The sequence below is a fragment of the Acanthaster planci genome, linkage group LG09 (genome assembly GCF_054643075.1).
Source record: "Acanthaster planci isolate LZ-2023a linkage group LG09, COTS_SCS, whole genome shotgun sequence".
Taxonomy (NCBI): Eukaryota; Metazoa; Echinodermata; class Asteroidea; order Valvatida; family Acanthasteridae; genus Acanthaster; species Acanthaster planci.
Window position 1 is genome coordinate 9464331 of NC_141785.1, and position 69703 is coordinate 9534033.

Consider the following 69703-nt stretch of genomic DNA (forward strand, 5'->3'; position numbering starts at 1 on the left):
GTTTCCTTTGTCTGAGGCCATGAGGCAGACTTCTCCATTAGTTCTGTGTGCAGCATGGGGAAATCCAGCCATGCATAGATAATTAGGGCCCAGGAAGTGCTGAGATAAACAGTCAGTGCTTGGAGCAGGTTCAGTATCGATTTAGGTTGTAGAATCGATTATACTGTGACACTGACCTTCTGCTTGAATCGATATTTTATCGATTCTGGAATCGATTTCTGGATTCAGTTTGTGTTTTGATGATTTCCTGGAGAAATATGTTGTTTTTGTAAACAGAGTTTCTATGTAAACAAGCCTTTGTGACTTTGATTCGATGCTATTTAGGCTGTGTTTTGTTAAATGGTTTTCATGTATGATGTAAAGCTAGCTGAGTCATTCTGACTCTACAGTTTGAAGAGTGAACATCGACTGCAACACCTCAACTCACTAGCGTCCATGTGCTGTTCCTTTTCTTACAGAGTGAAACTCTTTTAATGTACACCTTTGGTGTAACACTTTGTGTTACCCGGGGTGCAACAACAGTTTATCCTCAACTTATCCCGGACGAGATTTGAGATGACTCCTTAGTCTAACAACTGTACAGATCATGAGATGGTCAGTGAAACAATCTGCTCCACGCATTGCACGGGTAGGGCATATATCACTTAAGTTGGCTCTGCGAACCAGAACATAATCAAGGAGATGCCATTTTTTGGACCAAGGGTGTTGCCATGAGTTGAACCGCTTGTCCGCCACTTCAAAAAAGGTGTTTGTAACCGTTACAGCAAGATCATGCTCCTTACAAAGTTCCAGTAAGAGGTAACCGTTTGAGTTAGCTTTTCCATGCCCATGAGGGCCCAATGCCCAGTCCCAGGTAAATGTTGTCAGCTCCGACACGAGCATTAAGGTTCCCTAGCACCATCAGCTTGTCTGTCTTGGGTACCTGTAATGCCTGGCCAAATGTGGTGTGGAAATAGGACCAGCTCTAAGACGCAGCCCTGTTGCTGATTGCAAACTCCTTGGTCGCTTCGCCACTAGTGAGGACCTGACCAGTCATGCCGTCGTGAAAGAGCCATATCACTTTGATGAACATCTTTGGGCATCCAATTCGTTCAAGCACGGTCCAGAGAGCTTCTCTGTTGACCGTGTCGAACGCCTTGGCCAAGTCAATGAACACCGTGTAGAAGGGCATGTTGTGTTCTGTACACTTTCTTGTAATTGTCTCACAGCAAATATCATGTCCACCGTGCTTCTGGCGTGTCTAAAGCCGCACTGTGCTTGGGGGAGAGTTCGCTCAGAGATGGTGCCCAGTCTGTTGAGGATGACTGGTGCCATGATGTTCCAGGCAATGGAGAGGAGCGAGATGCCAGTGTAGTTGCCACAGTCCACCCTGCTTCCTTTGCTCTTGTACAAGGAGACTATGAGGGTGTCAAGGAAGCCGTCCCGCATCTTCTCCTCATCCCAGACACTCTGCAGAGCATTGAACAAGGCTTTGAGGGCGTTGGGGCCTACTGCTTCGTAGATCTCTGCAGGTATGCTGTCCTTCCCTGATGCTCTGCCGGAGCTGGTCTGGTGGATCGCCTTCTTGATCTCGTGGAGGAATCCACTACAGGCTGCAGTGGAATCTGGTGAAGCGTGGTTGGGTCCACAGTTGACGGTCTGTTGAGCAGGGAGCTGAAGTGTTCCTTCCAGCGTTCTTGAAGCCCCACCTGGTCCTTAATCAGGGTTGCACCGTCCGTGGACAGCAGTGGTGAGCATCTTGAGGTTGAGGGGCCATAGACTGTCTCAAGGGAGCGAAGAACTTCTCGGCGTTATGGGTGTCAGCCTACAACTGGACTTCTTCATCTTTTGCCTGCCACCACTTGTCCTGCATCTCTAGCAGCTCAGCCTGCACCTTCACAGGGAGTGACTTGAGGTGAGATCGTTCTGCCATTCGGTGTAGGCTTTGTTCTTGGAAAAGAAGGCCATTTGGATCGATGTTCTCATTGTTTTCATCAAACTAGTCTTGGTGAGTCCTTGCTTTCAGGCCAAGCACCTCCTCCTCCTGCTGGGCTGTGGCATACCATGAATGGAGGGCTTTGTCCAGCAGCAGGCCCTATTGAACCAGCAGCTGCATGGTGAATAGACTGTATGTGTGGTATGCACTAATCCTCACACAATGTTGCGGTGTAGCAGTCCTCCGTAGCAAAGGGGTTAAGGTGGACTATTTCCCCATGCTATCACTGTTGGAGGGTAGGCCCTCTTGGAATTTCTTGTCAAGAGTGTGTTGGAACTTGTCGAGGTAGGACTCATTCTTCAGCTTGGCTGTGTTCAAAGAGGCTCTGATGGTCTTGGGTTTGTTTCTGTGTGGCAGTGTGATGTGCAGGTTCAGGACCGATCCGTCTGGACTGGTCTGGACTTTTCGTTTTGCTTTCACTGTTATTATTATGACCGCAGGTAGGATGGGTGTCAACCACAGTAAGCTGATCAGACTTGAAGGGGCAAGGCATTTGTTTAGGGTTCCTTTTCTAACCCCCTCCCTCATGCAAAGGTGGGCAGTGCTGTCCTAAAGAGGCTGCCCAGTCACCCTAGGTTGCCCTCACATTTAGGAGGAAAGCGACCACTCTCCCAAAAACCCCCTACATGCAGGTTTGTGACTGACAACTGCCAGTACTCACCAAACACCTGTTGCCACCGCCACTCGCCCATCACCGCGGGACTTTGAGCGGGACGGTAGATCAATGATGAGTTGCATAACGGGCCTGTGTGTGAGTGTTTTATAGTGGGAGAATCATTGCACAGGGGTCGTCCCACTCTCTCGACCTGGTGAGTCTTTGTCCAATGGCACAAAGAACTGTTACAATTGGAGATCGACTGCCAGGCTGAAGTGGATGACCAGGACTTGCTACATGTCATATCCGTGCTCTAACCCACTCCACAGCGCTTGCTGACACCGCCTCCATGACTGTTGGATCCACTGTTGATCTTATCCGCTTGCTCTGCCGGGAATCATTCTTCACATGCAAAGACTGACATATCCTTTAAAACTAACTTTGCCAGGGGTGTGACCGCTGTTACATGCAAACAGCTATGGAAATAGACTGCCAACTAAGGCTAACGAGCTCTATCTGTACAGGTTTATGATCAGAGTTGTCCCTCTCCTAGGCAGCCTGCCAACCTAGGCTAACGAGTACTACCTACCTGGGTTGGAAATAACATTGTCCCTCTCCTAGGCAGCCTGCGGACCTAGGCTAACAAGTACTACCTACCCGGGTTGGAAATAACATTGTCCCTCTCCTAGGCAGCCTGCGGACCTAGGCTAACAAGTACTACCTACCCGGGTTGGAAATAACATTGTCCCTCTCCTAGGCAGCCTGCGGACCTAGGCTAACAAGTACTACCTACCCGGGTTGGAAATAACATTGTCCCTCTCCTAGGCAGACCGCTGACCTAGGCCTAACGAGTACTACCTACCCGGGTTGGAAATAACATTGTCCCTCTCCTAGGCAGACTGCCAACCTAGGCTAATGAGCACCACCTGCCTGGGTTGGAAATAACATTGTCCCTCTCCTAGGCAGACCGCTGACCTAGGCTAACGAGTACTACCTACCCAGGTTTGAAATAACATTGTTCCTCTCCTAGGCAGACCGCCAACCTAGGCTAACGAGTACTACCTACTCGGGTTGGAAATAACATTGTTCCTCTCCTAGGCAGACCGCCAACCTAGGCTAACGAGTACTACCTACTCGGGTTGGAAATAACATTGTCCCTCTCCTAGGCAGCCTGCCGACCTAGGCTATCTACCTAACCAGGTTCGAAATAACGTTGTCCCTATCCTAGGTGAACTGGCAGCCAAGCCTACGAGCTCCACCTACCCGAAGCACCTGCTTATAGCACCAGGAACACGCTGGCATCCTCTGACATTCAGTAAAAACAGGGTTGGCGTAAGACACCAGACAGTAGGATTTGGTTAGGAGAGGTTAATGTTGAGACGTGTGCTATGTAATGGGATATTTCAATGGGAGAGGAGCTGCTCGCTTCTCCAGTCCACCTCAGCACATCCTAACCCATTTAACTACATGTACATGTATGTACAACTGTACACACATACATGTACATAATCTGAGAAAAATCATATCCTGGTGGCGCTGTGCAAGGCGAATGCAGTATCGGCTCAAGAAACATCACGTTTTATTGATGTGTTCACTGTACGTCATATGCTGTATTATTCACGACTGTACCCGGTTTGCACCCAGATAGTGCCTCCCATACAGATACGCACATTGCACATTCAGATCCGACTTCCTGTTATTTTGGTACTATCTTTGCCGTTTAGTTTGCTCATAATTTTGTCACAATCAGAGCGATTTCTTTTGGTAGATTTTTCAGCTCCAATGTCGAAAACTGATGGGAAAAATCCCCACCTCACATCGAATTTATATTCACGCGATTTTGAACACACTCTGCTCTAGTATGGTGAGTATGGCAACAACTATCTATATGTATGCTAGGATTGCTGCCATTTGGGCTGTCTTGACTAAAATTTGGCTAGTGGACCAGTGAGGTCAAACCCCGTTTATTTTTGTGAATTTCTTACAAAACAGTTTTCTCTAATTTAGGAAATGCTTTATCATAAAAACTGCTAGTTATAGTTCTCGGCTGAAGAATTGATTTCACGCTCCATTATTTTATGTGCTAGACTCTGAAGTTTTGGGAGTAATTCAGACATTTACCAAAAGTGTTGCCTGCATGGCACTTTCATCGATCCTGTATGGTCAAACAAAACACTTTATCTTCGAATATGATTTGTGACTGCTTCATACAAGGTAAACTACTAACCACACTTCCCTGGGATTTGAAGATAACTTGAGCTGCAGTCGAACTGAATACTTATTGTTGTGGGAAACTAGGAAAATGCCATCCGGTCATTAAAGGCCTGTCCGTTCTGGGGTTTGCGGGTAGCGTGTGCATGTTTATACTCAGCAGATTGGATTGCGGTGTCGGCATTCTCTGTTATGCAGGGGTCAGTGTGTTTCGTCTTTGCGGTTATCTCCTTTCATGTCTGTTTGACTCAGTACATGCTGACACTAAGCATGTTTGCATGTCGGCTAACATTCTAACCTGTACTTTAGCTCTAGTCCCAGCAACATGAACCTGCAAGTGGATTTGAGTCTCAAATCATCCAGGCTTGATGAGTGACCAATCCTAGCTCCAGCCTCAGCAACATGAACCTGCAGGTGAACATGAGCCTGTAACCATCCAGGCTTGAGTGACCAATCCTAGCTTTAAGCAGTTTCATTGAGGGACCTTTTACACAGCAGGGACTTGTTCTTCACAAGTTTGGCTTTGAATACACCTCCAGTAAATATGGAGTCATGAGCTAAAGTGTCTTGTGTCTGGAGTCATTTGCAAAGGCACCATGGCTTGAAATTGCTGAAGATGTAACAAAGTGGATTCTTCTTGTATTCGTTTCAGTGTTGTGTTTACTGTGGCCTTTCTTGGAGATGAAGTTACCTGGTTGAAGGAGCATAGGTGAGCCGTGATTGATTCTTTTAAAACGCCAGAAATTTTCTCTGCCAATTGTCCCTGTATGTTTGATGTTGTGAATAGTGATAATAGCTTCACATGTGTTCAAGGTACAGCCCATCATTTGCCTGATCCTTTGTGCGTCATGTTACTTTGAGGCAACAAAATCACTCAAAATCAAAAGAAGGTCATCTGAGAACAAACCTCAGAAGTTTCAGCCCAATGAATACTGTCTTTTGAGAAAAATGATATTCTAGGATTTTCTATTTCAGATCAAAAGTTGCTGAGTCATGTTAGAATTGCGCTGGAATTTGAGCCTCAGGGATCCATTCTCACATTCACTCAAATGCAGCTATGCAATATCACAAAGTGAACCAATGAATTATAGTAACTGATATGCACGTTTGTCGTGTGAAGGCTTGCGCATTTCCAATGGCAATTTTCCCAAAAACGTGTCTTCAGATGCATCATCAGAATGGTCTTTTTTTAATATTCTTTATTTTCTTCAAATGACAACTTTGAAATAACTTTGAAAATAAATAAATAAATTTGAAAACATGATTTCAACCAATTGGCAGGGTTGTTTAATTTAAAGCATTCATTTTAATCATTCCAATGACTCAAAACAGCACTAGAAATCACTCAAGAAAAATATGCTATGTGTTTCAAGAATGCTTCAGAAATCTTTTTGTTCTATATTTTAAATGAAGAATTGGCTGAATTTTAACATTCTGATTCTTTTTTTCATTTAGGAAATCAGGATGATTTAAACTTTGATTTACTGAGTCCGATTGAGATGAACTCTTCATTTTAAATGCATGATGTAACATATGATTTGCATAAGAATGGACATTGATTGAAGCACAGTATCTCCCAGGGTTTTCGTAGTTGATAGGTTGTTCAGCCTTCAAAAAAGACGGTTGAAAAGTCAGCACATACGAACTTAAAAGAAACCTGAAGCTTTGCATTGAAACTTTCAAATATGGATGGCCCAAAGCAAGATTGGATATGGCTGTATTTTGAGAGAAAAGAAGGAGTGGCTGGTAACAAGACTATGAAAACCAAGAAATCAGAGACGAGTCATAAGACTAAAATGCACTTTGCAGAATGCCAGATGACAAACTTTACATGCAGTTTCCATAGCGGTCCTTTTCTATACGGTGGTTTGTGATAAGGAGTTTTTTGAATAATTTTATACACGGTTAATTCAAGAACAAAATGCTTTGGATACTTCCATCATGGCAAGTTACAATAAATTAAGAAAATCTGATTTACATAAAAAAAATATGACTTTTGCTCAAAAAAGATGATTTTTAACAACCAGCAAAGCTGGTTGTTAGCCATATTGCCAAGAATCTTACTCTTTTTTTCAAATGATTTAATGTAACATAATGCTCTAAAGAGACTCATGACATTTTTTTCTCATCTGTGCAGGCAAAGGAACATCAGCGAGCCAAGCAGGGTGAAGTGGTTCCTGTCTACCGTGGTCCTTGGAGGTGTTTCACCTCACACTCTTGGCCAGTACAAACAGGGTGCTGCAAAGCTCAAATATTAGATTTGCAGAAAAAGTATCCAGCATTGTCCTAACATAGTAAATAGGATATCAGGCTTGCAATGTAGATATTTTTAGCCAAAGGAAAAAGCAAATTTTGCCGGACAGCTTTGGTATCGAGGGTGTATATTTGTCTCTAGAAAAAGAAGTAATTTTATTTTAAAGCCTAGCTGCAATGGAATATGTTTGAAAACAATTTTTTGGGTAACTTTGTAAGCTTGTTTGATGTGTTTTTACATTGCTGTTTGGTTACATTGAAAAGTGCAACTTTTTAACGCTTGAAATTATCCAAGCTTTCCTGGACAACTGAGGGCGCTATTGCTGTGAAGTCCAGTCCGATAAAGGGTTTGATAAAGGGATAAATGCTTGCTTATTGCTATGAACAAAAACAACAATGAATCAGTAAAGAGGAAAAATTTGTGTCCAGCAAAATCTACAAAAATAAAGGACTTCTTTTGTGTACAAACCATGCAACATTGAGGCTTTCTTCCCGCTGGGATGATGTTACACTTTTACTATGAATATGGAAATACTCATTAGCATAAAAACGTAAAAGACAGTAAATTACCCTTTGGAATACTGAAAGAAAAGCCAGAAATCAGGTTAACTGAAAAAAAAATGCATTTAAAGGTTTGTATTCAAACAAATTGATTGCAGCTACCCTTTAAGTTGGTTTCCAGACATTATTTAGTTTACCCAATAATCAGTATTTTGCATTCTGTGCATTAGATAGACTAATTTGTGCACTTAATGTTTTACTTTCAAAATCCGTCAAATTGTTGGTGACTGCACAAAATCATAGTTATACCTTTAGCCGCTGTGTATAAATGTCGATAAATCAGAACTCTTTGAAATCTTGAAGCTTGAAAAAAGATGGTCTGGTATTTCTCAAAATTTTCAATTTTTTTTCTTCTTTTGATTGTGGAGTTTTTTCAAAATGCAAAAGCAGACATTGTAAATTCCTTAAATTCCAAGTTACAAGTAGCTGGAACAAGAGGCTTGTTACCAAATTTTCTCAGAGATGTCTCTGATTGAAAGAAATTTCCATGTCTACCGGATCTTTCTCAAATTGATGTTACTTTACATCAGTTGATTTTTTTCTGACAGATACATGTACATAATATTAAAATGAATAGTTTGAAGCAGTTAGTATAGAAATGCTTACACGTGATTGACGTATGAATTTATATTAAACTGAATACATCAAATTCGTTACTTGTCCGTCTGTTTCTACCCTCATCGGTATGCTGTCTCTGCCGTGTGTTTGCATATTCAAATTTTGTTTATTTAAATATATGCAGATTAGCTGTGATCTCTGACCTTTTTGGAAATTGTGCAATCCTAACCTTTAAATATAAGTTCCGAAATGATTTATATCAAGAGGCCTGTGGCCTGGTGGTTAGCGAGCTGGCTGCCAGGCCAGGGGACCCCGGTTCAAATCCCGGGGTCCCCAGAAAAGGAGGTTTTTTTTTTTTTTTTTTATATATACTAAGTTTTTTAACAAAATTGTGCATGCCCACCTGGAATTGAACCCAGGTCCTTGTGCATTGCAGTTAGTGTCCTTAACCGCTATGCCACGGCACTTTCTTGAAGAAATGTGCTCGTTTCTAAATGTTAAACCTTCCATTGTTTGGACTTAAAATATTTTTCAGCCAAACTCTGTACTGGAGATAGGCAAGGGTGGAAGGCCTTGGGGCTGGAAGTCTGAGAGCTGATAGGAAGGGTAGAGTCGATGGCCGAGGGCTTGGGACTATCAGTATTAGAGCTCTGAGGATCCCACGGGGTTGAAGGACATAGCCTCTTAATGTTCCATATTGCTTAGTGGGTTTATTGGAGCCCTTAGAGGATGAAGACTAAAAGGCTCTTAGAGGAAACTTTATATAAGGAGCTTGGAAGATGTTTAAAACTGGCAGGGCTTAGGATGGGGCTGCTGTGTAAAATCTAAAGACAGGAAACAGATGTAACTCTGGCAGTGTAAAATGGTTGAGATTGGGGGAATGTGCTAAGTGGCAAAGTACATGTACTACACATTCACAAATAGAATTAAAGAAAACAGTTCTGTTAGTTTCAACATTTATTTCATAAAAAACAGAATGATTGAAAAGGTTCTGATACATAGTAAAATTTGATAAATACACAGGGAAAAGGCATGTTTCCACAGCAAGCTAAAAATTTGCAAACCAAGCAAATTTCTGATTTAGAATTTTTGAGATAACACCAGGAAAATACAAAGCCACATAGAACCATTTCCAAGGGGTGATAAAAAACTTATCACAGTGAGGTTTGGAACGGCCACTGGGTGAGCTAGACAGTGTTGATGGGTACAAAACTGGTATTTTGTCTGAATGGGAAAAGGGGAGATTTGAAATGTGCAAAACACAGCTCACTTTTAAACTTTCCTATCACCCTAGACAGTAGTCTATCCAAACCGTGACTATTTTATGGTACAAATTCGTCGGGTCAGTGCTTAAAGGTCAGTACAGCAAAAATGAAATTTTTGAAAATACTTTTAGGGTCTTACTCTGAGCATGAAGGAAATGTTGCATTGAAACAAATAACATTTGTTTTACTTTTATTAAACTAGTATTTTTGGGACCAACATATTTAAATTTCAAGAAATTTTGTTGCCTAATTTCTTGTTAAAATGGTGTCTTTCAATAAGGACCACTGAATGCAGTTTTTCAATAAGGACCTTTTAGCACTGAGATGACAAATTACAGTTTTGAAGTATAGCATTGTGATAACATTATGAGTTTATTTCATTTTGGGGAGACAGGTTGGCTCAGTAATACATGTACTTTCCTTGCCTTCCACCTCAGCGACCCAGAATCAAATCTTGCCCAAGCCGACGTGTGGATTGGGTTTTTAGTCCCTACTTGATTCCTTGAGTTTCTCTGTGATTATTTATCTGCAGTTTTCTTCCCATCTCTAAAAATTTCACACTAGCCCCCACCCCCCAAAAAATGCAAAATACATCCGTACACTGGCTACAGTTGATAATGATGGCCCACTGAAAATCACCCAATAAAGATTACATGTACATGGCTGCTATGAATAAATAAGTTATCAAGTTATCATTATTCTTTTATTTCCGGTCATCCAATGAACATTCAGCACTAATTGCAGGATGACTATGAGTGGCAATGAAGAGGAAAATAAATCTTCAATGTTCAGAGGTTGTGGGCCTTGGTGGGATTCGAACCCATGCCATTGAGGTGGAAGATGAGGAAAGCTGCTATGCAAACCTGACTCCCAAAAAATGAATTAAAAGCAAGAAATATGCCCAAATATGAGAGTAAATGTATCACGATCAAATTATTTGGAATGGTTGTTGAAATGTACTCTGACCAAGTACAGTTATTTTAAATAGGAAAATACCTTTTCAGTCATGAACTTCGATGAAAGTATTATGCAAAGAGTTCCATACATGTGCACTGACACTGCTCATTTCTGCTTTCAATGGGACATGTAAATCAGCCATTGGGAGGCTATATGGTCCTAACAATTCAAATTTAGCAGGGAAAATATTGAAACATTTTGCTTGGAATTTCTTGGCCCTGCCAGATATGGTTTGTACAAAGGGTGTCACATGATGTCTGTGCATGGAACTCCTTTCCCACTAATATACACGTACAAACATACAGACTTGCTTCATTACAGGATGGCAGGGGTGTAAATCTGTGAAGGGGGGGGAATGCAGTCCAACTTCATGAGTAAGAGGTCCATCAGACTTGGCCGATTACTTTGTATTAATAGGAACTTTGTATTATCAGAATGAAAACAGTGAAGAACAAAGAGATTGGGACCTCAAAATGTCCTTGTTACAAGCAGAATGTTGTATTTACATTGCTTTTATTAACAGGGTTCACGTTTACATTCCCTGGTACTTTTTGATCGGGGGAGGGGCTGTTATTGGATCCTCTCCTGCTCACAATTTTGTGGCAGTGACAAAAATGCAGAGAAATTTTGAGGTATTTTTGAAACTCCCCAACAGCCAAAATGTATTTAGTAGCACCAAAAAGCAGATAACACACAGTTTTGATGTAAGATTAAGGGGTGAAAGTGTACAAAATCTATTGTATCATAAACAGCGCCCCCTAGTGTTCTGTACCATTCACTGTTCCCCCCTCCCCTGGCCGTAAGTCATCGCCCAGTCCAAGACACACATTTACATGTGTGCACACCACAAACGTATAAACGCATAGACCACCAGATCACATTCCAAACTACATTGACATTTAGTGATTAGTGTGATGACCGACTAAAATCAAAACTATGGGCAAGTTCAGCCCTTCATATAGGGGATTTATGAAAAGTTGAAGAATTCCAGCCAGAAAATTATCTGAAGCCACTTTTTGATGGCAAAAAAAATCCTCTATGATCTGGCCTATGTAGATTGACAAAGACGCAGTTGCAACATTTGAAAAGATGAGATACAAGTGCTGAAGAGCAAAAAATGGAGCATATTTTGGGAGCGTATGTAAACAAATACAAGCAATGTAAGAGCATTACCCGTAATGTGCACTGAACACGCTGCCATCCATTGTTTCACCCACTGTTTGCCCATACTTTATAAAATCATGGGTACACATTTGAGACTGCGTTTATATGTTTGTGGTACACACAGTGTACACTGTACATCATGAATAGCGCCCCCTAGTGTCCCTTGGTAGCCAGCATATTCATCCCCAGTCCCCAGCACAGATTTACATCACTGTTGAAGCAAGGAACTGCAGTCTTGTCCTTGCCTGTGTGAACCACTGCCTGAGATCCTGCTGTGGAAACTCTTCCTCAGTGACGGAGGTGAGGACTGGCATTTATCCGAGTTCCTCTCCTTGATATTCTCATGAATCATCTCAGGGAAGCCCTATAGGATCTTGTCCTCCATCTTGCCTCCATAAGGTTGAAGGAGGCGAGGGCGCTCTTCTAATCTGCACCATGGTCTGGTCCTCCTTGGGCATATGCACAGCTTCTGTATAACAAAGTCTGGGGAAAAAATCAAGCACAAAAGAATGAGCTTAGCTGCAACTAAAACAGACGTTTCAGAAAAAAAAACTAACCTTCCTTTATGAGTATGAGGTCTGAGCCGGACTAAGAAAGGGCACAATTTTCCTGGCAAAGCAGGCTCCTTTTGTGGGAACTGCACTTCACTGGTTCACAAATAATGAAATTTGCACACATGGCAAATGCATTCTTACAAACAAAATGAAAACTCCCCACTAAAATGGCTTTTTTCAGCCAATGAAGGGGTGCTTCTGCTCAAGATGGATAGGTCTATCAGTTCATGAACAGAATCTCTGTCCTTTTGTATTCAAATGACCACATCTTTATCAATAGTGGGGCTACTGTAACAACTGAGGTTTCAAAACATCTAGAAGGAAACACTGGTTGAATCTGACTTGATTAATTTCTGTTGGATTCTAAATATCAAAGGTATAGCCCATCATTTGCATTTATCCAAAAAAGTAACGGATAAAATTATTGTTGAAAAGTAAACTTTGTTTAAAGATGGTTATGGAGCTAAACTCCCAGTGAAATTCATTTTTCTTGCAAGCTGTCACTTTGAAGAAAACTGTGAAAGGAGGCCATTACCAATGATGTGATAAAGATTTGGATAGTTGCTATTAGAAGCACGCATGCAAGCGTTGTGACACGATGCATGCACAGTTTCTACATGACATAATTTATTGGTTCAGCATGAGACATTGCAAGGCTGCATTTGACTAAACATAAGAACGTGTCCTACATGCTGAATTCAGGCGCAATTCAAACATGACTCAGCAAATTTTGAGCTGAATTAGAAATCCTAAAAACATTGTTTTTCTCAGAATAATAGTATTCACTGAGATTAAACTTCATCAAGTTGATTCTCAGGCAACCTTCTTTAGACTTCAAGTAATTTTGTTGCCTCAAAGAAACATAATCCACAAAGGGCAAATGATGGACTGACCTTTAAATGGAGGGTCTCCCAAAGCAGTTGTTCCTTTTTTTTGTGAGGTTTACATTCATTGTTTACGGGCCGAAAGCCGACATCAATCACATGACACTCTTACCTGCTACTGTTCACAATGTAAGGCCTGTGTCTTAAACATTGGAGATTTCATCGCTGGTCAGTCCAGTTGCACCGTACGCAGGAAAAGTTAGCCAGCCTCAACGTAGGCAGCGATTGCAAGGAGGTCTGCCCAAATCTAAACACAGAAAAAAAATCACCAAAAATGTCAAGTAAATTCGACCTTTTGCTGTTTTTTTTAAATCAAAAGAAAATGATTGAAGGTTTCAACTAAAGGGCAGATCCAGAGCTACTTTCTTGGGGGGGGGGCACCTATTGCTAAACTTTAGGGCTTTCCAAACACTTTTGCAAGCCCACCAAATTCCCTTCAATTTCTGAAATCTTACACTGATGCTCTTTTTGGACAAGAAACAAAGCCCCCACTGCCCCCATGACTCAGGATCCACCCTTGCACCCATTAGTTTCAGAAATAGTCACTGCAAAATATCAGAAAGCATAAAGCACTCCGCAGTGCACGTAGTAATTGGCTGGGTGGGTTCTCATTGGTACAGGGACTGATGGGCATTAGGTAAACTGTTGTGAACACCAAAATCCTGATTACTAATCCTGTACTTAAGTGAAAAAAGAAACAAGAGAGATGGCTTACTGTGTCAAGGTGGTGATGCCAGAAGATGAGCTCACAGGAAGGGGACCGACCACGCTGTTATCGCCTAAGTCTATCACGGCAGTGATGCCAGAAGATGAGCCCACAGGAGGGGGACCAACCATGGTGCTGTCCCCTTGAACACCTGGTTAAAATTCAAAGAGTAAAAAAAGAGAAGGTAGTAGTTACACGTATGCCAGTCTGCATTGGCAAACGCTACTTTTTCAAAAATGCTCCAAAAGAGTTGTGGGTTTAAGGCAAGGTCCAAAAGCTATGACTAAGGCTTGAAGTAACTCGATAGGTAAGCCACAAGTGAGCAGCTGCTGTAATGTACTACTTTCAGCTTAAGCCAGTGGATTTGGACAAAGGCTATCTCAAAGCCAAGGACAAGGTGTATCTAACCGTCAAGGACTACCTCAAATCAGTCGAGAAATGTATGAACAGAAAATGGTACCAAGTGACTGCTTTCTGTTCTTCTCACGTACGTCACAAAAATGGCAGCTATGTGATTTGGGATTTCTTCAAGTGAACAGGCTCTTGTATAAAAGGCAGTGGGTATTCAGCCATTGCTGGCAAATAAACGATATTTCACTAGGAACATGTGCAGTAAACTGGTTTTTTGGACTAAGAAATTCTTACCCTGACAAATCTTTAGTCTGGGTCTGTGCCAACATAGTCATTGTGACTTTGTGTTCACAAAGTGGGAAAAATAACGGATGACAGCTGTGGATTGACCACATAAGAGCATATCAAGCCATCTCAAGATGTGCACGCCATCCATTCGACCACCAATTGAACTGGGAATATAGTGTGAATTTAATCACTTTTATAGGCTTACTCATTCAAAGAGGGCGCTGTCTACATGTAGCTGGCAAAATACAATTTAATTAAATTTGCCGGTAATGGCTAAATATCCACTGTCTTTATTAAGAGCATATCCAAACCTTTAGACATTGGCAAATGCCATGGCCAAACGTACCAGCAAAATTCATTTCTGAACAGACGGCAAACATGACTGAAAAGTGACAGCTTTTCTACCTGCTGGTTTCTCCATCCACTGTTCTTGTTCCTCATCACTGTCACGGTCGCTGTCACCAGAGTCCTCACTGGAATTTGCGTTTCTTCTGCGCTTGCTTCTTTAGAAGAACAAAATGGGGATAAAAAGACATACATGTATGTCATCATTGACTCTGTTAGTTGATTTCAGTTGCGAAAACACAAGACAAGTGAATTAACAACAAAAAACCCGAAACTGAAACAAGGAATAAATTTCCTCCACTTTTTCTTTTCTCTTTTTGTTTCTTTGGAATATTTGGACGTCTTCCTTCTTCTCTCCTCTGATAACAAAGAAATTACCCACTGACATAAAAAAGGTTCAATATCTTCTCTGACTGGACACTTCCATTATATTGTCCAATTTTGAAACTGGAAAACACAACAATAAGTTTTTGTATCAAACTGTTACTTTTTTCTGTTATCCAGAACCTTTTCACACATAGTCTCTGGCCAAGGTACACGTACCTTATTGTCTCTGCTACGGCTAACGTCAGAGTCATCTTCATCATTCTCTATGTGGCTGAACTCATCCAAGCTAGTGGAGTCAAGATAAAACAATTATAAAAGATCATTCAAGTAGCAAGACAAAAGGGCAGCATAGACAGACTGTGGTTCCAGGGAATCTTCCCAAATCCTAAAAAATCCTCCCCAGTATGGTACATTCTCCAAAATTCTACAAAGGCATCAAGTCTCTTGTGAAATCAAAGTGGCTGGGCTGGGTTCTACCTCCCTCAATCCTGCTATATCTTCCACAAACCTCCTGGTGGATTTTGAAAGATCTGGGTAGGCTGGCATTAAGATTTAACAAAAAAGGAGAAGATAAGTAAATTTGCAGGAATACATTGTACAGTTTAGGCTCTCAATCCAGCTCATCTTTGAATAACCTGATGCTGGGAAGGAACTTACTCATGTTCTGCTCTCTCTGGTGATGCTGCCAAACATCAGCCATTCGTTGATCCATAATCTTCTCTTACTCTGACTTCCTCCTACAATTAAAATAAACAATGAATCCTTCAGCTTTTGCTGTTGTTACACAACATCCTTCACTTATTGCATAGCCCATAACGCAGGCGCAGTTAGATTTTTTTCATCCAGTGCCTTGCAGGAGTAATATTTTTACCTCAAATTTCATGAGTGAAATTTCAGACTGCCACTTTTCTAATTCAAAGCTCCTGATTTTACTCACCCACTACAATGTTCCATTTATTTTGGCTCAATTTTTAAAGATTTTTTTCTGAAAAAGGCAAAATGGACTCTTTTAAAAATGGCCCCAAAAATGTAAAAATAATTTTCCAAAGAATTGTTGTGTCAGTATGTTAATTGAGGTAATAAAAATGTATTGAAATTGATCAGCTCCACAAACTTCTTAAATTACGTGGGATTTGTGGAGATGTTCTCAAGTGCAGCACATAAGGCAACATTCAGTGGACTTCTTGCCCAGTTCCAAGATGCCAACGTTTTCGAATTTTCAACGGACAAAATTTCATCACTCTGAAAAGGTTCACAAATGTTGAACAGCGAGCGTGAAGGTTACAGTGCTGGTGTGAAGTTGAGGATTTTTTTCACAAGACGTCTGGCAACACTGTATGAGGAAGTCACGTGAAAATCAAGCGCGCCATGTTAGGGGACTCTACTACAATGTTAATGTAAGCAACTTGGCCTACAGAGGGCCTGTGTGGAGCGCCCTCCCAGAGGACGTGTTTTGCTATTTAGATTTAATGACAATAAATGCACAAAAGGTTTACTTGAACCTATCCTAGAGGAAGAAAGAAATGCCCTCTAACATGACGTCATACACAGGCCCTCTATAAAGACTATTGTAATTCCAGACTACACTGTACTTCCTTTCAGTTTATGTCCAAAAAATATTGCTGCAATTTTTGCAATGGAAGGACAACTTGATAGCCTCAATGTCAGTCAACATAAACATGTACATAAAGGAAAGCATTAAATTTCTTATGGTGATGCCGATCATTTTTCCCAGCAGTGACCTAATGTTATGAGTATACCATCTGAAAGCATCAAACAATTACACACATGTACAATGTAAGTCTTATCAAGTCTAATTTAGCAGTGAAAAATGAGAGGTATTCACTTAGGAAACGCTTGACCGATCGGTTCAACAATTTTTGGTGAAATCCTGTTTTTATCACACGAGCAACCTACATGTACATGCATGACATGTAGTCTCTGTCATGTCTGTGTGACTGGACTGACACCAGCAGGGCAGGCGGCATGCGCTGTGCAGGTTGAACAACCCAAACCTGTCAAACCAAAGCATGTGGAACTCACAGTGGCCTATGGTGCGGGAAAAAAATGGACGATTGATGAGCAACACCTCTGATTTTTCAAAATACTACCTAGTGTACATATGTCCCGGGTATTATACTCCTAAAATATAGTCTGAAGGCCAGCGCTAACTTAAAGGTACACTGTTTTCTAGAGGTACTATAAAGATAAAAATAATTATGATCACGGTTGCTCTCAAGGGAAAATCTGATTGAAAAAGCAGAATAAGGGTCATCGGTACGGTACTGTCATAAGCATGAATCAAATTAAGCAAAGACTAGATTCAAGAAAGTAAACTGAAACTGATCGATCATATCAATTCCTTGCAATACAGAAAGCGCTCCTCCAAAAACTACTGTTCGCTAATCTTTTGATCTTCAGCCTTGAGCCTTGTGTAAACAGAACTGCCCAAAGGGCCCAAACCCACTGTGGACAAAACGGACAATACCAGGGCAGACAGTATTGTGCAATGTGTTACATGCAGCAACAGGTACAAGACTTCAAAATCCATGTTCCTTTTTTTTTTGTTCCTTCCAACTTCATTGTAAAAGCAGTGATTCTTAGGAATATATGGTTGTTGAAAAAGCACAGTGATCATAAAAGAGGATTTACATGTGTTACATGTACTACCAGAATTATTCCCATGCACTCGCAAATCCTGTCTCAATGCAACGTGGCGACCACGTGCACGCACGTGCGGTATACGTACGCCATGCACACGTACACTTCCACAATCTAAACTGTAATTTCATTGGAAGCAAAACTGTGTTTCCATAGACAGGGTGAAAAAGTGGCCAATTAAAATAATTTTTACATGGTCAGTTAGCTAATGAATAGAAGAAACTACCCTGCATTTGAGAAGAACAAATGGTGACACTAGCCTGAGTTACGGCTGGTTGAAGTTGGGAAGTTGAGCAGAAAGAGAGCATAAACGGTGAATTTACACGTAAAATTACAACAAAACAAGACGAAACTCTAATGTTGAACTACAACATGACAGAGTTAAATCAATGAATTTTGCCAACTTACAAAGATTTTTCAAAAGGAATGTGCAGTTCATTATGCTCAATTGAGGAAGCAAATGTTTGACGCAATTCTGGGATATGGTAGAAAAACTAGAAATGAACACCGATTTTTCACTGGTCTTTATGTATGGACAAGCTACATGTACGTGGTTCAGCAGCGCATTGAAAATGAGCACCAAGGAACTGAGCATTACAACCCTACATCATACATGTGTGCAAACAAAAATTGCAGCAAGTCACACAAGATAACGTACATACACATGTACGTGTACATGTATGTCGGCTACATATATTTACACATATACCATAACCATTATGTTAGAGCACAAGGAAACAGATTAGGCCATGCATGCTGGGCCTTCATGTCACTGCATCATGCATACATGTACTACATATACTACTACAAGAGTAAGGCCACACGTACAGTACCTCGAAACCCGTCCAAGAAAACTGCAACTTCATCTCACGTGTACGATACAACATGGAGAGGAATGTCTTTGCATGATCCCGTAAGTAACTTTTTTCTGGATTTACAATTATGGGGCTTAACATACCTTCATGGCAACAAATGTTTTCCAGCCTTCATGACCATGATGACCTTAATTTTTATGGTGTCCCGCTTTCCCATTTTGGGCATGCCGCCACAACATTTACCAATATTTACCGCCCTCTGTTGGCGAAGTGAGTGGCGCCCTCTATAGACTGAAATAGTGAGGTGGCAAATTTTATATAGCGCCCTCTGTGGGCTTGTAGTTGCCAACGTCAACTTATTGGCAACAGCGCCCCCGTGGTTCCATTGAACAGGGTGCAATTTGAGTATGGCGCCCTCAAGGAAAATGTAACAATTTTGTTAAAAAATTCAGTAGCCCCCTCTATTGACCTGATAATCAAAACTAATCAGCATTTTTTTTTACTCAGAGAATAAGAAAGTAAATTAAGACCCACAGCCCTCCCCAAAGAATTGCAATCAAGCAGCCTTGCGTTCCTCAAAAGTAGACGCTGTTGCTTGGTGTGTGTTGCCATGGAGACATCATCGGTGATATTCATCATCCAGCACATGCTCAACCCACTGCGAAGCATCCACGCCTTTTCTTCGGTTGGCGCACCTGGACTGACCAGATACATGTATCAAAAATGAAAAGAACAATTCATTACAACAATATGGAACTACAAGAAGTTACTTTTCAATGTATAGAGGAGGCTCAATACTCCTGCAAGCTATTAAGTATGCTCATTCCTTTTCTTAAGGGGGGATTTTTTTTGACATTTCAATTTGTCCAAGAAAGAATTGATTTTGTGCTACCTTTTTGCTGATATCGTGTCTAAATGAATGGATTTAACTCGTGAACAGTTATCACATGTTACGAGATAAAACTCAAAGTGCCTTCAAGAATGACCCTCGAGCCATCCAAAAAGCGGCCACTGAGGGTAAAGGGAATCCCAAGGATTGTGAAATTTATTGTTTTCACTCTGCCCAAAACCCCTTAATACTTGAGCAATATAAAACGTACATACCACTGAATCCACTCTGCAAGCCTTTGCCTTGGTGTTACCATGGTGATAACGAGCCTCATCGGTCAGTGAATGTACCTGGCCTCTTGGCGCTTTACCCAACAAGGAAGCTAGTCTCAAAGCCAAAAGTCTTCCGCCATCTTCGTAAGAAAAAAGCGACAGCTTAATTTTAAAAACAAACAAAAGAAAAGCTTACATATATTCAGAAGAAATGCACCTGTCCGATTGGACCAAATTCTTTTAAAGAGGGTGTAATTGAAAGGGCAAGTATTTTGATTTATTCTGTTGCCTTTTTAGCAAGTCATTAAAAACTTTGATCATAGTTCAATTTTAAGACAAATGTAAAATTGCTCACCTCCCACAAAGACAACTATTTCGGGGCACACAATGATCAAATGATTTGATAAATATTGCGAATGCAGACAAGACTCGTGAATACCACTTCACTTTAAGTTTAAGGAAATGTAGGTGGAAATTTGTGCATACGTTACAAACAGAGAGCAGTTGGAGGCTTAATGATTTAGGTTTTTTCCGGGGATGGGGGAGCAGTACGCCATCAATGCATCTGATGCTGCTGTGACATAGCTGCAATTCACAATGATACAATTACATACCAGCACGAAGGAAGAGGATTTGATCACTGCGTCCATAGTGTATCACTTCATAGTTATTCATTGTCTGTCATAATGAAAAATAACTTTCTGAGTGAAAAGCATTTCAATTTTAGCACATTTTCTTTCTTAATTTCGATTATGGTTTCACAGACTATTTGAAAATGTAGACACTATATTTTGAGAATAATCATATCTCTAGGTTTTCTCTAAATAAAAAGACTGATTTTTTTCAAACCTTTTGAATAAGCAGAGAACTTTACCGTCAGCAGTCTGATGGAACCAAGCAAAGATTAAGTGATGTTGAGGTGTGTCGATGGGCAACGAATGCCACTTTCACAGGGTTAACTATTCCAATTCTGCCATGAAGTTTTACTTTAAACAATTTTTTGATGATAAGCAAAAGAACAAAGAAAGTTGTCTCGATAAATTACATTGAGGAGTAGTCACATGCTCACCTTTGATGCTGAAGTATAATGATTATCCTGGTAAGGTTAGTGAAAACAGGGCCACCACGTGAAGGTCCCAGGATACCAGCCCCGCACGCTTTCGGCAATTAGCGGGCCCATCGCTGGACAGACTGGTGTTACCCTGTGGCCGCAGGGGCACCATCTGCCACTGTCCGGTCCGCCCTCCCGAAGGAGAGTGCCCTTGCCTACTCACGCGCGCCCCCTCATCCCTGGGAGATGAGAGGACGTACCAGCGCCCTTGCTAACCATCAATGATAACAGGGCCATGCCCCTATGGAAGAAGTCCGCGGCCCTCAACACGAGGAACACAACTACCTGCATCTTTTGCGGCTAACAAAAACGCTGGTAGGGCTAGACGGCGCGCAAGGAGCTCACGCCTAACCCCTTAGGTTTCGCACGTCTCGCATTGGAACCCCCCAGGACTCCAACTGGAGCGAGTTCCAATTTCATATCGATCTCCGCACCCACCTAAGCCCTAACGACATAGGGATATAGGGGATCCCATAGTCTCTGCATTTCTCAGAGAGATATAACATATCTCACTGAGCTAAAAGGGAAAAAAATTCCTATAGTGAAATGTTGCATTTCACTGCTAACAAAAAATCCCTGAGGAATTTACGTATGCCCTAGAGATGACCTTCGCTGATGGAGCCTTGCAGAAGGGACGGATCCAGGGGCAAGTTCCCAAACATTACCCTACACATTTTTCTCTGTGAACACCCATTCTCAATTCTCTTTCATACACCAGTGAGATATTTGATGCGGTTGCTATGACAATCATGCCATTTCTTTTTTCTCTCAAAGAGAAGGTTATGACATATGAAGCTTGAAATAATTTTAACATGCAAGCTCCCCAAGGAGCCGAGTCAAAGTTGTTCTCCGTTTTATAGCCACCCAAGATCCGCCCCCGGATGGACATAGGGATATAGCAGATCCCAAAGTCCCGCTGGTCTTGCGTTGGGGATGTAGGGATATAGAAGATCCCATCACCCGTCTTGAGGACATCGGGATATAGATGATCCCATAGTCCTTACAAAGTCAGATTTACAGGAAATGCTCAATTTGAGCCGATGACCTGTGAGAGACCACCACCCCGCACAATCACAACATGTAGTTGAACCATTCTGGGAAAGTACTAACCTGACTTAAAAATGATCCATTTCACTGCTAAAACAGAGCCTTGGCAAACATCAGAAAATCGATTTGAATTCTACAGAACGTTTTCAAAACCAATTTCAATAAAACATATAATTTTTTCCGCCAATGGCCTCTTGGCAAAGCCGTGGACCTGTTACCAAATATGGGAAAATACTAGAAAAAATGCTCTCAAGAGACTTTCTTTCAATGCTTTCAGACTCCCCAAATGGTTCAAAAAGCAAAATTGAAAGAGAGGTTTCAACTTTGCTTACACAAAAAACGAAGGGCTACTTTACCAGGCCTAGTTGCTATGATCCGGGGTTCTTGTGCATGTTCACGCCTGTAAGAAATGGTTACCTCACCTTATGAACATGCAAGTCTTGAATTCCCCGGTCTCTACTTGGGATGACCCATCTGCTGTTGTACCGTTTAAACCAACGATCCCCTTTGTCCCACATCGGATGAATCCTGCAAAATCATGCAAAGTCAATCAAGCATTGAGACATTGAAAAGTAAAAAAGTACATTCAATGGCGCAATGGACGAATTGGTTTAGACAAGCAGAGTCTTTTGGTGATAACTTACCTTGTACCAAATTTTCAGTTTCTTTGCCTCCACTGATTCAGGTTACTCGTCAAAGTAGAATGTGGTCCCTGTAGAAACAAAAAACATTCATTTTACATTAACAGACATTAATGAGAAAGTAACCAACTTATATACGATTCAAGGAAGTAATGAAAATGATTGATTAAAGAAAGCATGGGTATATTTAAGTATTTTATTTCATTCGTCAGCAAATGATATCGACAGCTTGACCTTAGAAGACGATGTTAAATGGATCACCTCATATCAGGAGGCTCGTTTTCCTGCACCACAAGAAAATTCAGCAGTCAATATTTGTTGTGCAACACCTCTACCACAGATTCTGATTGATTGAAGCGGTGACTGATTATTTATATAATAAAAGTAAGTCTATTTAAATCAGAAATCAGTGGAGAATTTACCAGCACTTATTCAAACGACTTCTTTTTGAGATACGTTAGCTCACATGAAGCTCTGAACCAGAGTGTCCAAAATGTGCGACACACGAGTTTGGCATTTTGTTCATAACACCTTTGGTCGCTACAGGTATTAGCAGTTTGGTTGCTACGGGTACAGTTCTTAGACGCTCAAAACTACAGAATCTCTGGGTGAAGTGCTATAAAAAGACTGAATATCTGTAATGAGTAATTTTCACCTCTGTGGATATTCCTCCAAGTTGAACGACAATAGCTGCAGTGGGACGATTCCAGACATAAGCCATTCTTTCCAGTACATCATTCAGAATCCTCTAGATCTCTTCCTGACATTGTTCTGTTTCCTCCAAGACAGCTATCTCTATTCAATCACTGGCTTGTGTCATGTCCACTTTTCATCTCTCAAAGTCAAAGTCAAGGCTCAGAGACCTCTGCGGCAGATAATGTTGACTTCCCACGTTCGTTGAAGACTATGTATTTATTTTATCCAAGGAACCTTCTGGAACTGATTCAAGGTCGGGCCTCAAAGAATCTTTACCTAGAAAAACTATCCGGTTACGGCATTTATAGTGATTTTTAAAGACGTTTTTCAAATTTGATGTTGATTTTTGAACACAAACAAGCACATTTTGCGTAGTGAAGTACATAAACTGCCTGCATTTTAAAAGTCTTTTACAGCAAGTTGATAGATCATTTCCTCATTTTAATTAGGAAATGGATAACCGGCAAATGATTTAATAAAGGGCAATGGCCTGTGGTTACATGTTTGTTAATGGTGGGGGGTTAGTGGAGGTTTACACTGTTAACGGAATCGTTAGTTTTTGTCAATGGTTAGTGGTTAAGTTTACATGGTAAATGATTATGGTTAACGGGGTTATTTACCGTTAATGGTTGATGGTTGGTTGAGGTTCATATGGTAAATGGTTATGGTTAATGGGGTTGTTATTTACTACACGTATTGGTGGTTGAGGGTTGGTTGAAGTTAATATGGCTTGTGGAAGGTGGTTAATGGGATTGTTTTCATGGCTATGAGGAAATGATCTCAAAACACCGTTTGCTGACATGACCCTCAATTGATGCATAAGGAGTCAGTTTATCAGAAAGAACAGAACTGGCTTGCATTTTAGAAATAAGCCAATACCACGTTCAATTCGTTCCATGTGGCAGGCTTACGCTGGATTATGGCAAGTGCAACGATATTGTCTGATCGTAAGCTGTCTCACTTCCAGTTCAAATGGTGGAATTTTGTCGCATTGAGTCTGATTATGCAGGCATCTTCACCGCAACATTCTTCGTACGAGCTCGATGTGGGGTCACTGGGCTCTGTGTGGGCTATACTTGGGCTCTAGGTGAACTCTAGGTGGAGTGTTGCTTCCAGCCTCCTTCGCTAATTGAAGTCAAGGTGCACAAGAATCATCTGTAATACAGTATAACAAAAACAGAATTTTAAATCATTTCCCCAACAGGACTTTACACAACATCCCAATTTTTATCTTAAAACTCAACAGCTCCATAAATTTGAGAATTGGAGATGATACACCTCCTTTTGTTCAATCCTTACTTTAAGGACTCTGCAAGTATTTATTTGCCGCAAAGGATAAACTTTCGATCTTTCTTACAAAACCCTCCACAAAATGGCTCTACATCCTTTTTTACAAAAATAAAAGCATACATAATTGGGGAAGTATATATGACCTTGGAGCAGTAGGAAGTGCTTGACACTTGACACCCTGTGCACAAACCCATGGAACTGTTGAGAAAATTTCTTTTTTCTAAGTAAACGACTAGACTATTTCCCTTCTAAATTGAACTTTTCTGTTTGTTGCGTTTGCTTTCTGATGGCTAAAAGGTCATTGCAGGGAATAATTACAGGGGTATAGCAGCACGCACCTTGCCACACTCCCAGTAATTATTCGATTTGCACACACATTTATTTCAACATCGCCCTACAAAGACACATAGGTAGCACAATGCTATACTTAAAGCCAAGACTGCACGCATTTAGATTCAACTACATTAATCAAAATTAAATTATCACACATTATTCCGTGGAGCCGAATGTTTGTGACGCTGTGCATGAACACTGTGCGAAGCATCGTGCAAATGGCCACCGCATGCAGATTGGCGGATGGTTTTGTGAGAGGCTACTTCCAGGAAGAGTAAAGTTTATGGAAATCTTTATACAAATTTATAGGGGAAGAGTTCCAAGCACGGACACCATTAATCCCTACGGTGACCAATTAGCCTTCATGAATCTAGAAATGCTTAATTGAAGAGGAAGAAAAAAAATAAGTTGTGTCCTTAATAAAAAAAATTAGAAATTTTCAGCCCAACCTCACAGGGTTTTGGTCAAAGGGTGTCAAGTGGTGTCCGTATATGGAGCTCTAGCTATCGTTGACAGGGCATTTGTCTTTGTAAGTCTGAAGCAATCAAGATAACATCAGACATGTTAAAGGAATGCATATAACATCAAAGCAGATTGTATGGCCATGATACATCCCAAATTATCTTTGTTTCCCCAGGGAAGTCTTCCTATTACACAAAGCGTTGAAGAGCCATTTTATGGAGGACTTTGGAAGAAAACGTGGAATTTCAAAAATTCCGTATCCAGCCATCACCAAACCTCACAAAACTGGTCGGAAAATTCTAAATGTTTTCAAAGTTAACCCTTCAATGTTTTCACTGCTAAATTTGACGTTGTCGACATGTTTTCGCTTGCTAAATGCCTAGTAGACTGTTGCAAGGGAAAATAAGTGATTTCGTATATTATGGTCATGGAACGATAAAGTGAACGGGTCACAATCGACATTGAATTTCGTGCTAAAGTCGCCCGTGTTCCATCTTTCATTTGTTAAGTTTACTCTCTAAACAGTAAACTATACCACTTCTAATCATGGAGGCCAAAATCAGTTAATTTAGACTCAGAAATGGCATACTTACTTTGACTGTATAACTATGGCGCAGTTAAACTGATGCTCCTTCTACGATGCCCGCGAATTTATGAATGCCCGTCACCCCACGTGAGAATTTCATTGTTATGCAGTTACACTGGTTTCCTTCCGCATTCACTCTTTGAAATCATTGAGGCGGAAACCAATCGTTGCGCAGTTGAATTCGATTCACTCGATACTCTATTTGTCGAGTAAATTTTACTAGAAACCCTACTAGGCCAGATATGTTATTTATTTATTTCTAAATTGTCGAATTAATTGTAAACTGACAGCTTTGAAAAATAATATTTTACAAAGGACATATGATAGGGAAATTCTTATCTTAACACGTGTAAAATTTACATCTGCATTACGAACAGCGCCCCCTGAGTGGTTCAGCCTAGACGGGTTCCCGGATCCCGTCACGTACGCATTCTCCGACGTCTTGCAGACGTCCTCCGAACGTAGGGATCGGTGGCGGATAATGAAACCAAATCGGGAATCCTGGCGATTTTACGTAAATGAGGAAACGAATCCCACGAAATGCAGAATCAAACAGGAGCTGATAGAATATTTTCCCTTTTCTTCTTCGTTACCAAAAAAAAATGCAAGCTGTGCTAGGCTGGTGACCACCAGGATGGCCTTAAGTTCAGCGCTGGCTTTATCGTTTTATATTTTGTAAAGTCCCAAGGTGTAGGAACAGAAGAAATCAACAAATGTCACTACTTGAAAAAAGCTAGTGCAAATTTGATTAAACTAGACACAAAATGGGACAGAGGGGTACCCACAACAATTCTAATTCTTATACACACTCCAGCCTACTGTCACTTAACACGTCCCCCTAGATTTCTGAAAGGAATTCCTGAGATACCAGTATAACAATGACCAACACAAAGGCGGGAGGGAGTCTCTCTGTCCCACCATTTGCTTCATATGAATTTGATAACATAAGATCATTGATTCCATCAGACGTCTTCTTCCCTTGATTCCATCGCAAAAGCTTGCTGGTGTTTAGTGGACAGCACCACGGATTTTCTGTGGGGTTTTTGGAGGACTCTCTTACTTATAATCACCCACACACTCATCCAACTACCAACCCATCCACCAAATCAACCTAAGAACTATCATGCAAATACTATCAGATGTAAAGGAAATTAACACACACCTTCCAAATTAGACATAAAACAAAATAAAACTTGAAGTATATGCAAATAGCGTAAGGTTGAACTCTATGTTGACAATGTACAGGCTTCCACGGTAACCCACATTACCTTCTCGCGATATAAGTCAACATATTAATATTTAAGGATGTTTAATCACACAATTAAATTCTTAGGTTGAGACGATCTGTCTTTAGGTTAACGATGATATTAAAGTCATTAAAAATGACTGTCGTATGGCAATGAACATTGAATAAGACAAATTCAGTCAACATGAATAAATAACATGAACTAAAAAGTCCACTGTGACGTGTCTTTTATGTGGCTCCGTCGAGAAGCGCAAGCATCGTCACCAACAGTTTCTAAACCAATGAACTATACAGTAAAGACATAGCTTTAGGTTAAATCCACAGAGGTGGATGAACAGTCGTTTCTTGGACTTTATGAACACGGCTCAATTAACGTTTAACTGCCTCCGTGAACACTGTGACCTTGCTCACGTACAAAGTAGCATTAATCCTGAGCTGTTTCTGTCGCAGTTCTGGTATTCAGCATTGTTTTTTGATTGTTTGTTTGTTTTTTGTTTTGTTTTTTGTTTTTTGGAGGTTTTTGCTCAGGAAATTTTACCCTCTTGGCTAACTTTGTAGTTTTTATGTTTTTTTCCCAAATGTGCTGAAAAGGTTGGTCCTGAGAAATACACCTCGTTGCATTCCAGGCACGGAAAAGACTTCTTATCCTCCTTGTGACAGTTCTCGTGCTCAAGAAGCCGAGTGTTGGACGAGAGATGTCGCCCACAGAATTTGCATTGAAGGTTTGATTCAGACCCAGAGCGACGGTTGGTCGGGGTTGCAATTGGGGTCCCCTCTCCATCAGCTTCATCAGTGAGGTTAGACTCCTCCTCGCTCGATGATTCGATGACGTCTTTGCCGGTGGTGACTGGAGAGGATGATTTCGAGGGATGCTGTTTCGCACTATGACGTCGCACGTGCTCCTTCAAGGTCTCTCTGCTAGGAGCCGTCTGTCCTTGAAGGCGTGCAGCCTTCGGTTGTCCCTTTGGATGATTGGGTACCCTTTTCGACTTTTGGACGTTATGAGGATGTCGTTGAGGTCGATCAGTGCTCTGGATAGACTGGCTACAACTAGGTCCATCACTTTCTCTCCTACCTGAGGGCGCTGCTCTGGCCTTTCCTTTTGCGGCAGGATATGGCCGGCCAGTTTGTTCATTGTCACCACAATGGTATTCCTTCTCAAGAAATTTTCGCGCACGTTGATCCAAGAACTTTTTCGAGCAGCACCTGCATATATACAGTTTACGACGGTGGACTTTAACCCAGTGCTTCTTGAGGCTTGAAAGCTCTTTGAAGCGCTTTCCGCATATCTGGCAGTGGTGTGGTTTCTCACCTGAGTGAACTCGCAAATGATGGGCCATGTCCCTGACAGTTTTTGAGCAAGTCTTACATTTGTGCGACTGACGATGACGTTTGAACCCTTGACGAGTTAGAAGAGTTTTAGAACACACATCACACTGATTGATGTACTTTTTAGAAATCAGCTTGGTCGTGCGAAGATGCTTCCTCGATTTGGAGCAGTTCGGTGAACTTCTACTGGTGTGGATACCCAGATAATTCCTGTGCTCCTCCTCGGTTTGAGTGCCACAAGCGTGACTGTCACTGCCTTCGACAGAACTTGACAGGTCCTCCTTGTGGGCAGCATGCGCTGCCTCTCTACTAGATGTGGCCCCGCTGAATCTGCGAGTGTAGAGCTGGCGCCCTCCAGCCGTCGAGTGGGAATCGGAAGGCGTTATTATTTCTCCCCGGTATGTCATCGGTAGTGACCTCCTGACCTTGGCTCGCCTGTTGCTGAGAGCACTGATGGTGGATTTGCCCATCATCCCCAAACTTGCCAGGTTGCTTACAGGTTTCTGGTGCAGAGTTACCATTAATGGACCTGGTAGCATCACTGCTAGTACCTTCCATCGGGGTTTCAACTTGAATTGGTCTCCCTTTCATTCCCTCAGCTTGAATATTCTCTCTTTTGTCAGCAGACTCGTTCCTCTTTGGCTCGTTTCTCGATTGTTCTAAGGAGAAAGGACAAAAAATAGCAGTCGGAATTGCAAATAAGCAAATCGTGCACATAGTTGGCCATATTTTAGGCTGTATGCTATTCTCCTCGATGAAATATTGCCTAAAAGGTGTCCATACGGGCAAAGATGAGTATACGTCGTATGTTTTAACCTATGGGGATAAATATTTCCTCAATTACCCTCCTTGGTGAGATTGTTCCCTGCTGGGAAAACAATAGCTGGTTATGGAGTTGCCTACTCAACCCTACTAACCCCCACCTTGTGGTTTCATGCAAAAGCAAAGTTCAATCCGACGCGGTTATACATGTGTGTACTACTCCCTCGTTTCGAGCGTTGACGGCGTTTTGACTGAAAAGACCCGTTTCTTAATAACAGTGAGTAGGTCTACGAGATGTCCATTATTTCCTAAACGTCAATAACCACAAATAATTATAAGGCACCTTAGTTGTTACAGGTTGAGAGATTTTCATAGTAACTCGACAGCATTTATATGAATATTTTGTAGCTCATTACAGAAGCAGACTTTCAAGACAGTCCGTATGATTTTTGAAATTTCCCCTCCAAAAATTCTAAGTGGCCGCAAGCCAGTACTTACCTATTTCACCCCCGCTCCTACCAAATAATTGGTAGCAGTCCAAAACAGGCATGGGTGGATTTGTCAAGTTGGCTTTCCTACTTTCCATTCGAGTTGCCCCAACCACTTGCTCTTTTGAACAGAACAATAAAAAAAGAGTGGGGGAAAGGGAAAACAAGCTGCAAGAAAAACGTTTTGTAACCCAAATTGAAATTTGTGTTTCATAACACTAGGTTAACAGCTTGCATTTTAAATATCCATTTGGTAAAAATGCAACAATTCTTTCACATCTGTGAGCTGGTATTTTAAACTGCAAGATTCTAGACAAAGGAAAGATTCAACTTTGTACCAGAACTGTGTTTCTGGTATTCTGTTCATGTGGGCTACACTTTGCAAGCAAGCATTTGGTCTTTTGAAAAGGGAAATTGAGGAAAAAGGGGAACGCATTCTGGGCATTTCAGGGTCCTTTACTTAAGTTGAATGACAGAAAATCTGACAGGAACTAATGATCCTACTATGTTGTGGGCAAAAAAAAAATCTATGTGTTGTTACTACACTGTACTAAGTTACCGCTAATAAAGGCTGGTTCATATTAAGTTTGTCGCAAAACCGACTATAGGGATGGATCTGTGACGTCAGACCCCTCATATATTCGCTCAGCGATTTTGTTCAAGTATAACACATTCGAACAGAAGAAATCTTTTGCTGGAAATCTTTCATGACGTCAAATTCGATTACCTGTCACATTCGCTTGAAGTTTGACCATGCCTTAGCAAAAGCAAGAGCAGATCCAGAACACACGTTTTGAGGGAAATCTTTGAGGCTGGATTCTTTTATAACCTTTGGAAACCGTACTAATTAGGGGTGAACTTTGGGGAGTTGCAAACTTTGGGAAGGAAGTGAAATAAGAAAAATCCATTTTTCTCCTAATTGTTGAACATGGGCTCGAGCCCCAATTTTGCATCTACTGGAAACAAGATTCAAAGAGAACGTTGTTATCGTGGCCAATAAAATTCTCCCAAATTTCCCAGTCCTCATGCATCATTTTCCAAGCCATAATGCACCCAGAAATCTAAGACCATATCTCCTAGCTGTGGTCTGTCCAATCTGAACACCTGTTGATTATCGAAAGACACCTGCCCACCTGGGCCCGGGTGGGGGGGAACAAATTTTGAAGAGAAGGACCACATTTTAGTCTGATGCGGGTCACTTCCCAGGATTAACAGAAAATAAGTCTGGGTGATGCTTTCTTGTTCTGCTTTTGTAGTACACAGCAAGCAGTCCTGGGATGAGTAATTTAAATGTAGCAGAATGTTTTCAATCTTGTAGACCTTCTTGGCACACCGGTACACAGTTTCCGAACCTCCAGTTCACAGGGAGTGGTGTTACATGGTTCCACAAATACATGTATTTGATCTTACCAGCTAACTCGTCCACTGCTATCACGACAACCTCTTCATTCCTCTCCCAGGTCTCCTTGATCTTGTTCAGAACGGCGATTCTCTTGTCGAAGGTCACATCTGGCGCTTCGATCAGCTGGAGGACCAGCTTAAGAGCGGTGGCGCACCTATCAGAGTCTGTCAGCGACGACATCGAGGCATTGGCGTCGGTCATTGTGGGCGAAAGTAGGTCACTGAAATGACTATCCTCCAAACTGTGTAAAACAGAATACTGGAAAAATGACAACTGTGACGTTCCTGCAACTATTTCCTGACTTCAAACTCGTTTGTCTTTGAAACCAAAGTTGAATTCAACTTTTCTGCTTTTGTGATACCAGAAAGGCAGATTTTGAAATAGGTGGCCGAAAAGTGGCCATCCGCTTTTTTGTCCTCAGTGGGCAGTGAATGGGATCATGAACCGGTAGGTTACGACCGTTTCCATTTTGGGGAGTGAAGACGTAGAAACCAATACCTAACCATGCTTCCTGGGGACCAATCCCACACGGCAGTATCAGTGTCCCTGTGAGGCAGAGCAAATAGCAGCTGAAATGAAATGCAGTTTTACAGCTATCATCCAATAGACACACAGGCTTGCTTGGGAAACATTGGAATCTTTCATTACAAAAGATAGATGTACCGTAATTATTGGTAGACGTCTTCAATCTCATGGAAAGGAAATGGTCATAACAAGGGTTCACGACCCCGTTCATGGCCCTTGGATGGCAAAAAAACCACTTTAAAGCCACCTAAATCTGCTTTTCTGTTATGAAAAAATGTACAATTCAGGGTTGTTGTCAAAACGTCTGATCCTCCTTTCTGCCTGCTCGAAAGGAGAAAAGCAGATTGGCCACTTTTCGGCTGCCAGCGATCGAACGTTATAAAAACTGTGATAAAACTTCCTTTCCTACTTTTCTGGTAGCAGAAAAGCAGGTGGCCACTTTGCGTCCTCCACGCCCAAAACACCCTCTCCACCGCACCCATAAGAACCAACGAACCAGGAAACAGGGCTAGCCTCCCTCGTTCGTGATGCAATTGCTGACACGCTCGATCTTTTCCCTACTTTATCGCTGAAGAATGGATGACAAATGACTAACCAATTCATAACACATGTCCACCTCTACTCCAATTCTCTTGTGCCAAGCATCAGCTAATATTTTAATTTAAATGTTTAGTTTTTACTGCTTAATTCTTAATTTTGTTTTATAACTCCTGTTACTTTGTTTTAATTGTTTAAAGTTAATTTAATTTTTGCATTTTAATGTACAACGCTTTGAAATGTCATTGATATGGAAAGCTTTTTTAAATAATTCATTATTATTATTATTATTATTAAACTTTGACTCGTAACTAAAATGTGTACTCACCACTCTTCAACGTTGATTCTAAGTTTCTCAAACTAAGAGAGAGTTGCAGATGGTTTTGTAGCGAGAAATTTCTCTGCCAAGATTTCACTCATTGCACTGAGAATTATTTTAGCGACCCACTTCCTGGAACATGGCGTTCACAGTTTAGCCGCTTATACAAGGAGTCTATTAATGGCGCAGTATTTTGAACAATAATGTCACAGGTTGGTGACCTCCTATTTCAGTTACACGTAATGTTGCAAACCCATAGAGGATCCCAATACGGCGCTTTTAGCGTCGATGTGCGCACTCCCGCGTTTGAAAACGAGGCTGTATGTGTCAGATTCAATTCTTAATACGATCAGACGATTGAAAGTAAGGAGTCAAGACACAAAATATATAAAGGTGTGTTAAATTCAGACTTTCAGGCTGCAAATTTCTGTGGAAGAGTCTTTCAGGATGACTCGACACGTGAAATCAAAAGATGAAATAACGTCAATTTACCGCGAACTAACGTACCTGCGATGGTCGTGTATCTTGTGCAGTGGGCGTGGTTTAAACTGAAGTGGCGTCACACTTACGAACCGGATACTGCATGTACTAAAATACTGCAGGCTACCAAAAACAAAACTAAAGGCGTATTAATATTTACACAGGCTTTACGTTCGAGATACTCTCTCTACGGGTTTAAATTTAGTTGCCAAGTAGCCTACTAATGTGATAGGGATGGTTTGAATGGGACGGTACAAGGAAGCCATTCTCAACATGAATTCAACAAGCAATGGACGTGGTATGTAGACGTAGACAGACACGCAAGATGTTGCTTGTAATACTCAACTTTGATGTATTGACCCAACTAACTACCCGGGGCACTGCAATACATACATGTAGGCGTCCTCAGAAACTACAGCCTTGAGGGACAAATTCCATTTCTTGAAGGAAAAAAGTAATCATGAAAGCAGTCGATATGCAAAGCTCTTCTATCAAACACAGAACTACGTACATTTTATTCATAGTGCAACAGCAATGTCCCTACACTTCAGACTTTATCACAAAAGTCATGAAATACCCAAGAGGATTTTCTTTTAGACTATATGATTTCGTTACTGACAACCAGATCATATGTCACGCGCAGACAAACAAACAGGAGTAATTAAACAACCTCAATTATGGCACCCTTTAACAGCGCTCTCACAAACTTCCTAGGGAGCCAAGAGGAAGTTTTTGATCTGTGTCGTATTACAATGCAATTCCTGTAGTTGGTCCCTTATCCTGCATATATGTGTGTTTTTAAACTGGGCTTTCGATACAGCACGAGTTTTGCGTAGTGACGTCATGCACCGGCGCGCCAGGCCAAGAAAACTACAACGAGCGCCCTCTCTTGACCCCATCCATTGTTTTGACACTTTCGTTGCAAAATCAGAAACAGCTGTGGGACGGATTTGGCACTCAGTGAATCGCATGTTCTGATATTTTGCTGTATGTGTCCTAGTTCAGAAATTAGTGCCGTGAATGATGCTGCTGTGATAGCATGGTCACCCCGGAGGTTGTTAGGTACTTGCTGTGAATCGTGTGAAGTGTATAGTGTCCTGGTGTAACAAAAACAACATGAACAACGGCCTAAACACGGTGAACAACCAGTGACAAGACGAAAACAAAGCGGGGAGCATGTGGACTAAATTATCTGTTTAATTTTTGGCCAAATCATTTGTGTATTTAGTCTTCCCAGCCAACCAGCACCGCTGAAATTGGCAAATCATCTTTGTTCTTAAAAGATTTAAAATGGATTCAAATTCTGGTAAGTCATATAAGTTATCTTACAGTTACATGTACATTTATTTAGGCCTAGGCCTATATATATACATGTACATGTCTTAATCATGTTGTTAATGAGCTTTTTTCACATTTCATGTGCGCATGCTCAGTAGATTTAACAGAGGGGAACAAATTCATGTTGCACAACATTTGGCAAGTGGATGCTTGCGACAATTTGTTCCCCTCTACATGTAGCTTTGTTCACTTATTCGTACGGGGGTGCTAAAATCAATTTGGCGACCGAACAGGTGTTTGTTCGAACCTCCCCCCTGAATCCCCCCAGCCTATGGGCCTGCCTAGTCCGAAATTGTTTCTTTCTTTTTTTTATAAAAAATAAAATGTTATTGAAATTAAGAGATTTAAATCAAGTTGATTAAAATCACATAATAGCTAATTAATGACCACTTAAACCTTTCAACATTACACATCTGCAGTACATATACATGTACTGTATGTACGCCAAGCCAACATGGTATCTGTACGTGTGTAGATCCTACCTGTACTCCCAAAATGGGAGGGGTTCTTAACTGGGAGCTGCAAAATAGAAGGAGGGAATAGTTCCATTTGCGGACACCAATAGTTATTCCCTTCAGTGACCTACTCGTATTTGCCTTCAGAAAGCAAAAACATGTCCAGAAAAGTTCAATTTATTACAGAAAAACCAAGTCGTGTACTTAGCTAAACAGAACTATTCAGACCAGTCTCATAGGGTTTGTGCGGGGGGGGGATGTCAAGTTGTATTCACACCATATATGGAACTCTTTCCCGGAAGGATCTGTTAGTGTGAGTGAAAAAAGGCGATCAATCACACATACCGTACATGTCCATGTACCGGTACATACCAGTATTTGCCAAATGGTTCCTTTATATGAGGCTACAAATAGCTGACACTTGGATAAAATGTTCGTAGAAAATATTCTACATGGATACATGTTAGCTGAGAGCTACAGTACATGTAAATGAGGGGACTTTTTTGTACTGCTGTGTACCAGTACGTGTATCAGGGCATGCAAATTTCATTACCATCAACGGACATCCCTAACTCCCTAGGGAATGCGCAAAATCATATTGAAATTGGAGGATTCGGGGCTGTTAGGGTTATAAATATACATACGTTTACATACATGTGTAGCTTTGGATATTTGAGACTTCTTTATACCGTATTTCGGTAACACAAAATGTTTCGGGTTTATTCCTGATCCAGCTCCTTGGGAATGACTCCTGTGTGATTAAACTCATTAAGCATGTACTGTACATTGTACAAGGAATTTTTTCACTGCATAATGACCAGCATTTTAATCCAAAATAAAATAGAAAAAAAGGTTGATAAAAACCAATGTCTGTACATGTATTTATAGCAAAGTTTTACCCTGTTATATTCTTTAGAAGAGTTGTACCCTTAACAATTAAGTAAAATTTAATCGTGATCATAAATCATTTAATTCCTGCATTGAATCTGAAACAATTCAATTCAAGATAATCAGGTTGTTAATTGAACCAAAAAAATCCCTGCCAACCTGTGTACATTTTAGAGTAAAATGTACGGTACCTGGTGCTTACATTCATGTACATTGTTATTTTGTTAATTGTTCCTTCAGAATTGGTGGTTTTGCTGCATTGTAATGCATGGAAACAGGAAGTGGTGGTTCCTTTGATAAAGAAGCTGATGTTGGGGTTAAGCTATTGAATTATAAACCATGGCTGTAACTTCACATAGACACTGGAGGCAATTGCCTTTGTGTCCAGGGCTGGTCTTTGCCTCAGTGCCCACTGAAATGTGCCCATAGACAAGTTGATTTTCAAGTGCCCTTTGCAAATGAGAAATTGCCATGCCCCTTCAAAAACGAAATTCCTGACCTGATAGACCATTCAGGAAGTTGTCCATATCAAAATTAGTGGAACAAATAGCAAGAATGATCTTTTTCTAGTGTATCAATCAATTTTTCAAAATAAAGAGACTATGCTTTGTGGAATTGCTTCGGATATACATGTATCTTCCAATGCATGGATAATCAACTCATCAATACCGGTATGAATATGATGGTGTTACCCAGTCTTAGTGCTGCATTTGATAAAGTTGACCAGACACTTTACATTTACATGTAACTTGTTACTCCAAATTATGGAGAACAATTTTGGACTTTGTGATACTGCAGTTAGGCCTGCTTGCATCATCACCTCTGTAATCGTTATCAAAGAGTGTCTAGTTCAGCAGTTTTATCAGGTAGTATTTTGTCAATCAAGTTTGCTGTTCCACAAGGTTCATTTTTGGGCCCCATGCTTTTTTAATGGCTGATTCAAATTCTTTTTTTTTTAAGGTTTTTAATAATTAGTAGTTATGGGTATGCTGATGATACTCAGTTATTGCAATTTGTCGCTCCTAAACCAAGCAATTAAAGAGATTCACCGCAAGATGGTGAGCACTGTTTTGCCTCAGTTCAAGCCTGGATGTTGGAACTCAAGTTGAAACAGAGGTCACTTTGTTTGGATCTCAGTAACATCTACCATACGTGTAGATGAAATTAATATCGGACAAGTTAAAGTTGGAATTGACCACAGTATAAAAATTGTTGACAGTGTTTGTACATGTACTACTGGTAGTTTGGGTATTTGGTTGGATTGCAGACTGTGTATTGATACACATGTAAATCATGCCTGTAAATAAGTGCAATTGCACCAATACAAACATGCATCGAATTCGGAAATATTTTAACCAAGGAGCTGCTGAACCTCGTACTTGAACGACATGTATGTTAACTCTGTGTCTCAGTGTATTGATTTGACAAATTAAAGCAATTGTAAAACAATGCCACTTGGATAGTTGGGGGATTACACACTGTATGTATGGATCTCACAATTAAAGATTTGCAGTTGGCTTCCAGTTCGTGCACATGTACAGTTCAAGATACTGGTTCTTGGAAGGTCGTACATAACAAGGCACCAGCTTATTTGACAGACTTGATCGTGAAGTCAAGATCGTGAAGTGTGCTCACAGTTTGCGAAGTCAGGATTCCTTGAAACTTTACATTTCTCAGTCACATTAATAAACTCAGTGATACTGTTGGGGCATTTGCTAATTCCGGACCAACACTGTGGAACTCCGTTGCAACACAACTTAAAGAGAATATCAAACGAGAATTAATTCAAATGTGCAATTAAGATTTAACCCTAACCCCCGAGGGCGTGTGTAAAATCATATTAAAATTGGAGGATTTGGGAGTGTTAGGGTTAAATGTACATGTACGTGTATCTTTATAATCAATTTTATGTTCAGGTTGGTTAACCAGTTGTTAAATTTTATGCCCTTTTCATAAGAATTGTGTTTTCTTTACTGCCGTTTTTCTTACGCTGTTTTCTTAATGACTTATTGTGCTTTTTATATATTCAATCACTTCAGTGCTGATGATATTTTTTAAAAAGCAGCCGGATAATGACATGTACATTGTACACAACATTGAATAGCAGTGCATTTGTATCCAATTGTTACTTTTTGGGGAAGCAGCGTCCATACCGGTACATGTATAGACACTGCTTGACACCATGTGCACAAACCCTAGAAGCTGATAAGACTGGTCTGAAAAATTGTTTTCTACGTGATTACCTCATTTTCCCTGCTAAATTCTACTTTTTAACTGAAAGAAAACTTGGTGTCATCTGTTTTGAATTCTTTCCCTTTTTTGCTCAGCCATGGTATTGTAATTAGTTATGATGAATAAATGTATTTCTCATTTCATTACTTTCAAATGACCAGTTCAAACTAGTGGCCTGATTGAGAATGCCAACAATTTGTTGCAAGGTGTAGCAGACAGCTTTGGGGGTGTGAAGGTCACGCTAGCAGCAGAGCAGTGGAGCTCAGTGGAGGACTTTGGCAAGAGATTAGAAGGTAATGCCACGGTTTAATTTTGTGAAGACAAATTGAGAGTGCCTGATTTTTTGTTTCACATTTCAGTGGCCCTCGATGGATTATTTTTAAGAGTGGTACAAGGTGTCACCAGTGTTGTAGTCGAGGACCAAGTTCTCTGACACATATTGAGCTAGTTAGGATGGAACAAAGCTGAAGTACATGTATATGTACATGGGCCTTTGATGATCGTGCCCAAAGGTAAAATTACAAAATAAAATGATGACTTCAGACCGTCACTATTTCATTAAAAATTAAGGTTTTAGGACAAAAGTACATGTACTTGAAAAGTACTTGACCAAGGACTTTCCGAGTGCTTTTCTCCTTTAAACTTCAATTTTACAAAACTGGGAGTGTCTGAAGTCTCACATTTACATGTACATGTAGTTTGTAATCTTACCTTTGTACATTTACATGTACCATCAAATCTTATTCCAGAGGGCTGATTTTAGTACTGTGGTCATCATGCATACCGGTAATTAAAGGTACAATCCATCATGATTCGTAATTATCCAAAAGTAAATGACAAGCGAAAACATACTTGGTTTGAAGATGTATGGGACTAAACTCCCATATTTTCAAATATTTTTTCAATTTAAGTTCTCATTTTGAAGAAAAGGAAACAATGATAGAATGCCATATTTCCAACGATGCGTCTAAAGATACACTTATGGAGATTGCCCTCAGTAGTGCCTTTATTAATTCAGCAAAGTGCACAGCAGCTTTGACATGACCCACATGGGTGCTTGGTTGCAATTATTTGTCAGTTCAGTGCGCGACATCGCATAGCTACATTTGGCTGATTGAGAAAGTGTTGTAGCCCCTTAATTCAGGCGTAATGTAAAACATGACTCAGCAACTTTCTATTTGAGATTGAGATCCGAGAATAATATCTATATTAATAGACAGCAATTTTTGAGCTGAAACTTCATCAGGTAAGTTGTTACGCATTTTTACTTCAGATTTTTTTGAGCATTTTGCTTGCCTAAAGGAACATAATGCACAAACGGCAAAAATGATGGACTGTACCCCAATGGGATTCCTAAACTATTCAGTACTTCAAAAACAACAGTGTATACTGTGCATGTATATCTGATTTCCACACAATATAATGACAATATCAAGCAGGGTATAGGGATTAGGGAAGGTGAGGGGATGCAGCATCATTAATGGCAGATTGTCATGAAAATTAAACCAGATAATCTGATAATTGGTACTTAAACATCAGGGTATAATCACTCACTGCATCCTTGACTAGGTGTACATGTATGGCAGGGTCAGGTGTTAACCCAGTGGGTTGTACAATTCCTTACCACATGCACATGTATCCATGCTGTGTTTACTTTAATTCTTGTGACTGTGCACAGATGGTTTAATGGTGCTGTTTATTAAGGAGGCACCCATGCAGGTGATTAACATACAATAAGTACCGTATTTCCATTTAGCTAGTATTGGGCAATGGTGAGACAGTGGTCAACATGAATATGTACCAGGGTACAAGCATACATGTGCATGTACATGTGACTTGCGTAAAATTTGGGCTTGGATGGCCCTCAACAACCTGTATGAACTGATACTGGGTCAAAAAGATTGATGTTTAACTGTATTATATATGTAACAGCTAGTGTACATGTGGGGTGTGTGATAATTTAATAAACACTCTGGTGTGCACATGTATGTACATGTATATCTACTGTTGGTGCAGTAGTGTACATGTACATGGACATGATGCACATGTATAGTTATGTACAATGTACATGTACATGTGTGAAACAAAACCACTTTGTGATCTTTGCAGTTGAAATGAAAGAAATTCCAGTAGGCTGGGCTGGCTATATTAACTCCAACAGTGCTCGATCCTTGCTCGTTAGAGGATTGAGGACTGTTAAGGTTGGTAGGATTAAGAGAAGTTTAAGACCCCCCCATAAGTACAGGGGGGGGAGTTGGGTTGGCGCAGTGGTTCTTTCCTTGCCTTCCAACTCTGCAGTCTGGGTTCGATTCCCGGCTCAGTCCACATGTGGATTGGGTTTTCAGTCCCCATATGTACCTGATTCTGTGGCTTTTACCTACATGTAGAATATTCCTCGGGGGTTTTCCTCCCACCTCGAAAACTTTAAAGTTCTGCTTCTCATTGTCTCCTCTCTACAGGTTTCTTCAGGCTTGCGAGCAACAGTGCCTAGGGCACTTTTGGTGTCATTGTCCTTGGTGTCATTACCAGAAAAAAATAAATAATAATGCACACTTACCAAAGTTTTTCTTTATGCCAAAATAACTTGTTTAGACATTTATGCACATATATACATTTAGTTGTCTAGTTTTTTATTTGTAGAAAATAATACTTGCTTCAAGCAATAACAGAAATTGCGGTGTGTACCTCTCAACAGAAAAAAGTTCAAACAGTCCCTCAAATCTTGAGAAACAGGTATTTTATTGAAGTTGAGCGAATCAGATGTGGGTTCCTTTTAAGAAAAACATTATGCACTTGTACTGTATGTACATAAACATGTACCTGCACGTGATTCTCATTAATTTGAGCAACACGTAGATGTAAATTAAAGCTACATGTACATGTGGTAGATGCTCCATAATGCTAGCTAAAGATTGACCAAGTAATGCAGGTAATGTACTAATACATGTACACGTACATAAGGATATCTGTTCTCAGTCCCTTGGTTAAGTTTACATAATCCTTAATTGCTGAACAGTTCCTACATTTTTTGCCATTGCTTCAGGCTGGAAAAAGACATTTACTTTATTTCCTTTGAAAAATCTACCTTTCCATTCTAATCTCACAGACTCCGTGGAATATTGGAAGTCCCTGTGTAAGAGAGGCATCTGGTTGAAGATATCTCTTCAGGAGACTGAACTTATTCCTGAAGCTGTCAAGGTACGTTTATGGTCCTTGTCGTACTTCTAAGGACTTTGTCAAGAAACCTTCCTGAAATCACCCACAAACAGTGAAACATCAAACCCTGTGTAGAATAAGAGTGACAAACTTCTTACCATCCTCAGACGTTTGGCGTTTCCCATATTCTCCAGAAGATCAGGGTCAATGTTGAAGGATCTCTGGGATTGTTTGGGTCAAAAGCACATTTTCTTATACATGCTGCTTTGTTTTGCTAACTCGAGTTTATCGTCCGTCCATGCTTAATCTTGGAGAGTACAAACCAGTAGGCATGGTAGGGTACATGTTCATGTGTAAATACAGAGGATTGTGGGTGAGGCAGACTTGAAATGACCCCAGTGTGATAGAATAAGCAGCAGTGTGCTTTACCAAATGTAATTATCTCTTAACTTGTACATGTAAAATGAGATTTTACCAGCTCCTGTCATTTTCTGGAGCTCAGCACCTAATCACTTGCATTAACTTTATTAGTTACCCCATCTCTAGATCTGTCCACTGAGCCAGGAAGTGGAATGCATATTTGCATTGAATAGGAGAAATTATAACTGAAAGTATTCTTTCAGGCTCCAAATAATGGTGTTTGAAATGTTGAATTCCACTGGATAGAGTAACAATATCATTCACATATGTTCTTGGGAAAGGCAGCTACGAGTACAGATGCATTCCCTGTGTCATGTGAGGTTGTAATCAGAGCTTGTCCATCACTCATTCACACATGTAGCACAAGTTTGTCTTCCACCATGCGCAGCCATCGTACGTCATGATGATAAGATGGTTGCCTAGCGACGAGCCCAATCAGCTTCCAGGCTATTCCCACACTTACATAGGTAGGCACATTGGCCTTTGGTTGTTAACACTTCAATCACCTGAATTTGAAGAAAAAGTGAAGGACATTGTTTGAAAATGTGGCAAATGATTGCCCAAGGAGAAGAAATTTGACATGAACCTGAACATAATCATCAACATTTGTGAACCTACAAATAAAACAAGTCACAAGAGAAACATTTACTTTTGAGATAACAGGCATAAAATCTTTCACAGTGGATTGGATCTAAATGGGCATGCATATGTAGGAACTTTTTATCGCTATACATGTATATTGTCCAGTTTGGTCATTTTCTCAGAATGACTGACCTGTCCAAACAAAGAGCTCCATGTACATGTATTTGCTCTTTCAAAATGCAAACTGAAAACAAAGATGCCAAAGATGTCCTGAGACTCATTTGTGGAATCCAGTTGGATTTAAGAACCACTATATTCCAGGGTAATGCCCTATATTAAGAGTGATATTGGTGTAAATGTTGCCACCGAGATAGGTACATGTACTTGCAGTATCATGTAGTCCTCTGCCAATTACATGTGAGCGGTATATGCAGTGTCAGACTAATCCTACCAGACACCTATCCCTTTATTGGCACCCCCTCACACATGCAACCTTAAACTTCTGGCACGTATGCATTTTTGTCTTAACTCTATAAGTTGAAGAGGCAGCTCTAACAGTCCCAATCCTCCAATTTCAATGTGATTTTCCATACACCCTCGGGGGTTGGGGTGAATGTTGGTGCACCTGACCACCTGTGTGCAGGTGTAGGGTGCCACAACCGCAGTAACTTTTACATGCAGTTTAATGTACAGTTGCTGGTTTTGTCTTTTCATTCTTCAAATGCTGTCCATTTCTGGTATTGAAGGGGTTGGAGGTTTTGTGACCAATGACAACAACCAGCTGCTGGTCATCAAGGAGAAGTACAATCACGGCAAGAAGCCTATGTGGAAGCTACCCGGAGGACATTCAGACCTTGGTGAGATTCATCATTGAAGAAAATGGAGGGCTGGGTAGGGTCAGTGAGTGAAAGTGATTAGAACAGTGAAGGGCAGGTTGGTGCGGTATGACTCCCAGCAAGATGTCATCCAGAAGTGACCATGAAGTTAATGGTACTTAGAGATTCGTTGGTCAAGGGTTGAATAAGATTGTTGGACTGCGTTGAGGACCATAACTTAACTTATTCTGATTCAGCAAATGCAATTCTAGTTAAAGCAAGATTCTGGTATTAGTATACAAGGTTTCTGTCAAGCCAAAAATTGTCATAATTCCACCATAGGTTTGGTTTAGATATCTCGCAAAAACTGCTTTGACAAACCAGCTAATTCAGAAAGATCCACAGTGTACATGTAGGGGATATCTCTTGATGCTTGTTCTTGATGTTCTCAAAATACTGACTGGCTCATTTATTTTTTGTATTCAGGGGAGGAGCTTGCTGAAACGGCCAAGAGGGAGGTTCTTGAGGAGACGGGCATCAAGGCCGAGTTTGTTTCTATCCTGAGTTTCCGCCACCAGCACAAGTACCGGTTCGGCCTCTCCGATATTTACTTTGTCTGTCACATGAAAGCACTGACCACTGAGATCACTGCTTGCCCTCAAGAGATAGAGGAATGTAAATGGATGGATGTGAGTATCCGCTCCGTGCAGAAACAAAATGGCGTGCACTTACACAGTCGGGATAACCCTTGTAGCAGGAACTCCCTTTGTGTGTGTACAGGTTTATGCGCTTTGTTATGCACCCACAACCAGGTTAGGTTGGAATGTATGGTCTTTCCATGTGTGCCGGACACCCAGATGAAACAATTCCCACCAACCTTTCTCTTCTTGGACAGTGAGGGGATGCTTATGATAGGATATGAAGGATTTCCTTTGATCTTTACGGCCCTTTCCACAAAGCTTAGCTCAGCCTCTAGATTTGGTCTCTTTTTACCCTCAGGGAAAGTTACTGGTATTTGCCAAGCCAATTTAAAACTTCCTACCGGTATTTTTGTGACAGTCACAAGGTTTCATGTTCTTGCAGTTAGAACTTGTCTGATATTAAGCCAGATTGTCCAATGTCAGAAATCTTTAGTATTCTGGCAGACAAGTGAGTCTAAAAATAAAAGGCTGAGCTGAAGTTGAGGTATGTAAAATAGCAAATGGGTCTGTGGTGAGCTGTAGCGGGGGGTGCTCTTTTGCCATCCCGTAAGAGCGAAGTGAGGACACATCATTACTTGCACTTAAATTGAACCCAGGTTCAGCATGCAAACAGTATCCTTTATGAGCAGCCCATCTTGAATTTAATTTAGAGTTGAAACACAGCGATAAAGTATTTGTTGGATGAGTTTACAAGTCTTGCATGTAGCTTTAAATATTTGAATACAGCTGCCCCATAGTTGTTGAAGTACCAGAATTGTACTGTTTCAGGCTTGAAGTCTGTCGGTTAATGGATTTACTGTTGCAAGTTAGATTAATTTTACCATTTTGTTATCCTAGATATTTCCCTCTCTCTGAAATTCCCTTTTTGTTCTTCTTGTACTTAGTTGGATGAATATTTAGTCAACCCAGAAGTGTCCGACTTCAACCAGAAGATTGCTCGCTGCTTCGTTCAGTACCGTGATGGCGATCCCAAGCCCAGTATCCAGCCTGATCCAGTCTGGTCATCATTCCAGAATGTATACCAGCTACTCTACTCCATTCACACCGAGGGATCGAAACCAGACTAGCAAGGGAGCGTCCTCGAGTGGAACCAAAGTAGGGTCCGCCCACAGTGAGAATCTTTCAAGAAGCCATTTTAAAAGTTTAAAAATGGTTTTTGGTAATGTCATGTGCAGTGAATCCTGGTGTTGTTGCAATGCATTTTTTCTATCTCAGGATCATTGTAAAGCAAAGCCACTGAATTTACAAGTACCTCGGACCAGAATCCTACCTTTTGTGTGCTAGGAAATTGTGCTTTTCTGATCACCTGATTTGCCGGAAGAGTGACAACTGTCAAAAATGTCTGAGCTTATCTTGGCTTTAAAACCAAAAAGTGCAGTTCAAATGAACATCAATTCACACTTCTTCACAGTATGTACTTGTTTGATAAGCGGGCAAAACACTTCAAACATTAGTTTATAAATACAGTAGTGAAAATGGACTTTGTTGACTTGATGGGAATGATTACACATTGAGCATCTTTAAGAAAATCCAAACAAGACATCTGCAAAAGCAACAAATCAGTAAGGCACTGTTGGAAAGAGGCACAAACGTCCCATCTGTATTAAACAGGTTTTGGATGGTTTAGACCGTTGAAAATCAGCAGGGCAGTGTTAGGGATGAGTCCATCACAAGTGTCTTTCACAAGTCCTTTCAGGAGACCAGTCATATACATGTACATGTACCCATGTACAAGGTAAAATAGTGACAAAGGACGTGTTTCTGTCAGCAGTTAAATGCTGAATTTTTTACGAGGGGGGCTGGGTCACTTCACTGTTGACAGTCAAAGAGATGCAGTGAGAGAAACGTTGCTCCTGCCGATGTTTTGGAAACATCATCAGCATTGTATTCAACTTCAGAAGTCCCCTGCACATTGCAATGCAATGTACGTATTAGTCTTTGAAAGTGTCGGTGCTCAGGAGTACAACACCAGAGGTGAATCCAATCAGGTATCTACATGTAGGCCGCCACTGGCCAGACCTGCACAGAAAGACTTCAGCTGTATGAATTACCTGACCGTACCTTGAAGGTAGCATGGACCATTTGTGCATTTGGGGGGGGGGTTGGAAGGCACAAAACTGCACAAATTTACCTCAGTGCTTATTTCTACCTATTAAACCAACCTGATGAAGTTTTAGTTTTGTGAAAACCTCACGATTCAAGAAACAAGCAGTATTTCTAGGTCTTGTGACTCAGTTCAAAACTTGCCATGTCTGACTTTTCACCTTTTATCCTTAACCATACGGTAATTATAACGTCAGGTGGAATAACTACGTACAAGGGAGTTTAGCACGTTACTATGTTAAAACCAAGTACATGTACAGTTGTTAATGATGTTACCAATAGCTACAAATGGTCCATTCCACCTTTTAAGCTGACACAATGTGGGTTGCAGTTACTGGGACAGATCTGTGCAGAGTTGCAAAGTGGGAAAAATGAGTGACAGAGACTTTTATGTGAATGTAGAAAATGGAGGAAAAATGATATGTACAGACATCAGTGTTGTGAAATTGCTATCTTTCGAGATGTGTATGTAAATATTACACAAACAGATACATGTATATGAATATGCATATGTGCACGTAAATAAATATATGTACATGAATATGTACCTACAGTACAATTTACCATGCGTGCATAGTCTGTTCAACCTTCAAATTGTTGGAGGACTCAGGGCCGCCAGGGTTTGTACTGTGATTGCAAGTGTGACAGTCTTGCCATAAATTCTTCTGTGGATCAGAAAATGTGTGCAAAATGATTTTAATTAATATATGTAGGGGTTAATTCACAATACAGTGTGGGGAATGGAATTGGTCAACCATTTCCCACAATGCACTTTGAAAAATGGCCTTTCTACAGCACCCTTTTGGTGGCCCAAATCACCTGTATTTCTTAAACCTGATATGTTTTTTTAAGGCTCTGATCTGTTACAACCAATATGTTAGTATTACTGCAATCCAAAGCATTGTGGATACCTTCTGGATGACATAAAGCCATGGAAACTAAATGAGAACCCATTTATCCAATCAGTGCAGTTACAGGCTTTCTTGATGGCTGGACAGTGGGTGCTCCCATTTGGGACTGTAAGTGTACAGTAGTTTTATTACATCTCAGCCACTGAGGAGACAAAATGTGGTTTGTTGAAAGGCTAGGTCACTGGAAAGCACATTCTTTGCATACATTGTGCACATGTACAATTTCCGCAGTTCATGCTGTGCAGGGATTCAATGCCTTTACACTGTAGACCTATATATCTATGCATATTGTCAGACCAATAATCATTGTGTCAGTGTTGATTTGTATGACCATCAGAAAGATACTATTGTGTGGGAACTTTCAGATGAGTCATCTACTAGGAACAGGTCATGTCAGAGGTCAAAGTTGATCACCACAGGGAGTGTATTCAGAGGAAATGCAAATATCTATTCGGCAAAAAGGTTTAAAGTGCATTTTTAGAATTATAGATTCAATTTATGCAGATACATGTATTTACAATTGAGTGTATGCATGCACAGATCAGTATCTACCTCATGTACAAAACATAATTTCACTGTATAGATTGTACAAGTGATTTTTAAATGATTTTCAAACAGTTTCTGCATGTCTGCATTTGTACATGTATGACAAAAGTTACAGTCCCTTTAAAGTTGGTTTTTCCTGAAAATAATTGTAGAACTTGTCTAAAGGTTTCTGTGTATCCTGTTACCAACCAACATCACCAACCTTAATGCTGATTTCAGAATAAATCTTTATTGTCTTGATTGAAAGGTAGGGTGGACCATCTTGCCTCTTGTTTAGTTTTTATGGGAGGTGCAGAATTGCTGAAAATTTAAGACACCTACATATTACAACTGACCTATTGAAATTTTAGCTGTTGATTTTATGAATCTAACACAGTTTGAGGGTGGATAGTTGATTTTACCTCCCAGGAATATTGAATTCAACTAGTTTTGGAACTAGCTTTTCAACCAGTGCCATTGCTGTCTTTCAAACAAGTGTGATTTGTAAGGATAATTTGGTCACCTTTGGTTTTTAGATACCTGCAGTGGTCTGCTCTACCTTTTACAAAAATCATTAAATTCATTGCCAAAATCTTTATTATTTATTCATCATTTATAAATTCGATTAAAACGTCAAGTTTGTGTTTTGTATGTAATTTTTAAAATAAACACAGCGAGGGGATTAAATTTACTGTATTTTGACTGACTTGTGTTTTCTGTGGTGCATAGATGTACATGTGTCTTATTTTGTCGCTTTTTTTTTGTTTTAGAATTTCGCAGGTCAGTGTACAGATACAGATGCCTGCCATGCCTGGTCCAATTTAAGGATTAAGTTAGTGAAAACGAAAAGGAAAAACTGACTGCACACAAGTACATGTACAGGTCAAATGTGTCGTAAGTACTGTACCTTAATTATTACACGTTTACAAGGCTGACAGCTTGCACATATGGTACTGCGCAGTGCACTTTCAGCTGTTTTTATTTTAGCCGTTTCCATCATCAATCAAGCCTGACTGCAGTTTTAAGTTAAAATACACGTTTTATACAACAGTTGACTTCCACTTTACATTCACTGTACACTGTATTGATCTATTCACAATTTGTTTTCACAAATCGGAATAAGAGATTTAAAAAACAAAAATACATTTGTGTGATACAAAAGTGCATGTATGTATACTGAGTTAGTTTGTTCTTGAAATGAAAAGGAACTAGGCTAAAAGTCTAGAACCCAGACTACCCCGACTGTCCCAATGGCATAAATAGTAATGAGCATACATGCCACATACTGGGTATACATGTACACATATCTTCTGCACATATAGCAAATAGACTTGCCAGTAACATTTTGAACCAATAAGATGGTAAAGATTTTTAAGATAATTCCATTTTACAAACATTAATTCAGACGCGAATTAAAGCCCCTCAGAAAATCCAAGGAGCTTTTTCCCAAATAGCCTGAGATTTAAAATCCTGGAGTAAAAACCCGAATTCCGTTTATACATGTTCACAGTTTTTTATTTCAAGGACTTGCATTGCCTCGTTTGACTTGGCTGTGAATTTCAGAACTGTGGCATGATAATACAGCATTTGTGACAAGTGGCTCGTTGGCTAGACTTCCACCGGGCATGTCACTGGCATTGATGCTGCCGAGAACTCAGTAAATCAGCCCCAGTTGTTTGTACAGAGTGTCAGGACTATGGCTGTGTCCAAATTGCTGTGCCACGTCTGCAAATCATACATGGTCCCATGGAAGCCCTTTGAACTAGCCTCTTTATCCACTTCCCATAGGCTCCTGTGTTGTTTCAAGTTATAGCAATGTGTACTTGCAGCAAAGGATCCCTCAATGAGGAAGAGGAAATTCAGTCAAGTGACCTTACAATGGCTGCCTTCTTCACCAAGAACTAATTCCACATGAAATTAGGAGTACATGTAAATGGACGTGTAACTCAACCTAAGTGTCAAAAGTACAGATCTCAGAAAGTGCCTCTAGACCCAAAATTTGATGGCGCTTTCTATGGGGGGCGATGACTGAGTTAAGTTTCTTAGAGGCACTAGAATCTGTGACAAATTAACAGTACTGGCAATACATAGACACCATGATGAGCACCTGGAATATTGAGTTTCTGCACTGCCATCTCCATGTTGCTCTCTATCCACATCTTTTGGGTTGATACTGACAGCGAGCCATTGCACCACCCAAACCAATTTTTACCAGACTGGCCACATCGTGGTCACGTTTTTCTCAAACCAAGTCACTGCCATTCAGATATCCGTAGCTCTCTCATTCTGGGCGCATGCTCATCTAGAAACAGGGACATGCGTACCCCCCTTGGTTTCAGAGTGCCAACCATGGGTGGGACCTCAGTGATTCCTTGTTTCGATCACCGTAATCGTAGACCAGCTCCTCACCAGCGGTGATGGGCCGGGCAGCGACCAGAATCAGGTAGGGTCGGTTGTCAATGCTGATGAGCTTGGTGGTACAGTTGCCGGACTTGCTGTGGTTCAGGAGACGGCCAATGCGACCAGACTCTGCTGTGGCATCCACGCTGTGTAACACAGAATACATTTTTTTTTTAAATTCAGAAACCGACTGGGGAATCGAGAATATAGAGATCCAATCCAAACAGCACGAGAAGTTAGTAATTTTTAAAACCAAAAATAGGTTTGATTCGGCAACAGAAAACGGGTGAAGGTTGGAACGCAATGATTGTGCAATTCACCCAATTACAAGGCTGAATCATATCAACAAATGAGATTATGTATAATAGGACCATGGCAAGAGATGAGAAAGTCTGTTAATTTGCACAAAGGTTTTCCAAAGTTGCTGTGTATGTAATGACATTCAGCATCCCTGACTCCAGAAACTTTTAGTCCTAAGATAATAGAATTTAGAAAAGGGAAGCCTTATGCCATGCTAATCTAAAGGTACGAGAGAGGAGCTGAACAAGGAAAAAGTTTAGGCTTGTAACCTAACAATGTAAGAGTACAAGAACATGTTAGAAAAAACGGTTCTCTGCAGTTTAACTCAAAGCTACATGTATTTTCCCATACAGGTATAATTTGGATATATATGCACAGGGTCTTTCTGTAGCAGAAAACAATTCATGAGTCTTTGACGAGCCCACTAACCCGATACTAGAACCTTTCTTTACCCAAGACTACTCTCCCCTTACCAATGTGATACTAGAACCCTTCTCTACTCAAGACTGCTCTCCCCTTACCAATATGATACTAGAACCTTTCTCTACTCAAGACTGCTCTCCCCTTACCAATATGATACTAGAACCTTTCTCTACTCAAGACTGCTTTCCCCTTACCAATATGATACTAGAACCTTTCTCTACTCAAGACTGCTCTCCCCTTACCAATATGATACTAGAAACTTTCTCTACTCAAGACTGCTCTCCTCTTACCAATATGATACTAGAACCTTTCTCTACTCAAGACTGCTCTCCCCTTACCAATATGATACTGGAACCTTTCTCTACTCAAGACTGCTCTCCCCTTACCAACATGATACTAGAACCTTTCTCTACTCAAGACTGCTCTCCCCTTACCAACATGATACTAGAACCTTTCTCTACTCAAGACTGCTCTCCTCTTACCAAAACGACTTGTTCTTGTACTGGTAATAGTACATGTAGCATCCAACCTTTGGGTTGGCCGCGTATTCTCGTTCCCGTTCTTTAGCGGTGCCGATGTCAATGTGCTCACCGTGGTACTCCACCACAAAGTCTCCTTTCTTGAAGGCTCTGGTGGCAATCACCCCTCTGCCTTTGCCCAGGATATTTTGCACCTGAGGGGAAAAACAACAACAGACCAGATCCATTTTTGTCATGGGAATACACTGGTATACCTCAAACGTAGTAAAAGTTTTTCCATTTGATTACACTGGATTTCAGACAGAGAGAAAATTTGATGAGTACGAGTGGATCTTTGTTGTGACTGTGAGTACAAGGCAATAATTTCATTGAGTATGAGTACTTCACCATGACTTTATGAGTACTACAAACCCTGTCTAAATTAACCCCTTCACAGCGAAATTATTTTGACCGCGACTGCTGGGCTGTGGTATGCCCTGAATGAAGGGCTTTGTCCAGCAGCAGGCCCCATTGAACCAGCAGCTACATGGTGAATAGCCTGTATGAGTGGTATGCACTAATCCACACACAATGGTGTGGTGGCGGCAGTCCTCCATAGTGAAGGGGTTAAAAGCAATAATATACTTACATCTACATAAATAGCCCATACTTAAACTTTTAATCAGTGATATTCCCAAAGATGCAACAAATCCGCTCTTATATCATTTTCCTTCACGCTGCTGACAGCAAATGACAAAGACCCGCATTGATTTTTCTCTGAAGCAAGCTATCACTGTACATGCTCATGTTATACTTAAATGGGTGTGATGAGCCTCACAAGGGTAGCAATGTAGTGATGTTACATAACGCACCACAAGAGTGGTACAAATGACTGACCTCCACTCCTTCTTCTTGCCCTGATAGGACAGCTTGGTGTAGCCTCTTTGTTTCCTCAGCCTGAAAATACACAGTAGACACTGTCAGTGTATGAAATCCCTGGTAAAAGTCTCATGCATGCTGTAGTTCTGGGGGACAATCAAATGGGCCAGTTCAGTGTTTCAACAATGCATTCTCCAAATGAAGCACGTGTAGGTTTGTTTACCGACTCACACGCAATGAGCATGCCCAAGCTGATATGACATCAGGTGTTTCACTCTTAAGTGACGTTAGGTAGTAGCAGCTGCAAGACTCACATGCAGGTATCCACGTCATGAACTAGCTATGTTTTTCATGGATGCAAGTTATAAACTTTACATGTATGTGCATCTTGCTTGATCAGAGCCCAAATTTTCAAATTCAGAACTCAGCGTTTTGCAGGCAATACCGTAATATTTTATGTCAAATTTTCCTTTACACAGAAGAATTTGGGAGGAGTTTGGGACACGAGGGCACAGGCAAAACTTGCAAGGGAATAGGGCCAATAGGCGAGTCCTTCCTCTACTTCAACGGGGGTCAGTCTCACCTCAATCGCACTTTTGCATCGTCGGTTACTTCTCCGGACCGGGAAGTAATCCTTCAGCGTCATGGAGGGTGAGTGGACTTGCTTGTTCTGCCTGTTAGTAAACAAAAAAGATGGCCGAACCTCTAGAACATTAACTCACTTGATAATTGATACAGTGCAATTTCTGTGAAATACTTTAATAAGAGAAAGTTTCATAAACCCAACCTGCAAATTAAGCCAACAACCGCCACATTTCCCTCAGATGTTGACAAATCCTTTTCAAATTATCTCTTCCTCATATGAATATTTCTATCACTAGCATGTAAATCAAGAGCACGGTCGCCTTATGGATGAGTGCAGATGTACAGATTAGCCTGTTTGTAAGTACATGTATGGGTTCAAATGTACAGTAAAATTGTACATTTCATAGTGTGTGGTAAATAGTTAACCACAAATTGAAATGTACATTAATATAATAGGCAAGATAAAATGAGTGCAATGAATGGAATCCTACTTTGTCTTTCTTGATCTTCCTCTGCCTCTTCGGCTGGGTTTGCCGTCCTCCATCTTGGAAACTCCTTCTTTTCTCTCGACCCCTCCCACCTTGTCCTCAGTGGAGCCATCGTCTCTGGCACCTTCCTCTCTGTGGGCTGCCGTGCCGTAGTCCAACTTCTGGGCTGCTCTGGGGCGGCCTGCAGGTTCCCCTCGGGCATCCTGGGTCTCTGAGGTACTCTGGCGAGGGGGCAGGGGACCAGTGTGGTGCCTTGGGTTAGGAGGTGGCTGGGTGTACTCTTTGGTCGGTGTCGTGTCTGGCGTGAGTAGGCTGGGTGGTGGGAGATGGGCAACAGCAGCTGAAAGATGTCCGCAGAGAAAATTTACTCTTAGAGCTTACCTAAGCATCTTCGTATGAGACAAGAAAGAGCCAAATGTATGAATAACCACAGGAGCTGTACCCAGAGTAAACCCATAATTTGCTGCATGTACGTCCAGGCTCCTGGTTCTGATAATTAATAATAGCAGTCAAGCCAGTCCCTAATCTTCAACACTTTCTTTACTGATTGATGTTTGAGGCTAAGCCTACCCAGTAATTTGTCCTGTTCTGCTACTTCTGACAGTGACTCTGCCGGTGGGTGAATTGGCTTCTGGCGGCCCTCGGGGCTCTTGGGGAAGTAGCTGGTAATTTTACTGGATTTGTCATCTTTTGCAGGTAATTGAGGGGATTTCTGTTTGAAAAAAAATTTGCATAAACAGTAATCCACATTCTGCCAAATAGAGGTTTTCTTTTTCTCTGGTACATGTACAAATTCCTGCCAAGTTCTATAATATTCATTGGGTGAAATATTTGAATTGTATTGTGAATTTGTGATTCAGACCAGAGAAAATTAAACATGGAAATTCTGATGATCCAGAAACTCAACAATGAAATCTTGTTCTCACTGTTAAATTCTGTACAATTATGCATACAGTACATACATATAAATAAGGAAAAATTTACACTTCTTCAGGTTTTTGACATTGAACATGTACAGTATGTATATGTACATGTATACTACATTGGTATAACGTAGGAGAAAATATATTACAGTTTGGTGGAACATTTACATGTACATGTAGGTTCCCCTAAAACGTCCTCTTACATGTAGATCAGATTCCAAGATTTGCATAAATTTCCTGAAACTGAAAGGTGTCTGAAGCTTGAATGGTGTACACAAAGCAACCAATGAAATCTTGCCTATGACAACCATTTTCCTTATTCAATAATGTACATGTACATGTAGCCCACAGGTCATCAACTCCAATAATAAGAAACATACACCATTCAAACTGATGCTATTATTATGCTATTAAAAAGTTTCAGAACCTTGACATCACTTTAATATTCTATGCTATCGCAAGAATTTCTCCTCCATGTAACTGATCACCACAAGCACATCAAGAGCTTGATGAACTTGGACTTTCTTACATGAGATATCAATTTTCACTCTCACTCTAATATTCAGTGTTTCCCCACTTACTGTTTCTTCTTTAAGTTCTGCAAAGGCTGGCTTCTCTTCACTGATCCTGGGTGACTTGTCAGGTACTGGAGCGATTTTCCCCTCAGAACTTGTTGCCTCTTTCTTCTGTTTTCGACTTCCTTTAGGTGTAAACAAAATGAACAGAAATCACTAGGATGCCAGGTACCCCCAACTATTTGTGAAATATTACAAGGACAAGTACACTGTACCAGTGTGGTGCCCACTACGGCTTGAGCAGTTCAAGGATGGGTGAAAAGTATTTCATACATGTATATCAAAGAGTTCATTTTGCCATGATCCAGTCATGCTTTTTTATATTAGCCAGCACTGAACTAATAACATTTAATTACTACGTTTCCTCTTATGGAGCCAGTGGAGAGACAGCTACATGTATGAGAGCACGTCCAATCCCAAGACTGTCTGAGACCGTGGGTTGCCAATCTTTTTCCCACTCCCAAGAAAGTTATGATACATGTATTAGGCCTATCCTTTACTGTTAAAAATCAATCGTTAGTTACGTGTACATGACAGGGTATTCCACTCCACTTTTTTGTGATTCATGATTCTGGTTCTGGCAGATTTTTTTAAGGGTAAACAAAATGTCAGACATTGCAGCAGGCATGAATTCTATTACGTCATTATGAATTTATGATGGCAACGTACAGTGTACAAGTACATGTACACGTAAATGTAAGCAGGAAACCAGACAAAGATTTTTCAGTCACAGTAAAGTTTCTATGAAGTCCCCCCAAAACACACAGTACACGTAGTCCTCCAGATTTGGAAATCACAGGCACATGGAAAAAAGTAATCTGGATTTTCTCGGCTTGTGATTTTGACGAGTGCCTAATTTGTGTTCAAGGCTGGGATTGAGACCAAGGCTAGGCGATCCCCCTAAAGCTTAAGCCAGCAGTCTGTTTGAGGCTGTCAAGGACTGCCTGATTACTATCATTATTAATATTCAAAATTAGAGAAACAAAAGTTCAACTTTGGCTTGGATAAAGTGAAGTACAATTATAAAAATCAATCATTTTAAATCAACAACTCTAGCAAAAATAGGGTAAAATCATCATCGTCCTAGCAAAACATAAGTCTGCTGTTCATTTGGTTTGGTCCAACAAGGAAGATTTAAGAAAAGAGGTTTATGAATAGTCAACAGAAGACCATAACCCTTGGTCGTAGAGAGAGAAAATTTCAAATAACATCATTTAGTTACGTGTAGCTTTGTAACAGAAATTCCTTACATCAGGAGTGCCAAATGAAAGATGCAAAATTGTACACATGGTGCATGTACATGTACTGTTATAAATTGCCAGGGACCCTGCATATACTCAGTACACCGTATACTCTACGGCACAAACATTTCTAATCACCATTCATTATACACATTTGTACATTAGCCTGCAGCCACCATGATCAATATCAGTATCGGCGTGGGTGGAAGGGCTCCTATTTTAAATAGGGTACTCCTCCATAGCAGTAGTGGAGTATAAATGTACAAAGGGGCCCCAGTCACGCGCTTGTTTACGGATCTAGTCTGCTCCCCCTCCCCTGCCACCCCAAAAATCCAACGAAATTCATCGAATGTCGGACAACTCGACCGTTGAGACCACTCAACCATTGAGACAATTCGACCATTGAGACAACTCAACCGCTTGCCAAGTCATTCATTAGGACAACTCAACTAGTGAGGTCTCTACACATAATACAGTCATTCTCCCAGTTCCAGATCGCAAAAATTATTCAGTCAGATTGCAACTACATTGTACCAAAAATCCACAAATTCCGGTGAAATGTGGTCAGTAGTCTCCTTGTGTATTAGAGATACTACAAAATTAATTTTGAATTTCAAACTTTAATTTGGACGAATAGGATCAACGATTTCAAGTGGCGACAACAGTTTTCTTTGTTCTGGATCGGTTTCCGGAAAGTAACCATGCGAGCAGCAAATCCATTTTCAGCCAAAACCATTGTAAAAAGCTGATTTTCTCATGAAAAAATTCTGAAATTAGAAAAAATTAGTTTATAAATAAGAATTCCAGTGAATTTTAAAAAGTGGATCCTTGTGTAAATTTTGACTCAATTTTTTCAGCTGCATAGTGTGAGCCATCAACGATACAACCTTGCGCCAGACAGCTGACGAACCCATTACGTCACATACATGTATGTTTCTGCAAAGTTGAATTTGCAACGTATATTGCGTGCATGCACTTAATTTGCGATCCAAAACTAGAAAACAATATGCATTCAGTTTTTGGCCAGTTTTAATAACTAATAATAAACTTTAAAAGTCATGTTAATTAAACCATACAGGCAAAAGTTTATATGACTGTTTAGTATGGAAAAAGGTATTTGGGATCACTTGTAGTGAGTGGCATACACATGTACCACCCTGTGACTATTTGTCGATTTTTTTTCCGCTACTATTTTTGACAAACCATTCAAAAACATCACAGTGCAAATCAGAATCTAGAAAGTTTCAGAGAACAAGTTTTGTTCTTGAAACAAGAAGTTTACAAGTTACATTTCACCTTTTAAACAAAACCTAGACCTACAGAATGTAAAGCTGAAGAACAGAACAAAGGGGGTAGGTTTTTATTTCAAGCGACCCGGAACTAGAAAAAATTTGAACTTGGACTTTAAACGTGGTCAGGTCAGCGCGGGTGCAAGTTTGATTGATTGCACAAAGATTAACCATTTTTATAATATTAATACCTCAGACATGTCAGAAATTGAGCTTGTCCAAAGACTGTATAGCACTGTGCAGCAGCACACTGCGTGGCGCTACACAATCTTTGGCTTGTCTATCATGTCTATACATAAAATTCTCTTCCATTATTCGGAAAGAATTCCATATACGAAGTTCACTTTTTAGGAGAAATTTTTGCTCTAGGACAGATTTAAAAAGGGGCGACATTTATTTTTGGGGGATAGAGATGTGAAAGGGGGTTCAGTAACTTAGGGGGACAGGTTTAAAAAGAAGGGGCCCCACGCAATAAAATGGCAAAAAAGTAAGTCCTTTTGCCGTTCTTTTTTCCCCTACTATATCCGCTCCCGTTTCCTTTTTCCTTCACTATCCCGTCCTTTTATTTCTCCACAGTTTTCCTGTCATTAGTTTAAGGATTATTACAGTTAGTATACACATTTAATACATTTAATCCAAATTGTGTCGTAAAGGGGAATCGAACCTGCAATGAAGAGAACTGTTAGGTTAAGAAATACAGCAGTCTAACTGACCACGCCACACGAGCGCTTGTTGCCGGAGGAAGTCGATATGTTCCAAATAAAGTTATGGTTGAATCAAGGAGAGGTCACGATGAGGTCAAGATGAATATTTAAAAAAATTAAATATTTATGAAAATGAATATGTAATTATTCACGAATATTTGTATAAATTAGAATATTTAAATATAAATAAATGTGGCTATCCGTTGTTAATATAAGTAGGTTGTGCCAAAGGAAATCAACTAGGTAAGGTACACGTCTGAGCACAATTGACTGTATGACGTGAGTTATCTCCGTCGTATTATGTAAACCAAGAGAGAAAGAACAAGTAGAAATGCAGTCGGCCGTACGAAAGAAGGAATTTCAGTCCAATGCTGTATAAGAACTCAGGCTAGGTGGAGTCTTGCTTCATCCATTAGCAATACATGCACTATGAGCGAGAATTGGAGTCTTACGCGCAATTGGTGAGAGAGGTGACTATCCACACCAGTGGAAGCGACCAGTTTGGGTTCTACCTGGCCGAATACATGTGGCGCTGCCGACATGCAGGAGTAGACCACTTCAATCAAATCCTTAAGGATGTTCTTCTCCTGTACAAGCCTCCCCTCACATTTTAGAGCGCCAGATAGCCACACAATAATCTAAAGACAGGTTTCAGCTCCCTTTCCCCCTTCCCTCTGTATAAATATAGAAAAAAACTCCTCCAACTGACAAGCACTCACTCTCTAAAAGAAATTTGCCCCTTTTTTCCTTCTAAACAAATTGTCCAACTTACAAACTGTCTGTAAAAGAAATTTGCCCCTTTTTTCCTTCTAAACAAATTGTCCAACTTAAAAATTGTCGCAAAACACGCACTATTTTCCCCCAAGTAAAAATTGTACATGTACATGTACAGTAGGGCACATTGCGCGGCATTTCGTGAACTGTGTAGATCCATCCAGACAGATGACGGCCCTCTGCACTCCTCGTGTTGCGGATTCATGCATAAAATTACCTCAATGCTTGTGGCAGCCCAACCCCTGTTACATAATGGTTCTTTCCGGATATGATTCGGTTCATGCGCACACGTCGTGCGCATTCGCCATGTTCTTCAGAAGCAAAGATGGCCGGCTGTCGATGTAAACCTGGTCCATGTGTAGCTCCAAAAGTGTGCCCAAAACTCCACATTTCTGTCCTGTGATGTTCAGCTCTTCAATGCCTTTTGGAATCGTCTTCATTCAGCGATCAAAGTAAGGATACTTTTGTAGTAATTACGCGATATTACAGTGAACTTCGTATATGGAATTCTTCCCACGTAATGTTCAACGACCTTATTTTAAAGATGGCGACTGTGAGAGTGAGCCCATGAGATTGAAGGAAGTGACTAGATACTAACCCGTGAAACCTGGTCTGCTATTTTTCTCAAGACTCTTAGAGGGTTCATGCTTGGACTCTGTTTCTGCATCAATTGAAAAAGGAAATCCCAAAACACAATGATAAAATTGGAAAATGAATAGCACAAATGGGTCGGATTCGAACCAAGGACTATGGATCTGTAGTTCAAATCACTACCAACTAAGCTATCGAAGCGACGTAATGGATTCCGTTTTTGAAATGCCTCAAATGGTGTATTGCATTGTCCCCTCTTCATGAATCATTGGTCCCCCAGCTACTGAAAAAATGTAGCGCACCAGGTTTCACGGGCTAGTATTAAGTCGCTTCCGAGATTGAATGGGAGAAGGCAAAAAGACTGGAATATACCAGAATAACGTGAGTGAAATCATTCAATAAATGGCGCTAAGATTACAAATCAGAGAGGCTAAGGATCATCTCTGTGTGCAAAAGAAATTGCGCCCACGATGATAAGTGGGTGCGCCGAAAATGTTCAGTACACCGACCCGAAATTGCATATACAGATGTGTTGCTATACTAAGGTCAAGGATTGATCGGGAGTGAGAGTCCGTGCCACACGACTAGTGCCAGCACTGTAGTGGGGTTAGGTGTGAGGGTCAAATCAAATCACTTACTTTTCCCCATTTTACTGCTATATCTTCACCACCACGGCTCAAGTTTCTTTATAAAAGCTTTGGGGAGGAAACTGGTCTCGTATCCCTCAACTGACACTGTCAGTGACAGACTTCATGAACTTTACACGGTCTTAACGGTGCAGCAAGGTCGGGTCACGTCGGTGGCCTGTTGGTTTTTAAATTTTGGTCGTGACAATACGGGCTCGTTCAATTATCTAAAAAATTATTTGTTTGAATTAGAGATAAAGTAATAATATGAACAAGTTCTAATTTGACAAAAATACAAGTTACATAAAAATGAAACTTTTGTTTCGGTTTATTCTAAAATTTTAATATTTCCTTCATAATATGAATTATTTTTAATTATAATTGGTCGACTGTTCAAACGACAACAACAAATGAAGGGCGCCACCACAAGTCGCCGTTAAAAGAAAGGTTCGGTGAACTAATTCACGTAAAAAGAGTGTAAGAATGATCAACAAAATCCAGCCTGGGTCAATAACATGCAAGTCGACATTACTGGAGTTTTTCAAACACAAGCTAAATTAATTTCTTTTCAATTTTTGTTTTGTTAGCCAAAATGTCTCATTATTTACGCAAAACAAACTTAGCCAAGGCTGCTCGCAGCAATGGTTTAAATGGCTTCCCTAGTCCCGAGTAGGCTTGGGCACTGAGGCCGTTTTCCATCCTTAATCATTTTGATTAATTAAACCTGACCTCAAAAGCAAGCCCCCAACCCAGGGAGTTGATATTGGTCTGTGTTTCCACAGTCCCTCCATTTTGGGGGGGGGGGCGAAACAATCTGCTTTTTCGGGAGAAATTGAAGGGGGGACTTTTATAATGCGAATGAACATAAACTCGGGCAAAGCACGGGACCATTCCGTAACCTGAAGCCCCCCCCCAAAAAAAAACCAAATTATGCAGGACTAAATGTGCCATCAGAGTAAATGACACTGAGTCCTGACATCTCACATTATTACAAGCAAGAAATCGCCACTTTGAGGTAAAGAATTGCCGTGAAGGTAAAATATCTTCAGGGTATCGTCATCTCCTGGTGAGCAGCAAAAAGACGACATCCTGCTTGCAGGATGCCATTATCCTATGATTAATTATATCATGGAAGATGTGTTCCTTCCTCCATGATTATATCACGAAGGCTGCCATCGTGTGATAAACTATCTCGGGATGTCGACTTCATATTCTTTAGCGATCCTGTAATAACTTTTTGTAAAAGGGTGTTCTTATGCTGAGATGTCAACATCTTGCAATTGCCGATATGAATGTCTCGTCATCCCGACCGAAAAATTGTCAGGATCTCAACAAGTCGAATGGCAGTTCCAGGGCTCCGTCAAACAATGCTGCTCCCCAAAGATAAAAACCGCTCTCAAAACTTAAACAAAGGATGGCAGTGCAAGGCGTCCGTACCTTTAAATCGGGATGTAAACGCACGATTTTTGTAAACACTTGACTCGTGATCTAATCTGTTGACAAAATTTTCTAAATTAGCAGAGAATTACCTACCGTCACCGAAGAGGGGAAAGGTCGTCTGGGATCAAAAGCACGGCCTGCTTAACTTGAAGTCTAGCAGGTGGTGATATTTACATGCCAAGTTGTCTCGCGTCTCCTTCTGCGTTCGACCGACCGTCTCTTTAGGGACGATTCGTTAACATGGATAATACAAGCCTTTCGTGGCGTATCCAGGTTTTGGTTCTAGGGGGCAAAAATGGATTTTTCTCTAAAAATCAAGAACTGATTTTTTTTCATTAGTAAACATTCCTACCCTGAAAAGTGGAAGTGTTAGTACTTTCAATAAAAATGGCAACATCTCTTCTGGAAGTGGGAACGTTGCCGCTCTGCCCCGCTAGATACGCCACTTGTAGTAACTGCAAGCGTCTGCCTAAACGGAATCGGCCGGTGCAGGAGTGGGGAAGGCTTCTTGGCAATTGTCACATCTGCTGCTCCCATTTGCATCATCGATATCCCTTCCTACATCTTAGTTGTACTCGAAATAAAACATATACTTGCAAGTCAACTTACGATTGTCTTGGTATTATAGCCCACACGATAAAGAAGGGTAAAACGATGAGGCAAGTCAGTTGGTTTTCATTACACGTCTGGAACGAAGGTGTGCTAGAACGCTGAGGTGTGTTGTGACTAGAACTGATACGCCGAAAAGGAGAATAGATAGTACATGTACTGGTGGTATATGCCTACTTCAATTTTAATGAGACAATTTGTCGCCATGTGTCTTCTCCAAGTACAGTGCTTCTCTTTCGAATACTCTTAGCGACACCACGCGGAGTTCATTCCTACTACATCCTCCAGTTCTGGTTGCCACAGTGATGTATTACTGATTCATTTCAATGAAAACCTGAACAAATTACAGTCACGGCCTGGGGTCATTTGTGCAGCAGTGAGTTTGACGAGAAATAAGCCAAACTAGATCATCCTTCGCTTAGCGGTACTTACCTGGGTCATAAATTTGTGTTGATGGTAATTCAATGGATAAGAGTCAGATATTTTTCCTTTTGTTGGCCTGCGGATCTGACGAACCATTAAAAAGAGAAACAGTCGACATTGGAAGTATTTTCGATCCAGTGCGAGAGTAGTACTGGTCTGCAGACCACACTGAAACCGTTCAAATTCACTCGTGAGATACTGAACCCAGTTTTCACGGTATAGACTACTCCTATTAGACGCCAATGCAGTGGCACCGCACTCACACGCACATTCTACAGCTTGACGCGCGCGCGTGCATTTGGCAAATCGCGAATCCTATTGATCGAACAGGCACGTAACGCGCGCGTACCACCTGTTCATGAGCGTTGTGCCACCGCAGTAATGGCTTCTAATTCTGCTGGTTGAATTACACTAAACCGCCACAAAATCAAATTCCACACCAATGCTAAGACACTGTAGTAGACACAGCAGACGACGCAGACAGTCCCCTCTCGGTTGGGCCTGTCAGCGTTACTACAATTTACCGGGAACAGTCTCTCCGAGGTGATCCAGACAGTGAAGAAAAGCTTCTGAAACTCCGTCGTCACGGATCGCCAAAGTTGCCTCCACCAACTGAATGAGCGCCTCCTGGTATTGAAAGGCAAGTGCAAGTGGGTTGAGGACGTCCCTCGGCACAAATATACTGGTCAAACTCAGCTACTTCTCAAGCGATGGGATCCAAGAGCGCCTGGCCAACAAGCCGGGAACAAGCTCGAGGGGAACAGCAAGTAAGTTATCATGAGTATCTTGAAGTTGGGATTACGATAATCAAGATGCTTTGCAAGAACGCCACCGCGGAAGCCCTGAACAAGAATACGTTCATAAACTCGATTTTGAATTATTTGGATACCAAATACCAGACAGCATGAAAGAAAGTCTCAGTAGTGTATTAACATCTTTTTATTGATTCAGGAAGAAAATGGGAAGTTGTGGACGATAACTAATAGCTGATTACTATCCAAATAACTAATGAAAAGGTTTCTGTTGGCATCACTGTGAAGTTTGTGTTCACACCTTGTATTGTGAGAATCTCTCCTGAAGTTGTGTGATTCTGAGGAGAACCGCTCGACTCAGCTTTGCAAAATCAATATATGTATCACGTTTCCATGCGTGTTGCCGTGAACCAATGTTCGTATTGTTTTTACAATGGTTATGAACCTCGAGCTGGACCAAGAGATGGCGTAATTTCCATTGAAACGGAGACTCCCTTGGTCGGTCATGATCCAGCTATGTCTTGTTACTTGTAGACTATAGAATTCCATATCTGCCGTCGCCCGTCGCGCATCGCCCGTCGCGCGTCGTCCGTCGTCCGTGGTTTTTTTTCACACTTGCGCTGTGGTATTTTTAACTTTGACCCTTTATCGTTTGACATGTACATGTACTTGTTCGATCAATCCATAATGCCTGACTCTCATTTTACCATTAGAACTAGGTGATGTATTCGTTTTTGCCGTTGCGCCGAACTCCACTTGAAAGAAGAAATAATATCCTTTCATTCTAAAAAGACTGACATGGGTAAAGTGGCGTGTATATGACATAATACCATTTTTGTTACATAAATAAAATAACAAAATAGACTCTTGTCAGGGTAGGCTGTTTTTCTGGGTAACTTAGTTACTCTAGACATAACTTTACTCGTTAACGGCCTGACGTTACGGCTATAGCCTATGTAATATTTCTGTCTCTCCCTGGCCCTGCACGAAATCCTACAGAACTGAATGTAAATAATAAATGATTTACAATGTTTGATTCCTTAATATTTTTTCATAAGACACGAACTGATTCAACATTATTTTGAGGGCGGGTCTACCTATGATGAAATCTGCTGTATACTCCAAATTAGACATGACTTGAGTTGCAGGTAGGCTCACAGAAGTCTTTTAAACAGTAACGTAACGTCATATAGCCCCACAAATAATGCTGATATGCTGGATAACCTGTTCTCATTGGTCTATCCACCATGGCATACACACCCACAAAAACCAACACGTCATATTTTCTGAAACTTAAACCAAGTGGTAATTGCCCCTTAACAATACATTTAACAAACAGTTTCTTATCCACAGCACTGTCTAGTATTTCTGGATTTCAAGGTGAAATTGAGAGGACAAAATGGATGATTTGTATCGGTTGGCAGATTTCTTTCTAGAATCTGATGAAAACAAGTCAGCACATTTTTAAAGTACGTAAATTAGATTTAGACTGTGGATAAGTTGGCTTGAACATTTTTCCTAAAAATGTTTTTCCCAAAAAAACACTTGGTTGAATTCTCAGAAAGGCGATATTTTCTTGTCAAGGGGCAGGGGTAACCCAGCATTATTGGTATTGATTATGGGACTAGTATAATTTTGCAGGTGGGATTTGTACTTGCCTTATTGGGAAAAGATCCTTACAAGTGAATGGAATCATCACATAGTCATTTGTTAAACCCCGGCTGTTGAAGGTCCTTTGCAACCCATTTAAAGGGCGACGCGCGACGGGCGACAGGCGACGGCAGATATGGAATTCCATGGTAGACCCATCGGCAATAAATGTTTTTCCATAAACGAAATAAGGAGGTGAGTGTTGCCAGACTGTGCCGCCCCTTGATCTATTTCTCTTACACCGTCAATAATAAACATTCACTATACAGATACTCCACTGTTTATTTTTCCCAATGAGATCACTAGGCAGAAATGGACCCGAACACGGTTGAAATCGGTTTTATTCTCGAACATTTAAGAAATTAAGACTATAAGTAAAAAATATCCATGTATTCAACCCAGAAAATTGCCCTAAGAGTTTTACACTCACAAAATTAAAAAAAAAAATAGGTGAGGAAAAAATCTAAAAGTTATGTGGTGTTGACCAAGCATTCAGGCGCACGGACTCCTGAAATTCGCTAGGAATCGCAGTTACCGGCTTCCATATAGGACTCTTCTGGGATCTCGGGGTTCCCGGCCCACCACACTTCCTCCCTGCCCATCCATTTAACCCCAAAAAGGGTTCGAGCGACCATGCAAGGGAGGAAACGAGACAAGCCCCTAAGCCCTGGCCGCCGAGTCGGCCATAACGTCTCGAACCTGTACTAAGGCGCTCACCTGGACTTCGCGGACAGTCCCAGCAGAAGAGCTTACCCGGTTGGCTAAGGTACTGTTGGTGTTTGGCGGGGGGGAATTAGAGTCTCTTATAGCTACTGACTGACAGCAAGCTTTGGGAAAATAAAAGTCATCAGTTGGATTCGAACCCACCGTCTGATGGTCTGATGAGCAGTAGCTTAACCATCGGGCAATTTCCGAGAATTGCTTTTGGGTGTTCATATTACGACGAAAACAAAACCATTTATAACCAAGTTATAATGCACAGAATTTTGCTCTGCAAAGACTGAGTGATTAAAAGGCTACAATAGTGCATCATGTAGCAAAGTGCACAAGGGGCCTACACACAATTCTCACTGGCAGCTTTTCCTTCGTAAATTAAAATTAATGCGCGCGCATCAGTATGGTAAAGTCCCCGGACTTCACGTCCGTCCGGACACGTCTCAACTCTTGAAGGTTGCACTACACCAAAATACGCGCCAGTAGGAGTGCTCTGCCCAATTCAAGGAGAAATCTTCGCCAGACGGAGGCGCTGAAAAAGTACCCCAAGACTTTATTTGAAAAAGAGGAGAATGTGGGGCCCAAGGAATTGTGGGATTGTGGAAGAATGGCCCAGAATGAACTCCCCAGATTCAAACGCTCCCATCCCAGGGCGAATCATAGAGAAATGCTACTGAAAAATTGTTCCAAGAGACTGAAAAGGTGGAGGGATGTCATTTGAAAAATGGCCGCTGATGACAGACTTGGGAGCGTTCACTTTTTGGGGGGTGAGTTTGTTTTGGGAGGATAATTAGAAATTTCAAAATCAATTGAAAGCTGAATGACCAAAGAACACTTTTGGGGGGATGGGGTTGAGAGGCCCGAGGACCTCGGTTGCCTGCACCGGGGCTGCAAAAGTGGTCGATTTTACCTTGTCTTCAATGGGGCTTCAATTAGTTCAGTTCAAGCATAGAAAGCAGTGAAAAATCAAAGCAAAATAGCGCCGCCTGTTGACTCTTGGAGGCTGTTTGTCTCCGATTGTTTCACCGGAAATTCAAGATTATGGCCAGTAGATCACTTTTCCTTTCCATTTTATGGGTTTTAGCCACGATTTGTTTTTATTTGCCTTTTCCCGAAGATACATCCAAAATAGTAAAACTGTTCGCCCAGCTCTGATGGTCTCTCCAAATAGGCCCGCATTTGGGGCTTTTGTGAAAGATTTAACCCGAACTGGAAACTACTAGTCCCAAATTCGGGATTTATAGAAATGTTTCTGTGATCCCTCCTGTTTATTGCATGTTTTATTGTAAAAAAAAATCCCGTGCGATCACAAAAAAATTAATGAGCTCGCACGCAGAAATACACCATTTCGCGAAATGTACCCTGAATAGCATCACGCAGGTCATTTTTTTTCCAGGAGTGAGAGTGAATCGGGAACACCAACAGTTCTGCTAAATAGGCCTAACATGTCATGTTGTATGGTGAATCTCACACGTGGTTTAGTTCTTCAGATACCTTTCCCTGTCAAGCGAGTCTCTTTACAGCAACTTCCTTGCGTACTTGTAAAGTGAGCACTGTTCCTGTCATTTCTATAACATATTTTTAATATGTTGACTTGAGTTGTCGTATTTTCAGTTGTGTCAAATGTTGATGTGGGCATATTGCACAAACATTCTTCCCTTTCTCTGACCTAATCACCAACACTCACACTATCCTAACCCTAACGCCAAGAATATTCCTCACCCTACTGTCACTAACCCTAACCACAAACCTATATACCTCTCACCCTAACCCTGACCCCTAACCCTAACTACAACCCCATCCCTGACCCTAACAACACCCCAATCTGTAACCCTTACCCTATCCCTAACCTTACCCCTAACTCTCTCTGTAACCCTAATAATAATCCCCTCCCTAACCCTAACCCCATTCCCATCCCTAACCCTTACCCTACCCTGACCCTATCTGTAACCCTAACCCTTTCCTTAACCCTAACCTTTTCCTTAACCCTAACCCTATTATCCTAACCGTAGCCCCAACCCTAACTGGGAAAGCATGGCTGCTGTTATTGTATATGGGAATGCTCGTGACCGTGAAAACAAAGTAGGCATTAATTAGAGCCCCCTTTGAAAATAGTAAAAAAGGGTTTTCATTTATTTGACCATTAGAATTAGGTGATGCATTCGTATTTGCCGTTGCGCCGAACTCTACTTGAAAGAAGAAATGATATCCTTTCATTTTAAAAAGACTGACATGGGTAAAGTGGCGTGTATATGACATAATACCATTTTTGTTACATAAATAAAATAACAAAATAGACTTTTGTTAGGGTAGGCTGTTGTTCTTGGTAACTTAGTTACTCTAGACGTAACTTTACTCGTTAACGGCCTGACGTTACGGCTATAGCCTATGTAATATTTCTGTCTCTCCCTGGCCCTGCACAAAATCCCACAGAACTGAATGTAAATAACAAATTATTTACAATGTTTGATTCCTTAATATTTTTCATAAGAGACGAACTGATTCAACATTATATACCTATGATGAAATCTGCTGCATACTCCAAATTAGACATGACTTGAGTTGCAGGTAGGCTCACAGAAGTCTTTTAAACAGTAACGTTACCTATTAGCCCCATAAATAATGCTGATATGCTGGACAACCTGTTCTCATTGGTCTATACACTATGGCATACACACCCACAAACACCAACACGTCATTTTTTCTGAAACTTATACCAAGTGGTAATTGCCCCCTAACAATACATTTAATAAACAGTTTCTTATCCACAGCACTGTCTAGTATTTCTGGATTTCAAGGTGAAATTGAGAGGACAAAATGGAATATCTGTATCGGTTAGTAGATTTCTTTCTAGAATCTGATGAAAACAAGTCGGCACATTTTTAAAGTACGTAAATTAGATTTAGACTGTGGATGGCCTGAACATTTTTCCTAAAAATGTTTTTCCCAAAAAAACACTTGGTTGAATTCTCAGAAAGGCGATATTTTCTTGTCAAGGGGCAGGGGTAGTCCAGCATTATTGGCATTAATTATGGGACTAGTATATGCTTTGCAGGTGGGATTTATACTTGCCTTATTGGGAAAAGATCCTTGCAAGTGAATGGAATCATCACATGTTCATTTGTTAAACCCCGGCTGTTGAAGGTCCTTTGCAACCCATTTGACGGGCGACGCACGACGGGCGACAGGCGACGGCAGATATGGAATTCCATAGTAGACCCATTGGCATTAAATGTTTTTCCATAAACGAAATAAGGAGGCGAGTGTTGCCAGACTGTGCCGCCCCTTGATCTATTTCTCTTACACTGTCAATAATAAACATTCACTATACAGATACTCCGCTGTTTATTTTTTCCCATTGAGATCACTAGGCAGAAATGGACCCAAACGCGGTTGAAATCGGTTTTATTGTCGAACATTTAAGAAATAAAAAAATATCCATGTATTCAACCCAGAAAATTGCCCTAAGAGTTTTGCACTCACGAAATTTAAAAAAAAATAGGTGAGAGAAAAATCTAAAAGTTATGTGGTGTTGACCAAGCATTCAGGCGCACGGACTCCTGAAATTCGCTAGGAATCGCAGTTACCGGCTTCCATATAGGACTCTTCTGGGATCTCGGGGTTCCCGGCCCACCACACTTCCTCCCTGCCCATCCATTTAACCCCAAAAAGGGTTCGAGCGACCATGCAAGGGAGGAAACGAGACAAGCCCCTAAGCCCTGGCCGCCGAGTCGGCCATAACGTCTCGAACCTGTACTAAGGCACTCACCTGGACTTCGCGGACAGTCCCAGCAGAAGAGCTTACCCGGTTGGCTAAGGTACTGTTGGTATTTGGCGGGGGGAATTAGAGTCTCTTATAGCTACTGACTGACAGCAAGCTTTGGGAAAATAAAAGTCATCAGTGGGATTCGAACCCACCGTCTGATGGTCTGATGAGCAGTAGCTTAACCATCGGGCAATTTCCGAGAATTGCTTTTGGGTGTTCATATTACGACGAAAACAAAACCATTTATAACCAAGTTATAATGCACAGAATTTTGCTCTGCAAAGACTGAGTGATTAAAAGGTTACAATAGTGCATCATGTAGCAAAATGCACAAGGGGCCTACACACAATTCTCACTGGCAGCTTTTCCTTCGTAAATTAAAATTAATGCGCGCGCATCAGTATGGTAAAGTCCCCGGACTTCACGTCCGTCCGGACACGTCTCAACTCTTGAAGGTTGCACTACACCAAAATACGCGCCAGTAGGAGTGCTCTGCCCAATTCAAGGAGAAATCTTCGCCAGACCGAGGCGCTGAAAAAGTACCCCAAGAGTTTATTTGAAAAAGAGGAGATTAAGTGGCTCAAGAAATTGTGGGATTGTGGAAGAATGGCCCAGAATGAACTCCCCAGATTCAAGAGCTCCCACCCCAGGGCAAAGCATAGAGAAATGCTGCTTAAAAATTGTTCCAAGAGACTGAAAAGGTGGAGGGATGTCATTTGAAAAACGGCCGCTGATGACAGACTAGGGAGCGTTCACTTTTTGGGGGGTGAGTTTGTTTTGGGAGGATAATTAGAAATTTCAAAATCAATTGAAAGCTGAATGACCAAAGAACACTTTTTGGGGATGGGGTTGGTAGGCCCGAGGACCTCGGTTGCCTGCACCGGGGCTGCAAACGTGGTCGATTTTACCTTGTCTTCAACGGGGCTTCAATTAGTTCAGTTCAAGCATAGGCCTAGAAAGCAGTGAAAAATCAAAGCAAAATAGCGCCGCCTGTTGACTCTTGGAGGCTGTTTGTCTCCGATTGTTTCACCGGAAATTCAAGATTATGGCCAGTAGACTACTTTTCCTTTCCATTTTATGGGTTTAAGCCACGATTTGTTTTTATTTGCCTTTTCCCACAGATACATCCAAAATAGTAAAAC

The 69703-nt window shown here is 40.9% G+C and overlaps 4 protein-coding genes across 10 annotated transcripts; 1 reads left to right on the top strand and 3 right to left on the bottom strand.

Moving 5' to 3' along the window:
• Positions 1-8971: 8971 nt before the first annotated feature.
• On the bottom strand, positions 8972-20717 carry LOC110987812 (uncharacterized). Of its 6 annotated transcripts, none has more exons than XM_087140647.1 (10): positions 20641-20717; positions 20186-20249; positions 19575-19711; positions 19005-19165; positions 15652-15731; positions 15211-15280; positions 14728-14825; positions 13693-13834; positions 13090-13224; positions 8972-12022 (listed from the first exon to the last, which is right to left on the bottom strand). In XM_087140647.1, the coding sequence occupies exons 6-9, from the start codon at positions 15252-15254 to the stop codon at positions 13137-13139; spliced, it is 372 nt and encodes a 123-aa protein (XP_086996773.1). In that variant the 5' UTR covers positions 15255-15280; positions 15652-15731; positions 19005-19165; positions 19575-19711; positions 20186-20249; positions 20641-20717; the 3' UTR covers positions 8972-12022; positions 13090-13136. The 6 variants fall into 6 exon arrangements, with proteins under 6 accessions (XP_086996773.1, XP_086996777.1, XP_086996772.1 ...); XM_087140651.1 differs by having other exon boundaries at positions 14728-14822; positions 19005-19170; XM_087140646.1 differs by having other exon boundaries at positions 19005-19170.
• A 7773-nt stretch (positions 20718-28490) lies between these two features.
• Positions 28491-32625, bottom strand: LOC110987823 (uncharacterized). The gene is made up of 4 exons (XM_087141757.1): positions 32355-32625; positions 30973-31205; positions 29573-29683; positions 28491-28971 (listed from the first exon to the last, which is right to left on the bottom strand). Exons 2-4 carry the CDS (start codon positions 31163-31165, stop codon positions 28622-28624), a joined length of 654 nt encoding a protein of 217 aa, XP_086997883.1. The 5' UTR covers positions 31166-31205; positions 32355-32625; the 3' UTR covers positions 28491-28621.
• Positions 32626-33719: 1094 nt separating this feature from the next.
• Positions 33720-47647, top strand: LOC147798118 (nucleoside diphosphate-linked moiety X motif 6-like). Its single transcript, XM_087141361.1, has 7 exons — positions 33720-34131; positions 37900-38031; positions 40845-40936; positions 41676-41781; positions 42643-42753; positions 43198-43400; positions 44297-47647. Exons 1-7 carry the CDS (start codon positions 34116-34118, stop codon positions 44477-44479), a joined length of 843 nt encoding a protein of 280 aa, XP_086997487.1. The 5' UTR covers positions 33720-34115; the 3' UTR covers positions 44480-47647.
• Positions 47648-47897: 250 nt separating this feature from the next.
• Positions 47898-59401, bottom strand: LOC110987820 (N-lysine methyltransferase KMT5A-like). 2 transcript variants are annotated; one of them, XM_087141359.1, is made up of 8 exons: positions 59220-59401; positions 53989-54107; positions 53055-53196; positions 52488-52824; positions 51995-52085; positions 51430-51489; positions 50557-50747; positions 47898-49497 (listed from the first exon to the last, which is right to left on the bottom strand). In XM_087141359.1, the coding sequence occupies exons 1-8, from the start codon at positions 59227-59229 to the stop codon at positions 49287-49289; spliced, it is 1161 nt and encodes a 386-aa protein (XP_086997485.1). In that variant the 5' UTR covers positions 59230-59401; the 3' UTR covers positions 47898-49286. The 2 variants fall into 2 exon arrangements, with proteins under 2 accessions (XP_086997485.1, XP_086997486.1); XM_087141360.1 differs by having other exon boundaries at positions 53989-54103; positions 59216-59401.
• Between the last annotated feature and the right edge of the window lie 10302 nt (positions 59402-69703).

Bases quoted from the DNA above. Each gene is read 5' to 3' on its own strand.
- LOC147798118 (XM_087141361.1), top strand. The intron at 40,937-41,675 runs GTACGTTTATGG...TCACACATGTAG, and splicing joins TTATTCCTGAAGCTGTCAAG to CACAAGTTTGTCTTCCACCA. The intron at 43,401-44,296 runs GTGAGTATCCGC...TCTTGTACTTAG, and splicing joins AGGAATGTAAATGGATGGAT to TTGGATGAATATTTAGTCAA.
- LOC110987823 (XM_087141757.1), bottom strand. From the start codon at position 31,165: ATGACCGACGCCAATGCCTCGATGTCGTCGCTGACAGACTCTGATAGG. The intron at 29,684-30,972 runs GTAAGATCAAAT...TCTGTTCAAAAG, and splicing joins AGCAGTGGACGAGTTAGCTG to AGCAAGTGGTTGGGGCAACT. The intron at 28,972-29,572 runs GTAAGTACTGGC...CTTTCTCCTTAG, and splicing joins TAGGAGCGGGGGTGAAATAG to AACAATCGAGAAACGAGCCA.
- LOC110987812 (XM_087140647.1), bottom strand. From the start codon at position 15,254: ATGATGAAGATGACTCTGACGTTAGCCGTAGCAGAGACAATAAG. The intron at 13,835-14,727 runs GTAGAAAAGCTG...AATTTTAACCAG, and splicing joins GTGGATGGAGAAACCAGCAG to GTGTTCAAGGGGACAGCACC. The intron at 13,225-13,692 runs GTAAGCCATCTC...TTCTGTGTTTAG, and splicing joins GGCATCACCACCTTGACACA to ATTTGGGCAGACCTCCTTGC.
- LOC110987820 (XM_087141359.1), bottom strand. The intron at 52,825-53,054 runs GTAGGCTTAGCC...GACATCTTTCAG, and splicing joins AGAACAGGACAAATTACTGG to CTGCTGTTGCCCATCTCCCA. The intron at 50,748-51,429 runs GTCAGTCATTTG...TTTTCCCCTCAG, and splicing joins GGCAAGAAGAAGGAGTGGAG to GTGCAAAATATCCTGGGCAA.